Raw genomic sequence first — 72,089 nt, 5'->3', positions numbered from 1 at the left:
TTAGATTTTATAAAAATTATGAAACGTTTTTGAAATATTTTATGTAAATAAACACTACAACAACATTTTAAAAATGTTGTCAAAAGATTATTGAATACGATTGTTTTCAAACATTTTAGCAAAATCTTGGATTTGTTTTCTCTTCATTCAAATAACATGTTAGAATGTTTTGTAGCAATTAAGTGTTCAAAATTAATTTTGCATATTATTAAAGCGTTTTATTCAATATCCTTTATATAACCTGACATGTAAACTTAAAACATTTGTGTTTAAGGTTGGTCTGAACCCTGGAATTATGGAAACTTTGGGCCTCATAACTTCTAAATTGTTGGTCTAAAGTATATAAAAGTATACATATTTAGAATGGCAAAGACTTGATAAGTTCATCTGTGAGGTCAAATTTGGGCCAAAATGGCACTTTTGGCCCAAAATCCCAAATAATGGTTTTTTGGCCCACTTCTTTTTGTGCACCGTAACAAAAAATTCTTAGCCCAAATTTTTTGAAACTAATTTTTAAAAACTAGATCAAAATATCTGGGACACGTTTTTTCATTTTTTGAATTTCGACTAACTTTGAGAAATTTGAGCCAAAAATGGTCAAAAAATGCTGATTTTTCAAAAAAATCATAAAAAAGCCCGATTTTGGCACAAATTTCAAATATTTTTGGTGAAATTGGTCAAAATTCAAAAAATGAAAAAACGGGTCCTATATATTTTGATCTAGTTTTTAAAAATTAGTTTCAAAAAAATTTTGGCTCAAGAATTTTTTTGTTACGGTGCACAAAAAGAAGTGGGCCAAAAACCATTATTTTTGAGATTTTGGGCCAAAAGTGCCATTTTGGCCCAAATTTGACCTCACAGATGAACTTATCAAGTCTTTGCCATTCTAAATATGTATACTTTTATATACTTTAGACCAACAATTTAGAAGTTATGAGGCCCGAAAGTTTCCATAATTCCAGGGTTCAGACCAACCTTAATATAGTCGGGCACATGACATAGACTATTTATGGGTATCCAATTTGTCGAAAATGTAGTCTCAAGAAGAATGAAGAAACCCGTGTAAGTTTATGGGAGAAATAGGAATAGTATGATTTTATTTACATGTATTTTTAACTAGCAAAAACTGTACAGACAAGAAAAGGCTGAATGTATAAGGTATTTGCATGGCTATGATGCCTATCTATCAAGTACAAGTCAATGTATTTTAAGAGGGTTTAAGGGTTGTTTTACAATCAGGGTACATTTGGGCTGAGCACCATATTGTGCCGTTTCAAATATTAGATTAACTTATGATTAAAAGTTGCCATGCCTAATTATTGGCCCCTATTAGTTCAACCTACAGCCACAAAGAAACTGTTTGAAATGCTTAGCAAATGATGAAAATATACATTTCTGTATGATTTTGGGACAAAATAGCCGTCTCATTTGACCATTGTGAACTTTGCAAATGATATATCACTGCCAGCAATAACATAAAAACATATTTTGACAGTTCAGAAGTAATGTTTGAAACATGATTGTTCAAAATTGAGAACCAAATAAGATTACGACTTTCATTAATTGTACCATTTCTTCAAATTTATGTTGAAAATTCCGTCAAAAAATGTCCTCTCCGAATACAAGCTCGTAATCCATAGTTAAAATTGACCCAAAACTAAAATTATATTTTCTTGAAAAACACTTATAGATATCCTACAAACTCATAATAAACACTTAGTCCACTTACACTTAGTTTCCATGTATCACATGTTTGAAAGTTGGACGTCAGGTTTCCGAAATCAAAATGTGTCCTCTCCGAAAAATTAGGTATACAGAAACATGTGTATCAAAAACATGTTTCTGGCATAACTTGAAACTCTGAACACTTGACGCCTAAAAATTTTACAGATTTCCTATTTGACCCATCTACAACACAAAAACAAATAAATTGAGGAAAAACTAGACACTTCATTTTTCACCCCCAGTGAGACAATCTGTGTACCCTGATTGTAAAACAACCCTTAATAATTATTTTAAATGTACAGTTTATTAAAAAAGTGTAGTAATTCCCACCTACATGTATAAGATAGTGATGCTGAACAAATAATGAGATGAGCCCTAAGGCTGCGATCACATACTGTATACAGTATTCGCTATACGATATAGGCTTATCCGATCAGGCTGATTTCACATAGTATACTCCTGTGTGAACTCGGCCTGATCGAATGAGTGTATATCATATAGCGAATACCGTATACTGTATACTTCTATGTGATCACAGCCTAACAGATTGATCTCAATAATGGATACAAAATGTATGTTTATATGTGCCATTTTACAATGTAATAATTATGTGCCATTGAAATCGTCAGTCGCAACACATAGTGGCGTACGTGAAGGACAAAATACGTCTCCGAGCAAAACGTTTTTGAAGGATATGCTACTAGTAATGGAGTCGATACTCCTCCACTGCTATCTCTCAGTGGCCCAATTCCATTTGAAATTGAAGTGTAAGGTTCAAACTATTAAACTGTATCTTTAATTGTTAACAAGGAATAACTATTGAACGATAATAGCTAGCTCTAAAGCTATACGCCACTATGTGAAACGGAAAATTGGGAAAATCACTCTAGGCCACTATGTGTTGTGACCAACGAAATGATGTTGGTTACCTGCGCTTTACAAGTTCTCATTATTATTAATCATTTTTACTAATAAGTTTCAAAAGTTCTCCTGGCACTGACACTATAAGAGATGGGCTTTTGTCAATCAGCTCAAAATTGGCAATTGTGAAATTGAAGTGACAGATGAGGATTCAATTAAGGATTCCAGCAAGAGAAGGCGTGGTCTTTATAGCTTGATCAGCTCGTAATCGGCAAGAATTGTTAGGCTTCTACCACTACGCCGAAAAGTAGATCCACGTTAAGATTTATATAGCTGACCAATCTGATCTATATTGTGCGTGTCATTAACTAACAAAGTATAGGATTTGAATTAATAATTTGTGATGCTTCTCGTGAGATGCCACAAGACAATTCTCCAAATAAAATATATAGATATTAATTCGCGATGTTATAAGGCCCGCCGATTTTGAGCTGATTACTCATGATCACATTTCAATTTCTAAAATTGCCTCCTTATGCTTCAATAGTTGGATCAGATGTGTCACTTATTTTTTTTAGAATATGATCAGGGAATAAAAAAGATTGGGAAGTGACAGTGGACTTGCAAGTCATCCATTAACAGCGCTTCACATATCCTGTCACAACCCATTGCATACATCACATTCGAACGTGTACTGTCCACTTTGCTGATGGCAAAGTACACTATGCTTTCTCTAGCACTTTGTATTGTTCTTTAGCACCCTGATGGTGGCGCAATTATGATACATGTGTCAAATATCTGATTCCTGGCTGTTTGTTTTTATTTAGGTACCATAACTTGCAAATGATAGCCAGCCATGTTCAGTCAGGGCCTTGATACATGTATGTTGACATCAACCTTATTAATATCTTGTGCTAGCATGAATAATAAACTTGTAATTATTGTAATATTTTACCCACATTCCATGTTCTGTGCTGCTTCAATTAGTTCTAATTTTTATTTTGCATAAGTTTAAGTTATACTTTTATTGCATTCCATTTTCTGCTATAATTGGACTTGCCTTTAATTCCAAAAGCTTTAAGCAACATTTTGCCTTCGATAATGTCATTGTGTAGTTCTATGTATGTTGTGAAACAAATAAATTGATGCAATTTCTATTTCTGATAATTTTCTGTAAAAATAAAATGGGCGATTGTATTTTGTGCTTAAAAAGTATCATCAGGATACTGGGCTATTTCATTTAAAGTCCACTACCCCTTTGGAAGATATTTAACCCTCTTCACGCGGGTGTCGACTGCAGACGACATGTTTAAAAAAAAAATTCAAAATTCAAAAATTTCAGAAATGTACATTTTCATGACCATATTTGGAATCAGCATGAAAAATGCATTAAAATGAGTACAAACAAGCCTACTATTGATTCAGTAGTTCTTAAGATAGCTCTTGATATTTTGAGAAAATATTTCAAAACTTCAACTCTTTCCGTTGAAGCGCATGGCTAGCATGCAGAGCATTAAGCAACATTTGCCTTATGTGTATGTTTAAAACAAATTTATGCAATTTCCATATCTGCTAATTTTCTGTAAAAATGGGCCATTGTATTTTGTAAAAATATTAGAAATATCTTCCACAGCGGGAGTTTGAATTTCAAATGGAACTTGCCTCTGAGAATGATTCAATGAAATCTTCCACAGAGGGAGGGCGGGTTTCAAACAGAGTTGGGTTATGTGTTAATTCCATTTGAAATTCAAACCAGAATCCCGGGGGTACTCAGTACAAATGACCATACGGGACGTGCAAAATATGGGTAGCATTTTCAGCCTTTTGGTATATCAATGACCCCTTTTTCAAAGCCTATTTTGGTATATAAATGGGTCCTTTTTCAAAATTTTCTCAATTTTTTCGAAAATAGCCCAATTTTTCCTTAATCTAGCTAAAATTTTCAAAATTTTCCCAAAATTTTGGGAAAATTTTCAAAAACTAAGACAATTTGGGTTAAATTCGGCCGAAAATTTTAACTTTTGGTATATAAATGGGTCCAAATTTCTTGAAAAATTGGTATATTTATGGGTCCACTTTCAAAACCAAACTTGAGTACCCCCCCGGGACCGGAATATCTTCCATGTCAGAGAGAGTGTGGCCTTTGACTGCATTAACCCAATAAACCTGTTTTGGTTGGTTGTAGAAATGTTTTCAAAATGTTATAATGAGTCTTTATAAACCTATAAAACTATAGGGTCCACAACTTATAAGTCCCCCCCAAATACTTTTTAAAATAAATCGAAAAATATTTCACGAAATGCAAACGTGTAAAAAGATATGTGTAGCCTTATTGTTTTACAGATATGGACCAAATTATAGAGTCATACATCATTGCGTTCAGTCACAATGGTTCATTATGTAAATAAAGAGGCCGTTTTAAACAGTAAGTTGCATCTGAGTCCATATACGAGTCAACTCTCAAACAATACAGTAGGTCAGGCCTATTCATGTATAAATTGTTAAAGAAAGAAAACCTGACTGCTTTTAAAACAGCTTCTTTTCTTACACAATTAACAATTGTGACGGAACGCAATGATGTGTGATGCTAAAATAATTAGGGCTATACATACCTTTTTACATTTCGTAAAATATATTTGGACTTATTTTAAAAAGTATTAGGGAGGAACTTGTTGTGGACCCTTTAACACTAGTGATACAAACTTAAAATGAGTTTTTATGTATTCAAAAAATGTACACAGTTTATAAATAAAGTTTTTGTATGGTTGTTTATTCCTTAATATTTCACAGACTTGCGATCTGTTAATTAGAGAATTAATGATAAGAATATATTTAAGAATCAACAATCATGTCATAGATAGAGGAAAGGCGGGTCCAATATTGTGAACTGATATCTACTAGGACAGTGCAACTATAGTGAAAGTAACGACCCTATACAATTGAATACATGAATACAAAACCCACCCAAGTCCATGGGAAGTGTTTTTAGAAAAAAACCTGTGTATCATTTTAATTCCTTCAGTTAGATTTACCTGGTCCATATGGTAAGTTTTATGTGCAAATGAGTGGGTTAAACTGTATTAGGTATGGCGATTAGCATTATAGAGACTTCGGGGGAATGAGATTACCACTAGTAAGATAATACAAAATAAAGCACAAAGGTATGTATAATGTTGATAAGCATACTGCCGTGTAATATAAACCACACACTTTCCTTGATTAAACCCATTTTTGTTTCAAAAGTCACTCTCCAGCAATGAATGTGTTACAAGTGGACTTTTATACATACTGGATTTCAATCAATGTGTTACAAGACTCAAATCCTGGACTTGGGTGATTCTTTCATACATGCCATTTTTCACATGCTCAATAGACACAGAGGATGAATTTGAGTTGTTCTTTCATACATATAACAGGTCTATGTATAGCAACAATTTCCCATGCTTAACTCAATTTGGCCAAAGTATGGACTTGGGTGGGTTTTGTATTCATGTATTCAATTGTGTCACCTAACCTGTCCCAGTTTCATTCCTGGTTCACCTCGCCAGCAGCTGACCCCATATTTTTAGCTTGCAACTCCATTAACCTCATTTGGGTTGTAACACACTGGTTGAGAACCCAGGTATTGGCACTCAAAATCATGAAAAAAGACCAACTTTTAGCATTTTTATATGTAGTCTATATATCTATGTGTATATAATACACATGGATAACATGTTGAGCAATGATGGTGTTATACAATGGGCTATTACAGAAATTAACGGCACCTACCCTATAGAAGACTTGGGATTCCCAAAATAATTTTTTTTTTGATTTACGAGGTTAGATGTGTCAAATTTGTCTTCTATAGGGTATGTACCTTTTATTTCTGGAAAAGCCCATACAGAGCAGGGTCACGTGACACAAAACTTCGGACGCTGTGAGAGGTTGCATATCAATCTTCTGTCACAGTTCAATAACAGAGATACAAGAGTGAAGCTAAAGCAGCAGGCAGAGTTGGGGGTATGAGGCTATTATTGAGTTAGTTTCCAATATTCTAATAAAGTTTGGTTATTTCTTCATCATGTAGGCCTTAATTTACACGAAATTAGGATTAGGGTTAGGGTAAGGGTTATTAGAAGGATAATGGTTAGGTTTGGGTTCGGATTAGCGTATACGAAATCATTTACGTGGAGTATCAACTTCAGATTTTTTTTTTTTTTTTTTTTTTTTTTTTTAGCTATTAAGCATATATAAAGATTTTAAAAAACGAGTTTGAAGAAAATTTATCTTCGAGTCCCAATTTTTTTTCTTGAGAAAAAGGCTGTTTTGTGATTTTTCTTCCATATATGACAATGTTAAAACTATTTTTGTTTTTATCCGTTTGTCAAAATGGAGACTCGGATGGCTTTCAAAATAGAGTACCACGTGCCCACGGATATGATGATTGATATAAAAAAAGTTTGAAATTGACAACCAAAATCCGAAATATTTTTCATTTTATACCAAGAGAGATTTTCCAATTCAGAACAAAATATTTGATGTGCATTTTACGAAAAATGTCAATATTAAGCTGTTGAAATCCAAAACGGAAACAAATTTCGTTCCTTCAGGTTGCAAGAGATACGATGTGCATAGAAATGGTCAAAGAGTGTGCTTTTCTAGCACTTTGGAGAAAATCATATTTTCAAATTAATGCAGATATCCCGTTTTGTCGGTTGCGTAGGTCTATACATTTTTAAACATTGGATATTGATAAACTAATGATTGATGATCGATAATTGTTTATAGATAATTGATTATCGATAATCGATAATTAATTAGCCATAATTAATTCCACGCACAACCCCCCCATACCCAGAAGGAAATCATCCTTAGCGATTCCCAGTTTTGTCGGTTGCGTGAGGCCTATACATTGAATAATTGTTAAATGATTGATTATCGATTATTGATTATCTATAATCGATAATCAATACCCCCCCCCCCCCCCCCCCCCAGTATCCACAAGGATATCATCCTTAGCCATTTGAACATGAGAGTCTGTTTCATCATTTGCGTGTAAGGGTTTAGAATTTAACTGAACGCTGATAACTGATTGATTATCGGTTATCGACTATCTATAATTATATCTCCTCCCCCACCCACACAAACTCAAACACTACTTAACTATGGCATCTACTAGCGTGGTCGGAAATGGTTCTGCATTATGAAATTTTTTTTTGGGGGGGGGAATAAATTTAATGGGCTATTACAGAAATTAACGGCACCTACCCTATAGAAGACTTGGGATTCCCAAAATAATTTTTTTTTGATTTACGAGGTTAGATGTGTCAAATTTGTCTTCTATAGGGTATGTACCTTTTATTTCTGGAAAAGCCCAATCATGTTGTTGAAGTGATTATCTAAAAAGAAATTTCTGGTGATACAATTCTTTTGTTTTTTCAGTGGCCCCTTACACAGTATTTTGTTTATTATTTTCTTGATCTCATTGTACATACTGGTTAAGAACTTTTTATCTGATCCAGAATATTCAATTGTGTACGTTTCAACAACTTAATGGGTAATCTTAACACTTAATGGGTAATGACTGCTAAAGACAACAGGTGTTGTTGAAAGGTACACAAGTAACTGAATATCAGATATAAAGAACTTTCTTAATCAGTTCACTCATTGTACATAATTTTGTGGAGAAATCATGTTGCAAAACCAAATGTTATGAATGACACTTCAGAGTGATTGCTATCTCATCATCCTCACTGCCATTGGTAACACAGGGCTATTCTTTGGTGGCGTATTCTTCCAGGGGTCTTACATGCGACTTAAATGGTAGACCCCCTCGTCTCTATTCATGACAGCAAGACATCCTGTGTGAATCAAGATTGATTCTCTGATCAAGGGTGCAGCTGCGTTACCAGTAGCAGAGTGGATGATGTGATTCTAATTACTCTGAAGAAGTATGTCATCCATGAGATTAGAAACTGTCAGGTCAGTGTCAATATGTTTTTTTGAACATGAAAATTCCAAAATATGTACATGTTTTGCAGCAATTAACTTGTATAACTTGTGGTATGACTGATTGGCCAGAATAAAGAACATGTAATTAAAATGGAGAGGAGACTGAAATGTAATTTCTACATTTGCACTGGTTACCGGGAGACAGGAAAATTATGAGAATATTGATATTGTGTACTGTTAATTATTCCCCATTTTTGTGCTGTACTGTTAATTATTCCCCATTTTTGTGCTGCAGTTCTGTTTACACTGATGAAACAAATATTTTTTTCATTTATTGGTGATAATATATACAATTGAATTGGTTATCTATATAATACAGAAATAGTTTATTTGACCAAAAAAGACACTTTGTAGCTACAGTTTAAATCAAAAATCTCTTTGCTCTGTATCACCTTGCATTCCATGTTCTGCTACCTAATCAGACAAATGCTATTTTAATAACATTCAATGTTTTGATGTTTTGGCCAAAAACAAAATGCGTTTTAAACCCATTTTTAATAACAGTTTTATTTTAAAACCAGTTTTGTGTTTGCTGGGTAGTTTGTTTCAAAAGCTAAGAAAAATTGAACCTTGCCTTATTACTGGTAGATGTGTGTGAGGTGTACTTTCTTGTAATTTTATGTGCTTTTTTTTCTGCAAGAAGAAGAATATTAATTGTATCTTGTACTCAAAGAGTCTTAATATAGTCGGGCTAAATTTAATTTTTACCAACTATAAAACTGGGTGCATTTAGGGCTTTGGTGTTTCGGATATTCTTTAAATAAATACCACAGACTTAACCAAAATTTTACTGGTGCACGCTTTTTGTGTTCTTTTTTAAGTCAAATCACTTTGATAATTTGTAAAAACCTGTTGAGCATGAGGATATTGATCATGAATGTATAACATTGTTTAGAAATGTATATCTGAAAAGAGTTGATCAAATTAATAATAATTTGTCGAACACAAAACAATAAAAGTAAAAATCAAACATGAAGTCTATGTTGTCAGTTATTTATACTAGCAGTTACAAACCAAAATTAAGTTAATAACATAATTTATTTTATTACATGTAATTACATATAAAATTAAACTTGTTAAATCTATTCAACTGGACTCACGGTTTTGAGAGGCAACGGTTTCACACCTTATCCTAGGTGCATCTTCAGGCCGTCTGTTGGTCTGTCGGCAATTGGTCACTGACCAGTGGCGAGATGGTGTTGCCAGAGGTCGTAGATTTAGAGCCAAACTTCTTGGGAATGTTCTTAATAACGGAATTGTAGGCCCCCGCCAAGTTGTGACGCAGGCCGTGAGTCCAGTTGAATAGATTTAACAAGTTTAATTTTATATTTGATTATACCTGGATGAATGACAACCTTCACAAACGTACATGTACATGTTGGACGACTTAAAAAATTTGACCCTGTTGATGAGAACACTTCCAATAACTTGTCTAGTTTAGACCATTTTACCACCAAAGGTGTAGAATGTGTGTCATTTTTGAATTCTATGTTTCAATTATGATAATCTTTTTTCCCCGAGTTAGTCAAAAACATTTCTCAGGAGGAACTTTATGGGACATCTAAAAGTGATAAAACAATCCAATAAATTCATTATTTACAGAGTTATATCTTGTAATACAAATATAACGTCAATATAGCAACGTGAAAGTTGAAGGTGGTTATTGTGAATATATTTTGGCTATAACTTTGATCATGTTGATATTGTACGATTAGTTTCATTCAGGTATTTGATTTACGCGCAGAAAATGAACTTTCATTAAAGGAAGGGGTATGAACGTTTGGACAGTATTTATTGTGGGACATATTAGAGCACATCAGACATATCGAATTGCATTCTGAATACGAAGAATGTCCTTCTGAGATCAAATAATTTTGATTTTTTGAAATTTGCAATGTAATACACATTTTATGGCATATCATTAAAAATTGATATTTTTGATATTTAACAGTACTTGAAGTAAATGTAGGTGGGATGAAAAGCCGACGATCAATTGAAAATTTGGACCTTTCGTATTGAAGATATGGATTTTTTTCCCCAAAACACCAAAACAAAATAGGTCTTTTTCGGGGAAAAATCCATATCTTCAATATAAAAGGTCAAAATTTTCAATTGATCGTCAGCTTTTCCTCCCAGCTACATACACTTTAAGAATATATCATTAGATTTATAAAATTTATTTCGAGGACTGTTATATATCAATTTGTCATAAAATTTGTATTATATCGTGAATTTCAAAAAAATACTGTCGAAACGCCATAAACGGTCATTCTAGATCCCTTAAGTTTTGTAATATGTTGTAATTCCGAACAAATATTAATCGTTACCCAGAGCAAAAAAAGAAAAAAAAAGTGCATCTGGCCGGATTCGAACCGGCGACCTTAATATTACTAGCACGATACTCTAAACAATTAAGCCAAAGAGGAAAAGGGTAAAGATTAACTAAGTATATAATTTTCATGTTGTAATTCCATTCATAGTTTTTGTAATCTGTTGTAATTCCAGTAAGTTGTAATCTGTTTTAATTCCAGTAACTGATCATGCTGATAAAACAATAGCAGACTATTAAACAGTATAATAACTTTTATGTGACTTGGTGTATTTGTAATGCAGATCTGATGCCTTCCGATAAGAATGCGATGCCGGACATCATTCGAACCTAATACCTATAGATCTATAATCGTCCGCTCTTCTCCAGCGTCCATATGTGGCTCAGATTGCTAGAGCGTCGTGCTAGTATTACGAAGGTCGTCGGTTCGAATCCGGCCAGATGCACTGTTTTTGTTGTTGTTGTTGTTGTTTGTTGTTGTTGTTGTTGTTGTTGTTGTTGTTGTTGTTGTTGTTGTTTGTTTCAACGTTTATGTGCCTTGGCAGCTCTGGGGAAAGATTAAAATTTGTTCATGATTAAACAAATTCAATATATGTGTAATAAATATTAATCCCTGGATTTGTTGTTGTCTAGCACAAGGTTTTGGAGGTTACGTGAAAGTTTTCATCCGCAAATAAACTTTAGGCTATTGCTTGGAGTGGTCTCTTACAAATCTTATACTAAATTAGTAAATCGACAAAGACATGATGCGCGGCAATGTCGTCCAAATGTTTGGTAATAATTCTGAATATGAGTAAAAAGGGTAGACAGGTCTTACGTAAGCTGCAACGCACATTCAATTGAATTACACATTACGAAAGCCAAACGAAAAATAGATCAAACATTTGAATTAAACAAATATATGAAGCTCACGGTTGTTTGATGTGATCATTTATTCATTTTTCTACTACTATACACAGATATATTTTATAGCTATTTTTAACATAGATTCTCGTTTCTATATCAAATTATTCATCTTTTTCTTTTCTTTTTCGTAGTTTTTATTCTATAAACTGCACATTTGTGTGCAAATTGAGGGCGCTATTTACATACATTTTAAATTTAAATTAGGCAAATAATATGAGTTATCCTTTACATTTCATGATAAAAGGGTGTTTTTTTTTTAATTTCCTTGCCATCTATTAGTCTTTTTTCTGATGTTCTTATGCCATTATACAAGTGTCTACCCAAAGATGCAAATAAGATTTAAGATAAATAGCGCCAGCATTATCACCTTTTCTTAAAAATTACTACAGTTTACATGCCATCAAACTGTTGTGCCGCGCTAATGTATTTTTCGTGTTTTGTATTGTATCTTTAAAAGTAATGATGATAAGTATATAAAAGTATACATTTTCAGAAAGGAAATGATGCAAGGAATCCAATTAACACGGTGGATTCCTCATTTTTTTCTCAAATTTTTGAATTTTTTCTTCATTTTAAGAATATTGGTCAAAAAAGATCAAAATTTGACTTTTTTTAAATTATCCGAAAAAACGGTTCTCTATTCCGAAGGTTCTCTATTCCGAAAATTCCCAAAACACAGACAGGTTCTCTATTCCGAAAACAGAAAGGTTCTCTATTCCGAATATGAAAAAAGGTTCTCTATTCCGAATATTCAAATATCCGAAAACAGAAAGGTTCTCTATTCCGAATATGAAAAAAGGTTCTCTATTCCGAATATGTTATATGCAGTGGAATTCGTAACATCATGGCTAACTGAAAAACTTTACTTGGGTTTTTTAGGGCCTTTTTCTCCGTCATCAAACACATCATTCTGTCAAGGCTAGCGCTAAAACTAACAAGGCCCCAGGACCCATATGTGGGTAGATTTATCCTTTGCCCATCTTGGTCCCAGAGGTCAAAGGTTACCATGGTTACGGCCCCAGATTTCGGAATGGAGAACCCCTTTTCATATTCGGAATAGATAACCTTTTTTCATTATCGGAGTAGAGAACACGGTGGCTTATATCGGAGTAAAGAACCTTCTTTCGTTTTCGGAATAGAGAACCCATTTTTTCATATTCGGAATAGAGAACCCATTTTTTCATATTCGGAATAGAGAACCCTTTTTCATATTCGGAATAGAGAACCTTTTCTGTTTTCGGAATAGAGAACCTTCGTAATAGAGAACCTTTTTAATTTTCGGAATAGTGAACCTTCGGAATAGCGAACCTTCGGAATAGCGAAGTTCGCCCGATATAAGTGGCAGTGTGATCGAGCGTCGGAAATAATATCGTATATAAATAATGTGTCTTATATCCGACGATTTATTGCCGAAGCCGATCATGTCATCACGCTGTGTCCGGTAATAGTAGTTACGCGTAGACAGTACTTTTGTGCTGTCTAAGATAACTGTGACTTTTCACCTTGGTGCGTAAAGAACACTTAAATCACACGCGCCGAAAAATGAAAAAATTTTCAGTTAAGCGTACTGCGTGATAATTTTCGTCTTTCGTGGTCGCCCATCATCATGGCTGCAAATAAACGCAACATTTCGCGCGATTTGGGTCAAAGGTTACGACACGATTCCAGCTTGTCACGGACTATTTCCAGCTGTGACCGGTAAAGCTAAACGGACATAAAGACGATAGCGCTATTGCCGACTAATAGGGACGTGCTGAGGGATTAGCGGCATTTTTTAATTGCGTTGAACATAAGCCTAGACAAAATATTACCGGTAATAACTGTATGTAAAACCCTAAAAGTGAACTATTTTATTAAATAATGCTAAAATTACATCTGAAGCGCAGTGGCTGTTGTCAAATGCTGGGGTCAAAAGTTGTTAAAGATAACAGATTCGGCAATAAATCGTCGGATATAAGGCACATTATGTCTGATAAAATCATTTCCGACGCTTGTTCCCACTGCCACTTATATCTGATACTATTACCGACGAAATTTAGGTCCGGTAATAATACTTTATGTTCAACCGTGCGTACACGGCTTGAGATAACAGATTATTTCTAGCCCTACTAGGTCATTTAAAGCCATATTATAACATTTGCTGAGGAAGACGCCCTCACTGAATTTTTAAAATTCATTTTTTACACGATTAAATTGTACTTTATTAAACCAATATACCCTGCAAAAATCAAGACTCTAGGTGCTGTAGTTTTGTCAAAATCCGTGATTTTGAATAAAACGCCGGAATCCGCGCTTTATTATTACGATGGAATTATTAGTCGAACGCATACACGATGTTCATAACACACAGTACGTACACAGCGTGCGGGACGGTGATATACACAACAAAGGGTCGTACCACAACATGACCGAAGGAGTGGTACGTATTGGCGACATGTGCGCCAGGGGCGGATCCAGGAATTTTCAATAGAGGGGCGCCGAGCCACCGCCACCGCCGCCGCGGCTCGGCGCCCACACAAAGTCAGGCGCCACTCTGCAAAAATACACAGAGTCAGGCGCCGATCTGCACAAAATAGAGGGGGCGCGCGCCGCGTGCGCCCCCCTCTAAATCCGCCACTGTGCGCTGGTAGTAAATTCCAATTTTCTTTGCTTTGCCGTATTTGTTCGGCTCAAAAATAAAAGGGGATATATCTGACAGTAAAAGCTAACATTTTATGGCAAAGAAATGCTAATCTATTTTGTTTGAAAATGTTATAATATGGCTTTAAGGGCCACGTACAGTATTGTAAGCATAAGGTGACTCACTGCGCATCATTTTCAGGTCCTGTATCGCCTGAATCGGTACGCCAGTGTCGTGTGCCAGACCCCTCTCATGATGAAATCGTAGTAGTATATATGAATATTAATGAACTCTACGTCATCCGCGTCATACATTTTTTTAATAATCGACTCGTACAGATCGTGAATGATGTTATTAATATATCTAGCTCGTCACCACAGTGAAATTAATTAACACACACACGGCGTTTGAATTTTAAACCACAGTATTATAGAAAAGTGTACTTTTGTTCCAGTTTCTAACCAGTAATTTCGAATTCAAGCATTTTAAACAACAGTAAGTGTACATTTCGTCCAGTTTCTTACCAGTTGCAATGAATTATGGTAGTGTAAGCTTACCAATATTAATACCAAAAGCTGTGATAGTTTCTGCACTGTACATACTGTACAACTCTGTACAGTGTGAGTATGTACGCGAGTATAACAACTTGAGCAAGTCACAATATTTTCTCAAGTTGATTTATCCTTTCTATAAATAGCGACGTATACAGAAAAAATATACACAACCACGTTCTCCGAGTACTGTACATGCTACATAGTATAATTTAAAACTCTAGTCCGGGACTCTAGCGGGGTACACCCATCGTATGTGTACATGGACCTAATCCATGGGTTCCTACAAGGCCGATGACTGGACCGATGACACACATTCGATAGGTGTATCGTATAATATGTGTGAGTTACAGCTTTTGACAATTGGCTCCCTAGTCCTAGCCCGAGGTACTCACACGTCCGTCACTACGATTTCCACCAGGGGTAGCGGGGTGAATGACCCCTAAATTTAAAAATATTAATTTTTCACCCTCTATTGGGAATATGTGCAAGCTCGGGGTGAAAACTGACCCTCTAGCTACTTTTGGACCGTACTCCTACCCCTGACTACACTGCAAAATATTTTTCACCCCAAAGATTTAATTTTCACCCCATGTATTTGGATTTTCTGCAAGCTCTGGAGTGAAAAACACAGGAAAACAACCCCCGACTTTTGGGCCTTAATGCTGTAGGCCTACCCCTGATTTCCACTGTCCTTCTCCGTACGAAGGTCTGAGACTCCTGAGCATATCTGGTCCAGGGTACACATAAAATACCACGTTTTCTCATAAATACCACTTCCTACCATTCCTCACGTGAAGATGAGACTTTTAAACAAAACATATTTGGTGCATGTTCGTAAATTTTGAGCACATTTGAGGATGGAAAATGTTTTGAATTCTTTCTATAAATAGATGCCGTCAGTGTGACGTCATCACCGCTGACGTGAGTTCACGGTGCCCGCTTTTTACGTGACGTAGGGCATTCATGGCCCTAGTGAGGAAGGAACAGGGCCATGATGTTTCGGCTACCCTAGTCCATACATTCGACATATAGCGGGGACTCTAGTCGTCTCTACAAATATGTCAATGACAGCAAGAACATGATGAAGTCTAACTTGGAATTTGCACATCATCTTGATCTTGATACTGCCCAACAGTCCTAGAGGAGTAAAACAGTTAGGTTGATATGCGCATGCATGCAAATTTTAGTCTATAGATTTCTTGTAGATGTTGGGTTATGTTGGTTTTAAATTGTGTGGGATCTATTATGTTTAAGGGGGTACTACACCCCTAGCCAATTTTTTGCTTATTTTTGTGTTTTTCTCAGAAATCATAGTGCATTGGTGACAAGTAAGATATAGGGCCTCTATATGTATATTATAGAGACAAGGACTATAACTACTGCACTGAAAATTCAGCAACTCAAGGCAAGTAGTTATTGATTTATTGATCAAATATTGGTTTTCCCTAATTTTTGACTGTAACTCCACAACTGCTGTCTGTGCTGAAATAAAATTTCCAGTGTACTCTAGTCGTCTCTACAAATATGTCAATGACAGCAAGGACATGATGAAGTCTAACTTGGAATTTGCACATCATCTTGATCTTGATACTGCCCAACAGTCCTAGAGGAGTAAAACGGTTAGGTTGATATGCGCATGCATGCAAATTTTAGTCTATAGATTTCTTGTAGATGTTGGGTTATGTTGGTTTTAAATTGTGTGGGATCTATTATGTTTAAGGGGTACCACACCCTAGCCAATTTTTTTGCTTATTTTGTGTTTTTCTCAAAAATCATAGTGCATTGGTGACAAGTAAGATATAGGGCCTAGATATATGTATATTATAGAGACAAGGACTATAACTACTGCACTGAAAATTCAGCAACTCAAGGCAAGTAGTTATTGATTTATTGATCAAATATTGGTTTTCCCTAATTTTTGACTGTAACTCCACAACTGCTGTCTGTGCTGAAATAAAATTTCCAGTGTAGCAGTTGTAGTCCTTGCCCCTATAATATACATATCTTACTTGTCACCAATGCTCTATAATTTTTGAGAAAAATGTAAAATAGGCACAAAATTGGGCAGGGTGTAGTACCCGTTATCCAAATGATTTGATCGAGTAATTTATCAACTACCATGTATCCACGACAACACAATACTATAGGGACTGTGCAATAATTATGTCTACACCCAGGGTGATGTCTACACCCTGGGCCCTTAATTACTTAGTAACTCGGGGTCTGAAACAGTAACTTGGACCCCGAGATAGTAACTCGACTTTAAGTAACTCGGGCCCCGACTTAGTAACTCTGGGTCTGAGATAGTAACTTGGGGCCTCGACTTAGTAACTCGGGGTCCGAGATAGTAACTCGGGGCCCCGGCTTATTAACTCGGGGTCCAAGGTTGTAACTCGGGCCTCGACTTAGTAACTTCGGTCTGAGATAGTAACACGGACCTCGACTTAGTAACTCGGGTCTGAGATAGTAACTTGGGGCCTCAACTTAGTAACTTGGTATCTGAAATAGTAACACGGACCCCAAGATAGTAACTCGGGGTCCGAGATAGTAATTCGGGGCCCCAAGATACTACTTTGGGATCCGAGATAGTAGCTCAAGGTCCCGAGATACTAATTCAGGGTCTGATATAGTAACTCGGGCCCCGACTTAATAACACGGGCCCTTAGATAGTAACTCAGGTTCCGACTTAATATCTTGGGGTCAGAGATATAATAACTCGGGGTCCGAGATAGTAACTCGGGGCCTCGACTTATTAACTCGGGTCTGAGATAGTAACACGGACAACGAGATAGTAACTTCGGGTCTGAGTTAGTAACTTGGGGCCCCAACTTAGTAACTTGGGGCCCCAACTTAGTAACTTCGGGTACCGAGATAGTAACTCGGGCTTCAACTTAGTAACTTCGGGGTCTGAGATAGTAACACGGACAACGAGATAGTAACTGGTCTGAGTTACTAACTTGGGGGCCCCAACTTAGTAACTTAGGGCCCCAACTTAGTAACTCGGGGTCCGAAATAGTAACTCGGCCCCGACTTAGTAACTTCGGGTCTGAGATAGTAAACCGGGCCTCGACTTAGTAACTCGGGGTCCGAGATAGTAACTCGGGCCTCGACTTATTAACTCGGTCTGAGATAGTAACACGCACCCGAGATTGTAACTTCGGGGTCCGAGATAGTAACTTCGGGCCCCGACTTAGTAATTGGGGGTTAGAGATAGTAACTCGGGCCTCAACTTAGTAACTTGGGGTCTGAGATAGTAACACGGGCCCCGAGATAGTAACCTGGGGTCCGAGATAGTAACTCGGGCGTCGACTTAGTAACTCGGGTCTGATATAATAACACGGACCCGGAGATTGTTTTTAATGATAGTACGACCTCGGGGCCCCGACGTAGTACTGGCGGTCAGAGATAGTAACTCGGGGCCTCGACTTAGTAACTCGGGGTCCGAGATAGTAACTTGGGGCTTCACTTAGTAACTCGGGTCTGAGATAGTAACACTTACCCCGAGATAGTAACTCGGGGTCTGAGATAGTAACTCGGGCCCTGACTTATTAACTCGGGTCCGAGATAGTAACTTCGGGCCCGACTTATTAACTCGGGGTCCGAGATAGTAAATCGGGCCTCGCCTTATTAACTCGGGGTCCAAGATTGTAACTCGGCCTCGACTTAGTAACTCGGGTCTGAGATAGTAACACAGACCTCGACTTAGTAACTCGGGTCTGAGATAGTAACTTGGGGCCTCAACTTAGTAACTTGGTATCTGAAATAGTAACACGGACCCCAAGATAGTAACTCGGGGTCCGAGATAGTAATCCAGGCCCCCGACTTTATAACTCGGGGTCCTGGATAGTAACTCAGGGTCCGAGATAGTAAGTCGGGGGCCCGACTTAGTAACTCGGAGTCCGAGATAGTAATTCGGGGCCCCGAGATACTACTTTGGGATCCGAGATAGTAGCTCAAGGTCCCGAGATACTAATTCAGGGTCTGATATAGTAACTCGGGCCCCGACTTAATAACACGGGGCCCTTAGATAGTAACTCAGGGTTCCGACTTAATATCTTGGGGTCAGAGATATAATAACTCGGGGTCCGAGATAGTAACTCGGGCCTCAACTTAGTAACTCGGGGTCTGAGATAGTAACACGGACAACGAGATAGTAACTCGGGGTCTGAGTTAGTAACTTGGGGGGCCCCAACTTAGTAACTTGGGCCCCCAACTTAGTAACTCAGGTACCGAGATAGTAACTCGGGCTTCAACTTAGTAACTCGGGGTCTGAGATAGTAACACGGACTACGAGATAGTAACTCGGGTCTGAGTTACTAACTTGGGGCCCCAACTTAGTAACTTAGGGCCCCAACTTAGTAATTTGGGGTCCGAAATAGTAACTCGGGCCCCGACTTAGTAACTCGGGGTCTGAGATAGTAAACCGGGGCCTCGACTTAGTAACTCGGGGTCCGAGATAGTAACTCGGGGCCTCGACTTATTAACTCGGGGCTGAGATAGTAACACGCACCCCGAGATTGTAACTCGGGGTCCGAGATAGTAACTCGGGGCCCCGACTTAGTAATTGGGGGTTAGAGATAGTAACTCGGGGCCTCAACTTAGTAACTTGGGGTCTGAGATAGTAACACGGACCCCGAGATAGTAACCTGGGGTCCGAGATAGTAACTCAGGCGTCGACTTAGTAACTCGGGTCTGATATAATAACACGGACCCGGAGATTGTAACTCGGGGTCCAAGATAGTAACTCGGGGCCCCGACGTAGTAACTGGCGGTCAGAGATAGTAACTCGGGCCTCGACTTAGTAACTCGGGGTCCGAGATAGTAACTTGGGCTTCGACTTAGTAACTCGGGTCTGAGATAGTAACACTGACCCCGAGATAGTAACTCGGGTCTGAGATAGTAACTCGGGCCCTGACTTATTAACTCGGGGTCCGAGATAGTAACTCGGGGCCCGACTTATTAACTCGGGGTCCGAGATAGTAACTCGGGGCCTCGTCTTATTAACTCGGGGTCCAAGATTGTAACTCGGGCCTCGACTTAGTAACTCGGGTCTGAGATAGTAACACAGACCTCGACTTAGTAACTCGGGTCTGAGATAGTAACTTGGGGCCTCAACTTAGTAACTTGGTATCTGAAATAGTAACACGGACCCCAAGATAGTAACTCGGGGTCCGAGATAGTAATCAGGCCCCGACTTTATAACTCGGGGTCCGGGATAGTAACTCAGGGTCCGAGATAGTAAGTCGGGGCCCGACTTAGTAACTCGAGTCCGAGATAGTAATTCGGGGCCCCGAGATACTACTTTGGGATCCGAGATAGTAGCTCAAGGTCCCGAGATACTAATTCAGGGTCTGATATAGTAACTCGGCCCCGACTTAATAACACGGGCCCTTAGATAGTAACTCAGGGTTCCGACTTAATATCTTGGGGTCAGAGATATAATAACTCGGGGTCCGAGATAGTAACTCGGGCCTCAACTTAGTAACTCGGGGTCTGAGATAGTAACACGGACAACGAGATAGTAACTCGGGGTCTGAGTTAGTAACTTGGGGGCCCCAACTTAGTAACTTGGGGCCCCAACTTAGTAACTCAGGTACCGAGATAGTAACTCGGGGCTTCAACTTAGTAACTCGGGGTCTGAGATAGTAACACGGACTACGAGATAGTAACTCGGGTCTGAGTTACTAACTTGGGGGCCCCAACTTAGTAACTTAGGGCCCCAACTTAGTAACTCAGGGGTCCGAAATAGTAACTCGGGCCCCGACTTAGTAACTCGGGGTCTGAGATAGTAAACCGGGGCCTCGACTTAGTAACTCGGGGTCCGAGATAGTAACTCGGGCCTCGACTTATTAACTCGGGTCTGAGATAGTAACACGCACCCCGAGATTGTAACTCGGGTCCGAGATAGTAACTCGGGCCCCGACTTAGTAATTGGGGGTTAGAGATAGTAACTCGGGGCCTCAACTTAGTAACTTGGGGTCTGAGATAGTAACACGGACCCCGAGATAGTAACCCGGGGTCCGAGATAGTAACCCGGGCGTCGACTTAGTAACTCGGGTCTGATATAATAACACGGACCCGGAGATTGTAACGCGGGGTCCAAGATAGTAACTCGGGGCCCCGACGTAGTAACTGGCGGTCAGAGATAGTAACTCGGGGCCTCGACTTAGTAACTCGGGCCCTGACTTATTAACTCGGGGTCCGAAATAGTAACTCGGGCCCCGACTTAGTAACTCGGGGTCTGAGATAGTAAACCGGGGCCTCGACTTAGTAACTCGGGGTCCGAGATAGTAACTCGGGGCCTCGACTTATTAACTCGGGTCTGAGATAGTAACACGCACCCCGAGATTGTAACTCGGGGTCCGAGATAGTAACTCAGGGCCCCGACTTAGTAATTGGGGGTTAGAGATAGTAACTCAGGGCCTCAACTTAGTAACTTGGGGTCTGAGATAGTAACACGGACCCCGAGATAGTAACCCGGGGTCCGAGATAGTAACTCGGGCGTCGACTTAGTAACTCGGGTCTGAGATAATAACACGGACCCGGAGATTGTAACTCGGGTCCAAGATAGTAACTCGGGCCCCGACGTAGTAACTGGCGGTCAGAGATAGTAACTCGGGCCTCGACTTAGTAACTCGGGGTCCGAGATAGTAACTTGGGCTTCGACTTAGTAACTCGGGTCTGAGATAGTAACACTGACCCCGAGATAGTAACGAGATAGTAACTCGGGCCCTGACTTATTAACTCGGGGTCCGAGATAGTAACTCGGGGCCCGACTTATTAACTCGGGGTCCGAGATAGTAACTTGGGGCCTCGACTTAATAACTCGGGGTCTGAAACAGTAACACAGACCCGAGATAGTAACTCGGGGTCTGAGATAGTAATTCAGGACCCCCAATTAGTATCTCGGCCCCAAGTTACTATCTCGGACTCCGAGTTACTAAGTCGGGGCCCGAATTACTATCTCGGACCCCGAGTTCCTATCTTGGGTCTGTGTTACTATCTCAGATACCAAGTTACTAAGTTGAGGCCCCAAGTTACTATCTTGGACCCCGAGGTACTAAGTCGAGGCCCCGAGTTACTATCTCTGACCCCCAGTTACTACGTCGGGGCCCCGAGTTACTATCTTGGACCCCAAGTTACAATATCAGGGTCCGTGTTATTATTTCAGACCCGAGTTACTAAGTCGAGGCCTGAGTTACTATCTCGGTCCCCGGGTTACTATCTTGGGGTCTGTGTTACTATCTCAGACCCCAAGTTACTAAGTTGAGGCCCCGAGTTACTATCTCTAACCCCTAATTACTAAGTCAGGGCCCCGAGTTACTATCTCCGACCCCGAGTTACAATCTCTGGGTGCGTGTTACTATCTCAGACCCGAGTTAATAAGTCGAGGCCCCGAGTTACTATCACGGACCCCGAGTTACTAAGTCGAGGCCCCGAGTTACTATCTCAGACCCCGAGTTACTAAGTCGGGGTCGAGTTACTATCTCAGACCCCAAGTTACTAAGTCTCGGACCCCGAGTTACTACCTCGTACCCCGAGTTACTAAGTCGGGGCCCTGAATTACTATCTCAGACCCGAGTTACTATCTCGGGTCCGTGTTACTGTTTCAGACCCCGAGTTATTAAGTCGAGGCCCCAAGTTACTATCTCGGACCCCGAGTTACTATCTCGGGGTCAGTGTTACTATCTCAGACCCCGAGTTACTAAGTCGAGGCCCCGACTTACTATCTCTGACCCCGAGTTACTATCCCGGACCCTGAGTTATAAAGTCCAGGGCCCGAATTACTATCTCGGACCCCGAGTTACTATATAGGGTCCGTGTTACTATCTCGGATACCAAGTTACTAAGTTGAGGCCCCAAGTTACTATCTCGGACCCCGAGTTACTAAGTCAAGGCCCCGAATTACTATCTCGGACCCCGAGTTACTAGGTCGGGGCCCTGAATTACTATCTCAGACCCCGAGTTACTATCTCGCGGTCCGTGTTACTGTTTCAGACCCCAAGTTATTAAGTCGAGGCCCCAAGTTACTATCTCTGACCCCGAGTTAATAAGTCGGGGCCCCGAGTTACTATCTCGGACCCCGAGTTACTAAGTCGAGGCACCGAGTTACTAAGTCGAGGCACCGAGTTACTAAGTCGAGGCCCCGAGTTACTGTCTTAGACCCTGAGTTACTAAGTCGAGGCCCCAAGTTACTATCTCGGACCCAGAGTACTATCTTGGACCCAGAGTTACTAAGTCTGAGATACTATCTCGGGCCTATCTTGGACCCAAGATACTAAATCCGGGCCCGAGTTACTAACTCAGATATCGAGTTACTAAGTCGGGGCCCGAGTTACTATCTTGGACCCTGAGTTACTATCTCGGGTCCCGAGTTGAGGCCCCGGGTTACTAAGTCGGGCCCTGAGTTACTATCTCGGACCCGAGTTACAGTCGGGCCCTGAGTTACTATCTCGGACACACAAGTTTTAAGGTGTATTTTGGACGAAAAGAATTCCCCGTTTCATCTCTACATAATCATATGACCTATTTTTTCGCGATTGCACGAACAAGTATACGTAATTCGTGGCAACACTGATTAGTGTATATTTCTATGCTGGGCTTTTTTTCATGAGCCACTCCCGCCTAGGCGGAAGTACCTATACACCCTACGCAAGTCAATTGAAGCCGTACAATTTATCGCTAATTTACGACCATAAAATTTAGACACTTCTCTTGTCTGTATTAGCATCAACTCTCTCATGTCACGTTTTCATGTCAGAAATTAACATAACTCCCGAAACCGAAAACAGAAATTATCTTCGTTCAACTTTTCAGTAGGCAACAAAAGACTAGAATAAACACTCTAGTGTATGCCACAACTTTATCATGCTCACAAGTGAAACAGGACATTGAAGTTCATGATTCCCATTGTGCTACATGTGTATACCACACTCTCATGTGTACAACAATATTATCACTATAGATGATTTCCATTGTGCTATACAACATTCCCATGTATACTACAACTTTATCACAGGTGGAACAGAGCACTATAGATGATTTCCATTGTGCTATACAACACTCCCATGTATACTACAACTTTGTCACAGGTGGAACGGAGCAACGGAACAGAGTACTATACATGTAGATGATTTCCATTGTGCAATACAACACTCCCATGTATACTACAACTTTATCACAGGTGGAACAGAGCACTATAGATGATTTCCATTGTGCTATACAACACTCCCATGTATACTACAACTTTGTCACAGGTGGAACGGAGCATTATAGATGATTTCCATTGTGATATACAACACTCCCATGTATACTACAACTTTATCACCGGTGGAATTGAACACTATAGATGATTTCCATTGTGTTAGACAACACTCCCATGTATACTACAACTTTATCACAGGTGGAACAGAGCACTATAGATGATTTCCATTGTGCTATACAACACTCCCATGTATACTACAACTTTGTCACAGGTGGAACGGAGCATTATAGATGATTTCCATTGTGATATACAACACTCCCATGTATACTACAACTTTATCACCGTTGGAATTGAACACTATTGATGATTTCCACTGTGCTATACAACATTCCCATGTATACTAGGCTGCAACTTTATCACAGGTGGAACAGAGCACAAAGATGATTTCCATTGAGCTATACAACACTCCCATGTATACTACAACTTTATCATGGGTGGAACAGTGTACTATAGATGATTTCCATTCAGCTATACAACACTCCCATGTATACTACAACTTTATCATGGATGGAACAGAGCACAAAGATGATTTCCATTGAGCTATACAACACTCCCATGTATACTACAACTTTATCATACAACCCTCCCATGTATACTACAACTTTATCATACAACCCTCCCATGTATACTACAACTTTATCATGGGTGGAACAGAGCACAAAGATGATTTCCATTGAGCTATACAACACTCCCATGTATACTACAACTTTATCATGGGTGGAACAGAGTACTATAGATGATTTCCATTGAGCTATACAACACTCCCATGTATGCTACAACTTTATCATGGGTGGAACAGAGTACTATAGATGATTTCCATTGTGCTATACAACACTCCCATGTATACTACAACTTTATCATGGGTGGAACAGAGCACAAAGATGATTTCCATTGAGCTATTCAACACTCCCATGTATACTACAACTTTATCATGGGTGGAACAGAGTACAAAGATGATTTCCATTGAGCTATACAACACTCCCATGTATACTACAACTTTATCATGGGTGGAACAGAGTACAAAGATGATTTCCATTGAGCTATACAACACTCCCATGTATACTACAACTTTATCATGGGTGGAACAGAGTACTGTAGATGATTTCCATTGAGCTATACAACACTCCCATGTATACTACAACTTTATCATGGGTGGAACAGAGTACTGTAGATGATTTCCATTGAGCTATACAACACTCCCATGTATACTACAACTTTATCATGGGTGGAACAGAGCACAAAGATGATTTCCATTGAGCTATACAACACTCCCATGTATACTACAACTTTATCATGGGTGGAACAGAGTACTATAGATGATTTCCATTGAGCTATACAACACTCCCATGTATACTACAACTTTATCATGGGTGGAACAGAGCACAAAGATGATTTCCATTGAGCTATACAACACTCCCATGTATACTACAACTTTATCATGGGTGGAACAGAGTACTGTAGATGATTTCCATTGTGCTATACAACACTCCCATGTATACTACAACTTTATCATGGGTGGAACAGAGTACTGTAGATGATTTCCATTGTGCTATACAACACTCCCATGTATACTACAACTTTATCATGGGTGGAACAGAGCACAAAGATGATTTCCATTGAGCTATACAACACTCCCATGTATACTACAACTTTATCATGGGTGGAACAGAGCACAAAGATGATTTCCATTGAGCTATACAACACTCCCATGTATACTACAACTTTATCATGGGTGGAACAGAGTACTGTAGATGATTTCCATTGTGCTATACAACACTCCCATGTATACTACAACTTTATCATGGGTGGAACAGAGCACAAAGATGATTTCCATTGAGCTATACAACACTCCCATGTATACTACAACTTTATCATGGGTGGAACAGAGTACTGTAGATGATTTCCATTGTGCTATACAACACTCCCATGTATACTACAACTTTATCATGGGTGGAACAGAGCACAAAGATGATTTCCATTGAGCTATACAACACTCCCATGTATACTACAACTTTATCATGGGTGGAACAGAGCACAAAGATGATTTCCATTGAGCTATACAACACTCCCATGTATACTACAACTTTATCATGGGTGGAACAGAGTACAAAGATGATTTCCATTGAGCTATACAACACTCCCATGTATACTACAACTTTATCATGGGTGGAACAGAGTACTGTAGATGATTTCCATTGAGCTATACAACACCCCCATGTATACTACAACCTTTTCATGGGTGGAACAGAGTACTGTAGATGATTTCCATTGAGCTATACAACACTCCCATGTATACTACAACTTTATCATGGGTGGAACAGAGCACAAAGATGATTTCCATTGAGCTATACAACACTCCCATGTATACTACAACTTTATCATGGGTGGAACAGAGTACTGTAGATGATTTCCATTGAGCTATACAACACTCCCATGTATACTACAACTTTATCATGGGTGGAACAGAGCACAAAGATGATTTCCATTGAGCTATTCAACACTCCCATGTATACTACAACTTTATCATGGGTGGAACAGAGTACTATAGATGATTTCCATTGAGCTATACAACACTCCCATGTATACTACAACTTTATCATGGGTGGAACAGAGCACAAAGATGATTTCCATTGAGCTATACAACACTCCCATGTATACTACAACTTTATCATGGGTGGAACAGAGTACAAAGATGATTTCCATTGAGCTATACAACACTCCCATGTATACTACAACCAGTGTTCGAAATAGGGAAAAAATGGAGGTTGTCCCGAGGACAACTAAAGCATAAATTCTGCTTGTCCTCAAAACAATTTGGTTGTCCCCAAAATGTGTCATATATTTGGAGGTAAAATATAATGGTTGTCCAGGGGATAAGTACATAGCTCAATTTGGTTGTCCCCAGTGATTTTTGGACAAGAGGACAAGAGGATAAGTGCTTATTTCGAACACTGACTACAACTTTATCATGGGTGGAACAGAGTACTGTAGATGATTTCCATTGAGCTATACAACACTCCCATGTATACTACAACTTTATCATGGGTGGAACAGAGTACTGTAGATGATTTCCATTGAGCTATACAACACTCCCATGTATGCTACAACTTTATCATGGGTGGAACAGAGTACTATAGATGATTTCCATTGTGCTATACAACACTCCCATGTATACTACAACTTTATCATGGGTGGAACAGAGCACAAAGATGATTTCCATTGAGCTATTCAACACTCCCATGTATACTACAACTTTATCATGGGTGGAACAGAGTACAAAGATGATTTCCATTGAGCTATACAACACTCCCATGTTTACTACAACTTTATCATGGGTGGAACAGAGTACAAAGATGATTTCCATTGAGCTATACAACACTCCCATGTATACTACAACTTTATCATGGGTGGAACAGAGTACTGTAGATGATTTCCATTGAGCTATACAACACTCCCATGTATACTACAACTTTATCATGGGTGGAACAGAGTACTGTAGATGATTTCCATTGAGCTATACAACACTCCCATGTATACTACAACTTTATCATGGGTGGAACAGAGCACAAAGATGATTTCCATTGAGCTATACAACACTCCCATGTATACTACAACTTTATCATGGGTGGAACAGAGTACAAAGATGATTTCCATTGAGCTATACAACACTCCCATGTATACTACAACTTTATCATGGGTGGAACAGAGTACTATAGATGATTTCCATTGAGCTATACAACACACCCATGTATAATACAACTTTATCATGGGTGGAACAGAGCACAAAGATGATTTCCATTGAGCTATACAACAATCCCATGTATACTACAACTTTATCATGGGTGGAACAGAGTACAAAGATGATTTCCATTGAGCTATACAACACTCCCATGTATACTACAACTTTATCATGGGTGGAACAGAGCACAAAGATGATTTCCATTGAGCTATACAACACTCCCATGTATACTACAACTTTATCATGGGTGGAACAGAGTACAAAGATGATTTCCATTGAGCTATACAACACTCCCATGTATACTACAACTTTATCATGGGTGGAACAGAGTACTGTAGATGATTTCCATTGAGCTATACAACACTCCCATGTATACTACAACTTTATCATGGGTGGAACAGAGTACTGTAGATGATTTCCATTGAGCTATACAACACTCCCATGTATACTACAACTTTATCATGGGTGGAACAGAGCACAAAGATGATTTCCATTGAGCTATTCAACACTCCCATGTATACTACAACTTTATCATGGGTGGAACAGAGTACTATAGATGATTTCCATTGAGCTATACAACACTCCCATGTATACTACAACTTTATCATGGGTGGAACAGAGTACTGTAGATGATTTCCATTGAGCTATACAACACTCCCATGTATACTACAACTTTATCATGGGTGGAACAGAGTACTATAGATGATTTCCATTGAGCTATACAACACTCCCATGTATCATACAACTTTATCATGGGTGGAACAGAGTACTATAGATGATTTCCATTGAGCTATACAACACTCCCATGTATACTACAACTTTATCATGGGTGGAACAGAGTACTATAGATGATTTCCATTGAGCTATACAACACTCCCATGTATACTACAACTTTATCATGGGTGGAACAGGACACTATCTATTGTGCTATAATGTAAATTATTTCTAGTGTCCTGTCCCTCCTGTGACAAAGTTGTGGTATACAAGGAATGTTGTATAGCACAATTAAAATTATGATTTAGGTGTCCCTTCCCACCCGTGACAAAGTTGTGGTATACAAGGGAATGTTGTATTGTTTAAATCAAATCATCTTTACTATCCTATCCCACCTGTGACAAAGTTGCGGTGTTCATGGGTATCTTGTAAAGCACAATTTTAATCTTCTATATTTTACCCACATGTAACATTTATGTTTTTTGTGTTTTATATTTTAAAGAATGGTGCAAACTTCATGAAGTAAATGAACATGTGAAGCCATTGGCTGCGAGTTCGGGTGTCAGGGCATCTGATGTTTTGCAATTGATCTTCCTAGAGGTGAGTTAAGGTTTACACTATATGTTTTGGGCAGAATTTTCGGCCGAATGTTAAATAAGTTTAGCTTAGATTTGCAAATTTCATAAATGAAAATTTGCAATTATTTCTTGATATTTCTTGATTTATTTTTTAATATATCTAAGCAATAGTTTTGCCATTTTAAACCCTCAAAAAAACATCATGCAAATGGGGTGGAAATGACACTACTTATATCAATCATTGGGATTTCCTTAATAAAACCAATACCATTCCTCATGTGTGTCAGCTTTACTTGTCTCAATATTCGAATGCAAATGCTGCTAGTTCATGCTACCATCTAACTCGCCTTATGAAAGACGTACATAGAACATATTGACCATTTTAGGTGGCATTTTGTCTATATGTATTTTCAGATAGCTAACTCAAATACTACACCTTACAGATACAATAGCTAGCTATGTCAAATCCATTATGTTCATTTAACTTAAATCAGCAAAGAAAAGTGTTTAAATGGGATTTTGTGAATTTGCATAAGTCAAGAAGCTGTTTTGAAAATCACATCCTGTACGATAATTTTAAAGCAATTCTGTGCACAACACCATAGTTAAGTTTGCCACCTTAAATATCTACCGTATATAATTTTTAAAATTCTGTGACTTATTTATAATTCTATTACTCTTACGACCCATTATTCAAAATCGCGCACTGTGATTTGTTAAAACACGTCACATGAGAGCCCATTATTCTGCAATAATGGGTCAAGCGCCGTAACACACTCTACGCACAGCATTACGCTGTGCAATATTTCCGCGATACACGCTCCACCTTGAAGTAAACAACTGAAAATATTTGTGCCAAAAATGATATTTTCTCTTTAAATCGCACTATTTTCTGGTAATAGAATAGAAATAAAGGGTGCAGCATTATCCTTTACACGCAAATAATGTGTCCTTGGCAGTAAAAACGTCTAAATAATGGGTGAGGACACATTATTTGGGTGTAAAGGATAATGCATTACCCTTTATTTCTTAAATAAAAGGAAGGTCTGAAAATGTTGTGTTAATTATTATTAATATTCATGTTATTCTCATTAATAACTTTTCTGCAGGCACTAGCACTGTCTAAGGAGTAAGGATTCCTTCAATAGTTTGCAGATTGAAGCAGCCTTTTAACAGGAAACAACACAAAGAACAAGAGAGTATAGAGAATCAAGAATGCAGCAAATAAGAACTGCCCTGAAGTCTTTGGATGTCATTATTGGAACTTAATAACAATCCATTGCCATAGTCCATTTGGGACAAGATCAAAGCACAAACCACCAGATAGTAGATGCCATGGTCCTTGAAACCAATTGATATTTTATGTAGTTGCTAATTTATAATAGATTACAGGGATACAATGTATATGATATGTGCAGCCACTGTCATCTGTGTATCAAATATAACACAGAGGTTGCATACTGGATTGCAGAGCTGGATTGATGGAATCATCGCCAACTGTTAGCATAGCAGGAGATAAGCTATGTGTATGATAATTTGATGCGCCAATAGAAAACTCTATCTCCTCATCATTTAGCTTCCAGAGATTTTATGGTCATCCAGTGTTTTATTCAGTGATGCTAGATGAGGCTGTTTTCATGGAGTTTGGATAAGATACATTAAAATATCTGTATAACTGAATGTCATCACCGTAACATATAGAGAGGTTTCTTGATTGACAAGTGTATAATATTATGGTGAATGACATACATGTAACAGGGCCAATCATGGATCCTTGTGACAGGCTTTGTCGTCTAGATTTTAAAGGGGAGTGGTTACTCACTCTCTAGTATGATGCTAGGCGAGTGGTCAAATCATTCTCTAGCATGATTGCTAGGAGAGCTGTTAACATTGTATTTGAACACAGATATTGGAACATCTGTGATTTGAAGTGATGATTTTTATGTGAGCTGGCTATCTGGTGAATATAACTGGTATTACCATATAGTCACATAACAGTAAAAAAATAATTCTTAAGGTTGGTCTTAACCCTCAGGGAATTATGGGCCTCATAACTGCTAAATTTTTGGTCTTTTAAAATGACAAAGACTTGATGAATTCATATGCGAGGTCAAATTTGGGCAAAAATGCTCAGTTATGGAGAAAATTAAAAAACAATTTTACCCAAATTTTCATGGGCATTGTACCAAGAAAATTCTTTACAAAATTAATTTTTAAAAACCTATTTTTTATTCATTTTTTTAAATTTTGACCAACTTTGAGAAATTTTTACCAAAACTGGTTGAAAAATGCTCAATTTTGCCGGGAAAAAAAACCATGAAAAAAAGCCTGATTTTTCGCTCAATTTTCTTTTTTTTTTGGTGAAGTTGATCAAAATTTTAAAAAGTAAATGGTCCTAGATATCTATACGCTGGCGAAGTTACGTAATAATCGGATTAACTACCATAGCAATAGGTACAAACAATTTTTGATTATATCGCGCTGCACTACTACGTTCATGCGGTACCTCTGCATTGAACCATAGATGTCAAAGAAATGCTAATCACTTGCACCTGTAAGATTAGTCTCTTTGAAAAGAGCGGTATTGTATTCAATCTACTATATGATTGACGACAGGTGATGAGTGCAACCTGCTTGTAGTGCAGCGCGGTATATTCAAAATTGTTTGCACCTATTGCTATGGTAGTTAATCCGATTAATTACGTAACTTCGCCAGCGTATATCTAGTTTTTTAAAAATAAAAATTTTTACTGAAGAATGTTTTTGTTGTTGCCAAAAAATAATTTGGGTAAAAAAATTGGTTTGAATGTAAAGGTTTCTTGATCAATTTTCATTAACACAGCAATGAAATTCAGACATGGAACTTTCATAACTTTCAGCTAACTCCAATTAGGCTGGAATTAGCAAAGTCAAACACTGAAAGGGATGCAAATTATTATAATTATATTCTCACAGTACAGGGTGTCCCAGAAAACATCTCCAGAAATAGACAATATCATCAAAATATTTTAAAAGCAGTGGGTAGCTCATTGTGCACATTATACACAAATTTTATTTTAATTCGGTTGGCTGGATGCAAAGAAATGAGTGATTGATCACACAATGCACACATCAACAACTCATTCCAAGTTTGATTAACAGGCACTTTTGTCACACTTGCTCACCCCTTCGTAAAGTTTGTGTATCTCATTCAATTCAGTCCTCTGATCTATTTTATACGATGGTATTATGTTACTCATGCTTGCACTGAAGGTGAAAAACGTGAGTGAATATAACATTTGATCTGCCTTTACTTTGATACACAGTGCCTGAATTGTAAGAAACTTAACATGGATTGCAGAAATTGGATAGCTATACAATTAACAGATTTAATTCTTTACGCAATATGTTAAACTTTCAAAAACCCAAGAAATACATGATTAAGCTTAGAGCTTCTAATTTTTATACTGTGCTATATTATGTTTAATGTTTTAATTTTTTAAGTTAAAACTTTGCATTCATGGCAATATTTGAAGCAACATTTTGTCCAAAAAACTTTGATTTTTGTAAGCTTTCCAGCTTTAATTCTTTGTGTTGTGCAATATGTTATATTGCAACTTTCCAAAGAACATGTGAGCCAAGAATGACAATGATCAAGTGCTTGTACATCTTTACGTGTAATTTTTGATACCATGCAACATTATGTTCAAATTTTAAAAGATTTACATTTTACATAGCCATTTCTTGGAAAATTCCAAAACATTAATTATTGTGTGAGAAAACTTTTTTTGTCAGCTGGAATTCTTTATACAATAATTCTTTATGCAATAATTATATTAATATTAACGAAAAAATATATTTACTAGTACCAAGCACCATTTTAGATTCAAGCTTTAATATCACATAGTATTTTCACATTTTAACAAAAGTTTATTACATGTTTAGCAAAACACAGATTGTGTAAGAAGAATAAAAAGAATTTCACCAAACAAAACACAAAGTCAATTGATAAGCATTAGTGTGCATTGTGTTGAATGATCTTTCTTTCAAACTTAATGAAATGAATTGAGATGTATGTTATGTAATCGCTCATATCTTTGCAATCAGTCAACCGATTCAAGTGTGTAAGATGCAGAATAAGAGGGCTACATGCTGTTTTTTATGTTTTGGATTTGGATGCTTATTTGTCAGCTTATGTCAAAATTCATTCACCTTGTAATCTTTTTCTGGAACACCCTGTATATTAATTTAATTTGCTAGGTAACAGTAAGGAACTTCTTTAAAAGTTTTGCAAATTTCAATCTGCATAATTAATTAGAACTAATTTTGACTTGTCCAAAAAATTAGTCATAATTGAAAATTATGCAGATTGAAATTAGCAAAAAGTTAAATGTAATGTGTTTCAAGATAGCCCTTACAGCTACCCACATTGCAACATTATAACATTTCCATTAGAGATAGAATTTAACTTCTTTTCCACAAAATGTTAGTTTTCACTGTCAGATATGTCCTCTTTTAAATTTGGCCTGAGCAAATGATGCAATAAAAAGAAAATCACTGTATAATACCAGCACATAAGCCGCCAATGTGAGCCACTCCTTCAAATGTGACTGGTGTCGGTCCCAAGCGCCTTGTATGGAGAGTATTGTGAACATTGTGTGTTAAGTTTTGAAAAACATGAGGTTGTTCTCCTCAGCAAATGTTACAATATGACCTGATTTAAAAAAAATTGTCAAATCAGCAGTTTTTAGGTAAAAAAATCCCTTAAGATGGGTAGGGGTTTCAGATTGCCATCAGCACACCCCTGTTAAAATTTAATTTGAGCCCCCTCCCCCAACATTTTTTGTTTCAAATGAATGAGCATCAAGTCAGAGTGAGAATCTTGGATAAATCTGCCATATATGATTAAAAGTAAGTTTTATTCAAAGTGTCATATTAAGGGGACTGTGTATTCTCAGAAATGCATTAATTAAAAGTGCTGTAACTTTAAATTAAACAAAATTTAATGCAAGTATATATTTTTGTTATGCAAAAGGTTTTTTTTGAAGAAACTTCAAAAAAGCACATTGTTTGCCTTAAATTATTTGGAACACACTGTACCCAAATTTGGATTTCATGGTTTTTTTTTTGTAATTAGACACTCCATTCATGGAACGGTTTTTCATGATTTGGATATTAGTCTTATTTTTGAATTTTTGTCTTATTTGGTCAATAATTCAAAATAAGGCCTAAGCGCGAGTCTAGGTTACAAAAAAAACACAAAATCCAAATTTTGGATTTTTCCTTCCTATAGTGTGTTCCAAACAATTTTAGGCAAAATCATGAGGTTTTTCTTATTTTCTTCAAAATTGTTCTTTTCACCCCAAATTTGTATTTATATTTAGATAATTTCCTTTCCAAAAATGTATACTTTTATCTTGGATTAGTAACTTTTGGGCCATTCCATTTAAAATCCACACCACCCCTGTGGAAGATTTAGCTAAAGTCTTTCAAAGAGGGAGTATGAGTTTTGAATAGAATAAACCATTGGGTAACTTCATTTGAAATACTCACTCCAGCTGTGGAAGATATAGGTAAAGCCATAATACAGAGGGGAGTATGGGTTTCAAAATGATAAACCCTGACCAGTTAGGCAGTTACATTTGAAAAATATACTCCCCTGTGGATTTCAACTGGAATACTAGCCCATTATGCATATATGAGAATGCACATTCCCTTTAAGGGGGTCCTACACCCCTAGCCAATTTTTTTTTGCCTATTTTTGTGTTTTTCTCGAAAATTATAGCGCATTGGTGACAAGTAAGATATGTATATTATAGGGGCAAGGACTACAACTACTGCACTGAAAATTCAGCAACTCAAGGCAAGTAGTTATTGATTTATTGATAAAATATTGGTTTTCCCTCATTTGTGACTGTAACTCCACAACTGTTGTCTGTGCTGAAATAAAATTTCCAGTGTAGCAGTTGTAGTCCTTGCCCTATAATATACATATCTTACTTGTCACCAATGCTCTATAATTTTTGAGAAAAAAACTGCAAAAATAGGCACAAAATTGGGCAGGGGTGTAGTACCCCCTTAAATATAATAAATTAAATGAAAATATAAATCATAGTCAATTGAAAACATACCAGTTACATTAAATATCATTTATAGAAAAATAAAGTTATCTATTACTTGACTGAGTTTGTGTACCAAACCAAATTTGTTTGATGGGAACAAAGAAAATATTGTTAGTAAATTGCATGTGTATGTATATTGTGACATGCATAAAAACAGATGGTTGAGTGGTTCTAATAATTGCACAAGTACATGATTGCTATTATTGTATGTAAACGAGAAATTATGTAACTTTTAGTATTTCAATTTTAAGTGTTCTATTATGATGCTATAATAATAAACAGTTCAAGAGAGAAATTAAACATTAGCCAGTGTAATTATTGCATGTTTTACTGTCTCTTACCAGGTATCATGACTATCATCAGGGTTATAAATATATTCACCAGTGTTGCAATATGTCGGCAAAATTCATGACATATTTTTTTGTTGAAAAAGGCACAAAAATCATGGAAAAGTTCAGGGAGGAGACTGGATGTGATATGTCTATTTTTGACATCACTATTGGGTCACTATCATGAAATCTTCACAAATAATTAATTCTAAATCATAAAATATGTTATGTGTTTGCTAAATCAAAAATAATTATGTTATTCCAAAACCACTTTCAGCATTGTAGTTTCGTAAGGCTTGTGCTTTCATAATGCGTGTCCTGTACTGCCTTGAAAAGTCATGAATTTTGGTTTAAATTACAAACATTTCAAAAATAAATGTGGAATGTATTGTTAATTGAAATTCAAAGAGAAAGTGACCATCCAAACTTGTTAAAGACAGGCATTCAAGAAGGAAGCAATATATCAGATCAATAATGGGTGTTTGGAGGCCAATGGAAGTACTATGACTACCACAAACAAAATTGATGGATACAAATGAAAACCCAGCCCATCCCCAACATGCCATTAAACCTAGAATCCGTACCCTAAAAACCCAACCTGAATTACCTTAAACCCCAAACAGTACCCTTAAACCCAACAAACACGTACCCTTAAAGCCTAACTACTTGTACCCTTAAACCCTAACACGTACCCTTAACCTCCAAAACGCAGGACTAACCTTAAACCCCAACACTTACCCTTAAACCCAAACATGTACCTTTAAAATTCCCAACAAGTTAGCCCTAACCTTTAAACCCAAACCCAACCTACCTGTACCCTTCCTTAACCCCCAACATGTAGGCCCTGGTCCCCAAACTATATGTACCTATATGTCCAACAAGTCAGACCTACCCTTTAAACCCAAACCCAACCTGTAGGCCTACCCTTAAACCCCAACACGTAGGTACCATTATTCCCCAAACTGCACCTTCAAACCCCAACACGTAGGCCAAGGCATATCCTTAAACCCAACCTGAACTGCCTTGAACCCCAACCAGTCCCTGAAACCCAACATACAAACATGTACCCTTAAAGCCCAACCGCATGTACCCTTAAACCCCGACACGTACCCTTAACCCCCAAACGTAGGCATACCCTTAGAGCCCAACATTTACCCTTAAACCCCAACATGTACGTGTACCTTAAAAACTCCCACAAGTCAGACCTGCCCTTTAAACCCAAACCCAACCTGTAGGCCTACCCTTCCCTAAACCCCAACATGTAGGCCCTTGTCCCCAAACTGTAGACCTATACGTAGGCCTAACCCCAACATATGTACCTTTAAAACTCTAACCTAAAGTCAGGCTTGCCTTTAAAACCCAAACCCAACCTGTAGGCCTACCCTTAAACCCCAATATGAAGGCCCTGCCCTAAATCCCCAACCTGTACCTGTAGCTGTAAACCACAACACATGCCCTTAAACCCCATGACATCTACGAAACTCCAACATGTACCCTTTAAACTCCAAACCAACCCCTGAAACCCATGTAGGGCCGCGTACCTTTAAAATGCCCCCATCCATTACCTGACACACAATGACAGGCCAGATCATTTTGGAATTTGGAAACCGCATAGGCTTAAGGGGGTACTACACCCCTGGCCAATTTTGTGCCTATTTTTGCATTTTTCTCAAAAATTATAGCACATTGGTGACAAGTAAGATATGCATATTATAGGGGCAAGAACTACAACTACTGTACTGAAAATTCAGCAACTCAAAGTAAGTAGTTATTGATTTATTGATCAAATATTGGTTTACCCTCATTTTTGACTGTAACTCCACAACTATTGTCTGTAGGCCTACTGAAATAAAATTTCCAGTGCAGTAGTTGTAGTCCTTGCCCCTATAGTATACATATCTTACTTGACGCCAATGCGCTATAATTTTTGAGAAAAATGCAAAAATAGGCACAAAATTGGGCAGGGGTGTAGTACCCCCTTAATTCTGTGGCATAGTTTAAAAAACACAGAAATATTGTCTAAAACGTGACAACAGCGAGCAGGAAATTGTGCATACTATTTGCCACCGTTTTCCTATTGTTTTTCTGTGCCTTTTATGAAGTATAATATTGCAAGATGCCCAAAACACACGTGCCTCCTATTTTTCTGTAGGCCAATGCTCTTTAGCCTGGCTTCAACATTTTGTTTGAGCTTGGTCATATCAAGACCCAAGCGTGTCTCGCACGGAACGACCATTTAAACAAACAAACGAAAGTAGGCCTAAATATTATACCACCTATGGTTAGAATTTTCTTTGGATGTGGGGATCCAAATTTACAAAAAGTGAGCGTCAATGAAATTGCGACCCCCCCCTCACCGATAGGCCTACACCTACTTACCCCTACGCTAAAATTTTATTGAAATCAGTCTTTTTGAATAAATTAAACACACTATCTGTGGTCATTTGTGACTCTCTATATTTTGGTCATCAATTTGTTTTTCTTTAAAACCTCCCCCCCCCCCCCTCCGTATAATTGGGACCCACCCCCTTTCCGAAGAAAATGAGAGCCCCCTAAGCCCTAAACACAGATCCCATGCAAGTATCAATCCGGAGCAGACGCCAGTACCAATCTGTTAAATACAGCCTTGGATACCTTCATCAAATGAACGGGTTATTTTCTCCTAACATTATGCAAATACGAAAATACCAACATGCAAATTAACCTCAATGCACACCGAGTGTATATAAGTACTATCACCATGATATCATAGTATACTACGACTCTGTCACGGTCAAAACGTGATGAACCACTGGTTTTTCATGGTAACGGGATCATCGCGCAGCACCAGCGCGTCAGGGAGATTATAGACTAAATGGGTATTACTGCAGATCGCAGCAATCGCCATTGTCCTCTTAAGTACTTGACGACTCACTTGTCAAGGCTTTGCAAGTGCCAAATAAATTAAAGTTTCTGCTCCACTTACCGCATGGTATGGTCGATAAGAGCCTTTGTCAACTGCATAACCGAAGTACCATGATAGCTTAAGGGTACTAGACGAGGTATTGTTGGTCGAAGCAGCCATAATATCGATTTTCATTATCTTAATCAATATATTATTGAAAAATAACACTTTGATGTTTTGCAAAAGTTCATTCTACAAATCATATACTTTAAAAACGTGCTTGATTTATTGTTGTTAATGAGTTATGTACGTTATACAAAATAGTTGCTGTTTCAGCCCTCTTTACAACATAACTCAAGAACCACAGTACCTACAAAAGTATATCTGTGATATTTGAATTCTTCTACACACTCGTTATGAAATGCAATTTTTGCCAAAGCTCACTGCTATTCGCAAGATACTATGAACTACTAAATCGCAACAGTTTAAAATAGTTGCTAACCTTAATATCCCCTGGTTTTGAGTAGGGAAGATAGACTTTTTGTTGACAGCATAGATCGCTGAATAATTACAATGCAAAGAAATTATGGTATTTTAACTGTAATCCAAGGTCATTAATATTTCAGGCATTTTTTAGCAGTAAGTAAATCATTACATCAAATTTGGATATCAGTTGCAGTTAAAGATATTTGAAGGTAAGTCAGTGTGGACGGCTGGACGGCAGAGAGTATTTAAAACTGGTCGGCAACATTTGCATGGTTAAGCAGAATACAAAAGTGTGAGGTTGGCCAGTATTAAATTCTCTTAATAATTGAATAAGGTCTTTCAATCACAAGTTGGCAAGTTGGGAAGTGTCCCACGCAGCAGACTCTACTTCCTACATGTACAGTATCCATGTGGGGCCAGTTGGTCCACTCGGGTAGTAAAGCCAAATGTTTATTTATCAAGTTGCAGGAGGAGGTTGAATTATAAACTGCCTAATTTCTAATGCTTAAAGCCATATTATAACATTTCTTTAAAAATAGATTAGTATTCATTTTCAATAAAATATTAGCATTTACTGTCAGATATGTCCACTTTTAATTTTGAGCCGAACAAGTGAGGTAAAGCAAAGAAAATAGGAATTTACAACTAGCGCCAATGCATGTTACTCCGGCGGTTGTAATTTGGTACGACCCTCTGGCGTGTGTGTGTTTGTCCCGCACGCGAACTATTTTACCGTAGTTAACATTTGAATAGGGAGCCCGTTTAAGCAACTGTATACGTGGTGTCCCGCCTGCGAACTATTTTACCGTAGTTAACATTTGAATAGGGAGCCCGTTTAAGCAACTGTATACGTGGTGTCCCGCCTATTAGGGTTAGGGTTAGGGTTAGGGTTAGGGTTATAGTTAGGTTTAGGGTTAGGGTTAGGGTTAGGGTTAGGGTCTTAGGGTCTTAGGGTTAGGGTTAGGGTTCAATATTGATCGGAGATAGGGCCTATATACGTATTAACTAGTAATACAGTATATCGTGTATATACGCTTTATTCCGTAATCAACAAGTATGATAGAAAGACGGCTTTCTGGCAGAACTACTCGTAGCATAGTGGTATAGCGTCTGACTATGAATCGATAGGTTGTTGGTTCGAACCCCGGTCAATCCTTGGTAGAATTTTAAATATAATATAGTTCGTTTCTTTTTGTTAAGTAAGAAGAAAAACTTAGTAATAATGGCATGTGGAATCTAGCCTCATAATACATGTAATACTATACATTATGTATTATAAGTTTCTCCTATTCAAATGTTAACTACGGAAAAAAAATTCGCGCCCCGCCATTACCATATGAACCACGGGGAGAGCGAAGATTTCTTTTGGTCCTGCGGGGAATTGAACCGGGACCTCTCGCACCAAAGGCAAAGACCTTAACCAGTGTGCCACGCTGCTCCCTAGTCGGGGGGATATGGAGGGGATAGAGAATTTCAGGAGGAAATTCCAAAATTCAGGCGGAAAATCCGACAATTTTCCTATAATTTGGCGATTTTGGCCTAAAAGTGTCATATTGTTTATGTTTTTGAAAACTGGTGGAGGCAAACCCAATACTGTGGAAATCTGCCTCCATGTACCTTCGTGGCTCCGCAACTGCTTACATAGTGCAGGGAGACCTATTTCTTGTATTTATTTAACATTATCCCAACAGAACACCCTGCATCTGTGATCAATGTAAAACAATGGATTCTAGCAGCAATCATCAAGAAACTCATCCATTGTTGATATTGTTAGCAATCTGGACCGTCGAGTTTTTACAAAATTCCATAATAAAAGCCATTGGTGTACTCCTACCTGTCCTGAAGGAGCAGTTTGAGTCAGATGCACGTACCATCGGGGCTGCTGCGTCTTTAATAATGTTCATGCATTTAGTAGGTAAGTTACCGATGGGAAAGAAAAAGAGGAAGGTATACCAACTTGATGTGGGGAAATAAGTAATATACAGACTAGACAGTATGCAGGAGGGACAGCAAATATCTAGGCATTAGAAGTAGGTAAAATTCGATAGCCTACTTTTAATGCCTATATTTGCTGTCCCTCCTGCATACTGTCTAGTCTCGGAGGATGATTTAAGCACTTCCCAGCAAGTCGTGCGGTTAGCATAGCTGTGTGAGTGAACATGACACCACTGCCCGCCCACTGCATACACACGTACATGGTTAAATTTGAATTTGGACAGATATATTTACAATAAAAACACCTTCAAAAAGTTGGTCGATTTCACATTTTATGTTATCTACAGAAGGTGTGAATTATCCTTCATGCATACATCACTTTAGATCTGAAATCGACCAAGTAATAATGACACACGGGCAATTCTAAAACAACATCTTTTGCACAGAGTTCAATGGGTTCGGAAAAGTAAAGTGGCAGTTGAAACTCTAGTGATAACACTTTTACAGTGCATGATGGGGCTTCCTTAAATCATCCTCTGGTCTAGTCTGTATTTTACTTGTTTCTCCACATAAAGTTGGTGTACCTTGCTCTTTTTCTTTCCTGTTGTTCATATTCAAGGTATCCTTTATTGATAATGAAGTATTTGCGACACCATGTGATTCCCTACGTTAGGGGCTGTGGGTAATTGTTTTCGGGCTACAGCGCGCGCCCACACAGGGCAGGGAGGTAAAATAAGGTTAATTTACTGAGTGTGCAATTTAATTTATTTTTGCCCTCAAAGTAGGGAAATAATTTACTAGATGGACAGCGGTAATTAATGGTATCCAGGCGTTTGGATTTTGGGAAATGTAGACCTGTTTTGGGGTAGACTTTGGCTTTGATCATTTTGATGCAATAAGTGGAGTTTACCCTCCCCCTAAATGCATCTTATGCCAATATTAGTACAGTATATTCATTTAACAATCTTATACTAACTATCACTCACTAGTCCTAGGTTGGGATAAAACAGTAAAGTTAGATGTGAAGTGTAATATTTTTGTTTGATATTATAGTGAAATAACGATTTGACTTTTACTGTTACAGACACACGTCAATCGCAGATTAAAGAAATATAAATTCTGAATGAGTGGCATTTTCTAAAATGAACAAAACAATATTTCTAAAATATAAAGTATTGCCAAACCAGTATTTGACCATTTACTAGTAATTTCTATGTTTACAAGTATCACCCAATAATTTCCAGTATCAGAGATGCCGCATTTCCTTCTTTTACCGGAATTCATTATTTTATAAAGTCAAAATTTAACGCACTTAAATTATCTTCAGCCCATGTTGGCAAGTTAAATTTACTGGGTGGGCGAAATAATTGGGTAAAGGCCCGCCCAGTTAACATGTTATTTACATCCCGGGACACAGGGGATGGTCTGGCAATAATTTCTTGGAGGATTACGACTTTGAGCGTATGATTTGGCTGGGGAACTCCCCAGACCTGAATCCCGTCAAGTATCTGTGGGATCAGCTGAAGCAGTACGTGGTCCCAAGTCAGAACTGTTAGCCCTAGATGCCCCCAATAAAAGCCCAAAATTACGAAAATTGTCCTCTTTTGGCGGCTATTTACATACAATGTGCTGCTACCTAACCCCACCCCGAAATTCACTTCGCCTCCCCTCCCATGCCACCGAAAAATATATATTCCTGGCGTGCCACCACTGTGCCTCATCAAGACTATGGAAAATCGATGCCGTCAAGTAATACAGCAACACGGAGGAAAACACGCTATTAAAATGGGCGATTCCTCCAGTAACGTAGCCAGCGGGTGGGGGGGGGGGGGTGGTCAGGGGGCGGAGTGGCCCCTGACCATAAACCATCATGCGCACAGTTTCCACCTCGATACACCTGAGCACACATTTTCGTCCAAGAGCTTCCAAGCAGAGAACAACAAGCAGTGAATGTCTTTCTTTGATTACCCTACACGCAATGTGAGAACTGTGGAGTTTCTAGCTGAAAAATGGGCCGCTTTGATTGGTTTTTGTCGAAACCTCAAGTGTTTCCTTCATCCAATCATTTTTTTTATCAAACGAAAGCTAACAAAAACACTTTTTGTCACTAGGTCAACAGGTAACGCAATTCAATGTTATAGCAAGGCGAATGTGGTAAATCTGTTGAAAACTACCTATCCAAGAACATTTTTTGACCAAAATGTAGGTTTTAAAAGTCAAAACCTCAAGTGTTCCTTACAATATTGGTCCAATTTTATGTCATTAAATGAAAAAGCACACTAATATTGTCCTAGCGTCACTAGAATGAGCAATGGCCAATTCTCTTTTAATCTGCAAAAAGTTACTATTTTGTCATACGGTTGTAAATTCAATGAACTATGACTTTGCTAAAAGAACGCTTACAAATTGATATGACAGGTAATATCTTATCATATTAATAGGATATTCTTTTTAAATTTATAACATTCGGCCGAAGCCAGACTAAGCCCAATAGTACTCAGAGGCTACTAACTTTATAGGATACTAGATTTCGCGGTTCTCGGGTTGGGTGGTTCTCATTATAGGCCTATCTCTAATTACCTAACACCCGTTACCCATATACCCGCCCTGACCTTTTAAACTACAATGATATAGGCCTGCATCTTTAATAGTGATCAATATAATGGGCTATAGGCCTTACCTGGTTCTGGTCCAATGAGATGCACCTGTAAATTAGTCACATGCACACTGTAATGCTTTGTGATACCCGCACTGCGCCCGTCGGTACTCCGCGCACACGCCCGTTGATACTCCGCGTACGCGCTCTGCGAGCACGCGATAGCTCCGCGCGCACGCGATAGCTCGCGGACAGACGGACAAACTCTCTATAATTAGTATTAAGATGACGGGACAGGGATATTGGAGGAGGTCCGATCGTAGATGCAGGAGGAAAACCGGAGCACCCGGAGAAAAACCTGCAAGGACGAGCATGGATCGGCAATCAAACTCACATGTGGCACCGCGTGGAATTAAATCCCGACCACAGTGGTGAGAAGCGAGTGAGAAGACCACTACACTAACCCGCCCTCCCCCCTTAATTAAATTTACTCACTCTTGTATATCATTATAATATTTACTTCCCTAATTGTGTATGGTTTTCAGGACTTACTGCACAACCTCTGAGTAGGATCTTCAAAGCTCGCACTATAATAATGACTTGTGGTGTCCTGTCTGCAGCCGGGTTGCTTCTCGGTTCTTTAGCTCCTAATATACATGTCTTAGTACTTGCCATGTTCCTAACAGGTAATTTCTTTTCAAATTAATACGATACTTAATATTATTTATAAACTCTTATGAAACTAAAGTCGTGTTTAAGAATGTTTGCTGAACTTAAGGAATCTGATATTAACGTTTAGGGAGGTTTTCACGTATTTTTTTTGGGAGCTGAATTAGAATTAGAAGACTGGAGTAAATATATACACGTAACACAACAACAAACGAGCATATAGTGAAAAACTACTGGAGAAAACATCACGCATTTTGTAAATACTTTTTTAATCGGCAGGTTGAAAGGGAATCATAAATATGAAGAAATATGATCTTTATTGTTTGTGTCGGAGAGACCCACTCTAAATTCCCATTTTAATTTGCAACAAAAAAAAAGGTTTTTTTGTTTTCATTTTAAGACATGGATTTAAAAAACGCATTTCGCATTTGACAATTTAGACGTGATACAGGAAACAAACATGTTGTTTGGGCCTAATGCTAACAGATTATAACTAAAACAACATTAAATGTGTATTAACCAAACATCAAGATGACCAGTAATTAAAATGCATTTTAACTTCTTTTACCAGCTTCCAAATTTTTATGTTATGTCTGATGGTCTTTCAGAGCACGATAAAGTGCTTGTGACCACTAATATGAAATGAATTTCAAGTTCTGTCTCAGAGCTGAAAGTTAAAAAATTTTTCTTGGGGTTCAATAAAGAATATAGTTTGAACAATATTAAAAAGTATGAGGTCTTTGGTCGAACTTTTCTAATTGATAACTTAATCAACATTTTTTCCTCCTACAGCTGAAAAATCACTGGCGTGTGACCATTGATAAGGTGGATACTTTTGTGAACCGAGTATAAAAAGCAGTTGCGCGAAGTCAATTGGGTTTCAATGCCTGGTACATGCTATTGTTGTGCAACCAAGAGACCATGCAGGTGTGCAGATCATTGTTAGTGTTCCAAACATGTGCACGTGTGAGTTACATAACTTTTGGTAGATCCGGGCAACTATATGCTTACATTTGCTTGGTTTTACTTGACAAGGAGAATAGCAACATTAAAATGAATACTCCACATTAGGGTCTTCCTTGTTGCAGAGTACCATCCCCGGGGTACCATCGCACCCAAAGTCCAGCAGAAGTGCTTTGAAGATTCCGTCACCGCAGTACCCAAATGCACGTCCCAGTTTCAGATAATTGGAACGATTCGCAATATGTGGTCACCCCGAACTAGAAGATCTGCTGCTAATATCCAAGCAGTCCGTAACACTCTGCAGGCGGGATAAGCAGGAGGTCAAATTAACTGCCGTCGAAATGGACTTGGAATACCATCAGCAACTTTTAGCAAAATAACTCGTTTAGACGTGTGATTTCATCCCTATTCCCTATACATCAACTTCAGCAAGCAAATTACCAACGTCGCACTGTCTTCTGTCAGTGGCTTCTTGCCCGTCCTCTATGTTTTCAGGAAGATTTAATCATTTGCGATGAAGCAAGGTTTGCATTAAATGTTTTCACAAGTCCTCCTGCAGACCTTGATGAACTTCAATGGCGCATATTTGCAAAAGTTGACATTCTCAGGCAGGACAGACCTCTCATTAGACGTGATGTGAACGCCATGTTGAGAAGAGCCGAAATCTACATACAGAGGAATGGTGGCCATGTGGAAGACTAAAAATAAAACTGTCAATAACTGTAAACAGTAAAGAATGTGGGGAGACTTTTTTGTGATTTTTATATTGTTTTGATTTCAATTGACTTCGTGCAACTGCATTTTGCACTTGGTTCACAAAAGTAGCCACCAAATCCTTCTCAATGGTCACACGCCAGTGATTTTTCAGTTATAGGAGGACAAGATGTTGATTAAGTTATCAACTAGAGAATTTTGACCAAATGCCTCATACTATTTAATCTTCCATTTATCCCTCTACATATAATTTCTGCATAAAATGTCTTTTTTAGAAAAAATATTAAATTTTCCTTTGCTAACAATCAACTGTTTTTGTTGGAGTGAAGCTGCTTTTTCTTTTTATCATTTTACATAATAATATCAATATCACAGATAAGTACAGATTTGCTCTATTTCTGAGGAACTAAATCCTGATTTTTACTTCACATACAACAAATGGAAAAACACATTACAAATTACTAATTCCACAAGCTGGGGTTGGAGGCAGACCTTTTTTGAAAGACCCTCGTAACTTGGTATATTTTAATGATTTTAAAGCACCTTTTTCAGATTGTCTTCAAGAAAATAGTCATTTTTTGCATGCACTGCTCATTTATAATTAGTGGTGTTTAACTTACATGGAACAATGGTAATGAATACACTATTTCTTCATTTCAGGTTTTACTAGCATGGGAGACGTAATTGCAATTGGTTTAATCCCAGCCTATTTTACCAAGCATTACACTATCGTCGTCAACATCGTCAAAACAGGGTTACCTCTTGCTGTTTTGTCTTTTGCACCAATGACACAACTTTTCATTGACACCTATGGATGGCGAGGTGCGATGCTCTTACTTGGTGCGTTAAAGTTTCATTATGTAGTAGCTGCTGCCCTCCTCAGACCACCATTAGAGCAACCTAATCAAGATGATATGTCCTACGAATGTATTGATGACTCCTCAGATACAGAGTCTGACAACGATAGTAGTAATGATGGGTTTGTGAAAACCTGTTTATCTGACACTTTCAACAAATCTTTACTTACCAATGGGGCTTTTTTGATAGTTCTTTTGATGAGCGTTGTAAATGGTTATATATTCAATGGGTTAGTGGTATACCTAGTTTCTATTGCCCAAAGTAAAGGGCTTTCTCCATACGATGCTGCTACAGTAGCCACAATAAGTGGCCTGGGAATCCTTCTCATCAGAATCACTATGGCAATATTTCAAGGTAAAACATCTTACCGACATCTCTTCTATGTTGGTTCTATACTGGCAGTCACATCTTACACAGGAATGTATTTTGCAAACTCGTTTCTAACATTATGTTTAGCAAGCTTTACACTTGGTGCTGCAGATGGTATTATAGGATCGCAAGTTTTCATCGGTGTGTACGCAACTGCTGGAAAGGAAGACGCAATAAAAGCAGTTGCGTGGGCGAGTATTTTCAAGGGCATTGGCTATTTATCCTGTGGTTACATAAGTGGCAAGTACAAAGATGGTCAAGTTTTACTATTTAAAATTATTGAGGAATAATTTACGCTGTCTTAATGCTCTGCGTGCTATCCATGCGCCTCAATGGAAAAAGTTAAAGTTTTGAAATGTTTTTTTATAATATCAAGAGCTATCTTAATAACTACTGAATCAATACTAGGCTTGTTTGTACTCATTTTAATGCATTTTTCATGCTGATTCCAAATATGGTCATGAAAATTTACATTTCTGAAATTCTTGAATTTCTAAAATATTTTTGAAACTTGTCGTCTGCAGTCGACACCCGCGTGAAGAGAGTTAATGACAAATTCTCAGACACATGTCGAAAAAAAGGACCAAAGGTTTCTTGGACCGTTGAAATCGGTATACATTTTCTCCTTGTACAATGCCTCCAGTCCCAAATGGTGGTGGGTTTTTAGTAAAATGGTTTAACTTTACATCCATTTTGGATTGTTTTCAGTAGCAGACGATCTCATTTGTGAATAAATGTTACAAACATTGAATCGGTGTTCATTTTATAATACAAACGATGAATTAAGTGCACTTGTAATACATTTTTATGAGTTGTTTCTCAATGTTCTGTAAAATTTAATGTATTTCTAGTACAGCCAAAGGCGGCCATCTTGGATTTGATGACGAAGATGGCCAAAAATGGGTAAAATAATGCCTTTAATGGATTTCTCACCACAAAATTAGTCGAAAATGACACCTTAATGACTTCAAACGACCAAAGCGTTCAGAAGATACCGAAAATTCACTTTTTCAAAATGGCCGCCGGCGGCCATTTTGGATTTTGGCCTCTCCCAGCTAATGCCCACACTTTGGTGAGGGACATAGAAGCTTATTTTGTTTAAAATACCCCAAAGTACAATAATCCATCAAAAATTGCTGTTCAGAAATGATGGTCACTGGAGGTCCAAATATGTCCTACTATAAGGTCAAACTTAAAACTTCCTCAAATTGTGTTTAAAAGCATATACCAATGTATTTCTCGAGTCATAAGGATTTAGAAAATGCACAATTGGACCAATATAGATTGTTCCGTGTTTGAGTTATTTCTGAAGGTCAATGGTCAATGTTTGCTAGAGGCTGGGTCAAAAGTATAAAAAAGAGGTGTCAAATTGTTCGTTTTGATATTACAATTCAAATAAAGATAGGGTTGCATAATCCATGATGTTACCTAGGTAATGAAACATTATTTGATTTGTCATATCAAAATGCGCATTTTGACACCTCTCTTGTTAAAATAAGAGTATTTTTATATTTTTGACCCCTTTGACCTTTGATCTTTTGATAGAACAGTACATTCTAGAGGTCAAACTATACATTCTAAATCCTTATGACTAGAGGCATACATTGGCATGCTTTGTAATACAATTTGAACAAGTTTAAATTTGACCCTGTGTAAAATTTGAGGAACTTTTACTCAAAACCCGCCAACGTTTGGGATTGGAGGCATTATTTACGGAGAAACGTTTAAGTACTATACAAACTATACATTTTCTCAATCCTTAAGACTGGAGGAATAAATTGGTTCCTCCAATTTGGAATGCTTTTAAAATCAATTTGAGCAAGTTTGAAATTTTACCCTGTGTAAAGGTTGATGAACTTTTACCCAAACCCTCAACGACTGGGACTGGACACATTATATATGGAAAAGGTACACCATATACCGATTCCAACGGTACCAAGAAAACTTTGGTACTTATTTTTCCGACACCAAATTTATTTAAGACAGCCTAATTGAGGAAGGTAAGAAGATGTGTTTATTAGTTTAAAATATCATTATGATATTTGATGCAGACCACAAGAAACTCAAAAGCTTCCTATCCTATCCTATCCTATCCTAAAAGATATTATTTTCAGCGGCGGATCCAGGATTTGAAAAGAATAAAGTTTGTATGATATTAAGCATAATAGCGACAGCAGGGATCGACAGAAAGAAAGAAACGATACTGGCTGTGCAAAAGTAACTGTAAATTAACAATTACAAGTTTTCAGACTTTTCTGTCTTTTTCAGGTTGGCTTTATGATATATCTGGATCTTTCCATTATTCATTAATTGGACTATCTGCCGTTTCATCGCTGATAATGTTGACGTTAGGAATAGAAGACATGTGGCATTTCCTGAATCACTGATGCATGAAAACATATCAAACATAGTAAAATGAACACATTTCATTGAATATTTTCAAGGATAGGTTTTATACTACATGTACATCTAGCATCTATCTGTTAGAATTCAATATTTTGTTAATAGAATTCTATCATTCAGACGGGGCGATGCAGCAGAATTTGACATTACTAGATTTAGCTAGATTCCACCGAGCTCGGCTCTTTAAATGCTAAAAAGTCACGAACAAACTTGAAGTTTACACACAATACATTGAACGATTACATTTATTTTAACCATTTTTGTCAACAGCTATTTAATTGCGCATTTGAGGCCTTTTGCAAGTGTTCTATTCATGTTTTAAGCAGATTAATTGAGTAGGGCAAAGAACACCGATCAACATGCCTTATATACTAGTATATTTGAGGCTAATCGGACATACGGTTTTTATAATACTAACATTTTAAATTTCTTTTTATTGTATTGTTTTTATCAATAAACAATAGTTAATGAGCTAATATGACTTCAAAGTACTCATTAATAATTTTTACCAATATTTTGTTTAAAAAAGCAATACATAAATGTTCATAACATTTTTTTTAAAAGGGCATTTCGTGATCCACAGCATCATCCCCCACTTTTATATCACTGAAAACCTCTGGTTACATAATGTTTATGTACAAAAACATTCTTGCAGATTAATTCGTTTAGCAAAGATATCGTGAAGTTTGAATTTCGTTCTGGTATACCAGAACGAAATTACAACACATTGTCTATGGAGGCAGTGTAACACTTAATCATGCATAACTCACAAACGCAAAATCGGAATCAACTGAAATTTTGGGAATACGCTTTTTTCGTGGATATCTACTGGAAAATGTCATTCCGCCTACACAGACTCAAGACAAATTATTCATTGCCGGAACAAAGGCAAGGAGCGCACCAAAACATTAGAGCGAAGAAAGTGTGCGGAGTGCGTTACAATTTTGATCGTGTCTGTAAAGAAGAAAAATTTTTGCATCGTATAACGAAAGATTGTGCGAACATTTTGATTGTTAAATTAAAAGAATGCGCGCGCAGCGTGCGAAAATTTTGAGTCACCAGCCCTTAATAATTCTATAACCCCCCTATTTTGGGTGTTAAAAATCATAACCCCCTATATTTGGTCTAAAAATTGCCATTTTCAATCACAAAATCACAAGTTTATGAAGCCCCCCAGTATATTCATGTCCTCCCCCTTCCGAAGAAAATGACAGCCCCCTAACAGAATATTGGCTTCTCTCTCTCTCTCTCTGGGTCAGATGGAGCAGGATTGCGCTGCTGTGGTCTTCACAAGAGCCATCTACTTCTATATTGGCTTCAAACTTGGTCAAAGTGTTCCTGCTGACTTACAAATTATTTAGCTAGCCGCTCTAATTTGCATCATTAATTAGCATTTATGCAAAATCATCAATTACGCAAATATTCAAAGTAGACGGCGGCTTCACTATATAATATATTAGAACATATTAGAAGCAGTTTGACAAAGTGTCAAGGCAAAAGTTTGCAAAATAAAAGTTCCCTGAACATTTAATATACATTGATTTTTAGCAAAACTTTGGCCCAAATTACATACTAATGAACCTTTTCAGTCATAGTAACTCATTAACTACATTGACTCTTGATAATAACAATAAGATACAAACAAAATATAAATTGATATATTATGAAAACCGTATGTCCGATTTGCTTCAAACAAAAGGCATATTGGTCAGTGTACTTTGTCCTACTCTAGTAATCTGTTAAAAACATTCTCAGACCAACCAGAGAAGATGTTCTGACCCAACTTTGAATTCGAGTCAACTTCAGTCAAGCTCTGTCTGTAGACATTATTAGCGCCCTGTTGCAAGGTCAGGACATCATTTTAATAACAATACGTTATTTACATAAGAATTAGACACATGCTAATGAACAATTGGGCTATTCTAGAAAATAGATGCACACACCCCCTATAGAGGAGTTCGGATTTCCGGACTTTTTGCCCAGTCGTGATTGTTGGAAATTCAGACGTGTCCAAAGGCATTGGCGGCAGGTTGTTCAGTGCCCACGAATGAAGTCTGATTTAGGTGTGTAAAGTTCGGTTTTAGCGGTTTCTCCCGAATTACCAACAAAAGTGGGGAGGGGGTGCATGTGCCCCCTGTCCCCCCCCCCCTTTGCGCACGCCACTGTCTAAAGGCGAAACAAATCCAGCAGAAAAATAGTTCCAAATCAGAAATCCTCAATTTGAGAGCTCATTTTGGATATTTCCGTGATTTTTCCTTCATTTAATTGGATTTCCAAGCTTTTTCAAGTGACATTGGCAACTGGAATTCCAGTCGTTTTCAGAAATCCAGACATTTCTTTGATTAAAAAGTTACTCCTCTATTTTCTGGAAATGACAGGTGATGAGCATGTAAAAGAATGTGCTCTTTATATTCAGCCGCATGGGAGGAGAAAACCATGCCGACCACACACGCTGTAGTTGCAGTATGTTCAGTACCTCAGGCTCCGAAGAGATACTGAAGTGGTGCTGGCAGTGGCGGATCCAGAGCAATCAAAGGGGGGGCACAGTGTTAACACCCTTGATTATAAACATTTTTTCCATACAGCTCAATACTCCGTTGAAATCAATATTCTATTATTGACACAGATAAAGAAAGTTTACATATGATATGCATTGTGTTATAGGACTTGCACCTGGAACTTAACTGAATGGGCTAAACGTGTTCCTTTATACCTATAAAGTATAATTGTAATTCTCAAAATTAAATATATCACAATTTTTACTTTGGATTTCAAAATCTTTACTTATAAAATGCAGTACAAGATATCCACAGCAAGATGCAAGGCCCCGCTAATTAGTGTATTGCTTTTCGAGTGAGTGTACTGGAAACAAAACCCTGGTTTTACCTGAAAACAAATCGATTTTTCTTGCAATAGAAACATCATATGGGGTACTAGAGCATGCACAAATCGTAATAATGTGTAGAATATAGAAACTCTTGTGGTACCTCATATGATAGTCATGGTATGCTTAGCCTGAGTCGCTCGGCCTATCTCGAACAAAATCGCCATGCGTAGCTGTTGAAAAAACGAGAGGATTCGCTGTACTATCACGGCAATTTTTGACACGAAGATATAGGGATGATGACGATGTGGGGGGGCAATTTTCGAATAAAAAAAAATGTAAGTAATGGCCGCGAAGCGGCCATCCCGGAGCGCTTGCGCGACGCAGGGGGGTGTCTGCGGGCGGATGTGCGACCCTCAGAAGTTAGAAACTTTTGGAAAATGAAGACCCAATTGAAGCCATTTGGTTGGCCATTTTGTTACTATTATTGTGTAAAAGTTTGAAAAAGCCTAAAATTTGTGAAAAGACAGCCCAATTCAAGCCATGTGTGGACAAGTGTTGACTTTTATTGTCTGAATAATTGTTTTATAATTATGTATACCTATCCATAAAGTTGCGCAAGGGGTGTTTGAGGGGGATGTACCCCCTCTGAAGTGAGAAAATTTTGCAAAATGAAGACCTAATTGAAGCCATTTGGTGGACTATTTTTGCACTATTATTGTGTAAAATGTTAAGTTTGAAAAGGCCCAATTGAAGCCATTCGTGGACAAGTTTTGACCTTTATATCAATTATCCGGTATTGCTTTGCATGTAAACGTAAAGTTGCCACGCGGGGGGGGGGCCAATTTTCGAATAAAAATAAAATGTAAGTAATGGCCGCGAAGCGCTTCATCCCAAACTTGCTTGCGCGACGCAGAGATGTCTGCGGGCGGATGTGCGCCCCTCAGAAGTGAGAAACATTTGCAAAATGAAGACCTAATTGAAGCCATTTGGTGGACCATTTTGGCAGTTGTGTAAAATTTGAGTTTGAAAAAGCCGAAAATATCAAATTGGCAAAATGACAGGCCAATTGAAGCCACTTTTTTCACTGTTATTGTATGAACTATTTGTTTAAACATCAAGTGGTGGGTGTTAAATACAGACACGAAAACGGGCACTTGTTTGTATACGCAGGGGGTGTCTGTGGGGGATGGTCCCCCTCAGATGTTTGGAAATTTTTCAAAATGAAGGTCAATTGAAGCCATTTGGTGCATGATTTTGACACTATATATCATTGCTTGAACTCAATTTGTAAAATTTTAAATGTTACACTGACACTTAAAGGGGCATTTCGTGATCCACAGCCTCATCCCCACCACTTTTCTCAAAAAAAGTTGAGATTTTTATATCACTGGAAACCTATGGCTACATAATGTTTATATACAAAAAAATTCTTGCAGATTTTTTCGTTTAGCAAAGATATCGTGAAATTTGAATTTCGTTCTGGTGCACCAGAACGAAATTACAACACATGGTCTATGGAGCAGTGTAATACACATAATCATTCATAATCATTCGCAAACGCAAAATCGGAAACAACTGAAATTTTGGGAATAAGCTTTTTTCGTGGATATCTACTGAAAAATGTCATAAAAAGAGGATGCTAGGATCACGAAATACTCCTTTAAAGACCTAAGACTTGAGATTCGCAATTAAAGCATGCATGGATCGATGTTGAAGTCAGTAATTGAAGTAGTAGCACGGAGTCCGTCTTAACCTACTGACTTTGGTGACAAAATGTGATGGGCCCTGCATATCGGCGGGTCCGCCGTAATTTTCACATGCTTTTGGGGCAGAGGACCTGCCTTCAAGCAAAATAATCACATACCTATATAGATTGACCCGACTGCGATTTAGGCATGGGCCTACTATACGTGTAATTAAACCTTTTCCCCTTCTCCTTTTCTCTTTTTTTCTCCTTTTTCTTTCTTTCTCTTCTCTTCTCTCCTTTCCTCTTTTTTTGGGGAGGGGGAGGGGCTGCCCCCCCTGAATCCGCGCCTGGGTGCTGGAGCCAAACAAATTACTTCGCTAGCGTAAGATCGCAGTAGTTTGTAGTCGCCTGTTTCGCAGCCAACTGATGATGATGATGACATAATGAACAGAATGCAGTGCATTTTGAAAAACACAACTGAACAATACAACACATACCTGGCGTATGCATGGTAAAAAAGATACTCAATTATGCAAAACAGAAAAATCTCAATTACATAGAGCTAGTAAAATATCTAAAATGAATTCTTCTATTATGTAAATGACCCATTTACGTGACCCAACTCATTTTGTATATGCATGGTAAAAATAACAAATTTAATTTAATTTATGCAAAACAGAACAATTTTAATTATATCCTGCAAAAATATTTAAAATGAATTGTTCATCTGCAAGTGACCCAATTCTAAGTGACCCAACTCATTTTCTATATGCATGGTAAAAATTTCAAGTTAAATTTAATTTATTCAAAACAGCACAATTTCAATTTATAACCAGCAAAAATATTCAAAATGAATTGTTCATCTGCAAGTGACCCAATTCTAAGTGAACCCAAGATCGCAGTAGTTATACAAAGTTTGTAGTCGCCTGTTTCGCAGCCGACCGATGATGATGATGACAAAATGCACAGAATGCAGTGCATTTTGAAAAGAACAACGGAACAATACAACACTAACGTGGTATATGCATGGTAATACATTTCAAGAAAATAATTTTTAAATTTAATTTATGCAAAACAGAACAATTTCAATTACATCGAACCAGCAATTATATTCAAAATGAATTGTTCATCTGTAAGTGACCCAACTGATTTTGTATATGGCATAGGCACATATCTGTACAGAAACGCTAAGGAAGTTACACGTTTCACTTTGAATCTCCTGTCTTGCCACGTGTACATAATGAATAACGTAGTTTACAAAAATAATATCAAACACTTCCAGGTATATCAACATCCTTTTATTTTACATGCACCTTTTCGTGTGTAGCATGAAAGTTTATTAGTAACTTCTCACACGGGAATAGTTTACGTGGATTTTCATTTAAATGATGTAATTAAGATTAGGAACTACGATCGTAGGAATTTAAAGAAAATGTTTTGGGTGATGCTGACACACAGGATTACTTCTATACTCTATGCTAAACCCATGTCAGTGCTAACCAGGCAGTTGCCTAACTGCCACAAAAGCAAAATGCACTGACGTGGAACAGCTTCCTGGACTACATGTCACAACCCAATAATTGGTACACAGCTAATGTCCACGAAGATACCAAAAGCAAAGCAAAAAATGTGAAGTAAAATTGAATAGTAGCTTTTCAGATGATGAATTGAAGATATACTCTTTGTTGCCATTTAAATGAACAATAGACACGAAATTACGTGGGTTCTTACCACAAATACATTCATGTTTAAAATTGGCAAAAGAAATGATAATATATGTACTTTGTGCAATGAGGTACCCGAAACGATCATTCATCTTTTATCAGCTCGAAACCTGGTATTTACAAAAACTCGGTATTCCTATCATTTTCAAATCTTTTAAAAGATCAAAAATACCGAATTTATTAAAATAAATGGCAGGTTTGGAAGGGACTTTTCAACTAAATAATTTGTTCTTATTGTAAATGCTAGACGATTCAAATGATATGTAAATATGTAGGGGGGAGGGGTGTTGGTAGGCCTACTGTTTTTTGTATCGTTGAATATTAAACAAATAACCTGGCGTATAAAAATCAATATCTGTATTTATCTGAGTTAACTATGATTGTGGTCCCCCCATTTCAGGTTTGAAGAGATGATAATACCCACATATTTATGACTTTGCACTATATCCAATGGCGATTTGATAATATTATAAGAGTGATTACAATGTGTAGCACCAACTCTCCTACTTAGACGCATTGCATTTATCAGGATTCAAAGACATTTGATTAATTTGACACTAATAAATAATATCATCAAGATCACCCTGCATGATGTCGATGTCATTGTACGAGCAGATAGGCCTATAAAAGAACGGTATCATCCGCATACTGTGGAAGAGATGATTGTACATAGTTTGGCAAATTCAAGACGAACAAATTAATTAAAAGAGGTCCTAATACCGAGCCTTGGGGGTTCTGTCTATTTTACCATACATGTACATGCCAAACAGTTAAGTCCCACCTTCAGAGACATTTTCAGATATCTAAATCAGCTAAAAAAAAAATTTGTTTTTAGGACAGTACAATAAACCATATAGTAAGGAATCCTTATGGGCTGTAACTTTCACAACAATTGTATTACAATACAAAGTATACAATATCTGATCAGGTACGACGTGCTTAAATTTATTTACTATCAGCTTTTCCTTTTTTATCATGATATTAATGCGGTTTTTACATGTTAAGTTTTCGTCAATAACGACTCTTGAATTACTTCGAATAATATGGTTTGTATCTTACTTTTACCAATGCATCTGGAGTTACCATTCTGAGTGCCTAATATCACAAAACTTGTTTTGCTTTGAACCAGTAGTCAAAAGTTTCAGTTTACAATTTTCAATTTATATATTAGGTATTAGCATGGAACCAAACTCATTATTTTGTCTGAAATATGAGGGTAAAATGGATACTATCTTATTTTCTCTTTTAAATTGCCTTTTTCAATTTGTATTTGGTGATAGCATGGAACCAAACTCTTTATTTTGTTTTAAATATGCGGGTAAACGGTTATTATTTTATTTTATTTTTTCTATTAAATTGTCTTTTTAGAAGGGGCGCAACACCTCGGAGAGTGTTCTTTATAGCTTGTATACCGGTTTTAATTTCTAGAAATTGATCAAAATGACTTCTTATAAAGATGCTATTAAACATTGAGAAACTATGAAGATGCACCTATGATAAGGTGCGATGCCGCAGCCTCTCAAAAGCGCGAATCCAGTTGAGTGGTTTGTAGAGTTATACCCGGAAACTATAATTATTTTGAAGGTTTTACAGACGGACTTTCCATGGGTTGAAATACTATAGGATATCAATTCTGTTTGAGGCCCAATTCGTAATTCGAGGGCCCTGATACACAAATCCCTTTTCTCTGTTCTGCGCTCCCGCCGTCAAAATTATAATGACAGTACATCATGATTTTAATGAACTGATAACCTTAGGCATATGATATTCTGAAAATCAAGAGAATTGTCAGATTGCGTTAGGCCATAATTGAAAATGAAAGTAAAAATTGGTGAAGAACTGATTTGTAGTTAGATGGAAGCTTAAAAGCTCCCCGAGATTGTGTCGACTAATACCAAGATAATTATCTCGATTTCTTGGTGGCTCTTTCAAGCTTCCATAGTTAGAGCTACAGGTCCGAGCAAAGAATTACGTATGAATTTAAGAATTAGCGATTGCTGTCAATAATTTTAATTATATACCTCATATATAGATTCCTGTCATCTGATTGGTTGAAAGTGTAGTCATTGAATTAACTATGCCCGCAAAATGAACTATGGACCGGTCCATGGAAATGAACTATGGACCGGTCACGTGCGTCACGATCAAACTGCGCGTTTTTCCCAGCGTAAAATGATATTACGCACGCGTTAATGTTTTCACGCGTTATAATTACGCAGAAATCGCAGATTGTAATCTGTGTGCCGTTCGCATTGAAACTATTAATTTCTCTTCCCAAAATCGATGCTTTTAACCAAACAGATGACAAGAATCTTAAGATTTGGTATATAAAACAAATATTGACTGCTTTTTATTCGGGGCATGGTTAAAATTATAGGCCCGCGGTGATCTGAAAACCATGACTATGCCCCTCGGCTACGCCTCGGGGCATAGTCATGGTTTTGAGATCACCTTGGGCCTATAATTTTAACCATGCCCCTCATAGCAGTCAATATTTGTATACTATGAAATAGGCCTACAGGGTGAAATGAAACGAGGTTTGCTTATTGTAAAAAAAAAATTATTGGCTGTAGCATTTGTGTCACTTTATTAAATATTACATTTAGGACACTAAACTACGCTTCAGCTTATAGCTTTAAAGGGGGTAACCCTATCGGTTTAGGATATGGATTCTCTTCAAACTTGTCAAACTTGTCAAACAATGTCAAATATTGTCCCCTTTATCCATCTATGTGAGAAAACGGGAACAATTTCCGCATAAATGTGAATAATTAGCATATTAGCAAGCCAATACACTGGTACGCGTGAATTGCATTCTGGTCAGGCATCCCGAAACAACGGCCGAGTGCATGTCCCGGTGGAAACAGGAAGTGTTCGCCTTGGCACTGAAAACCGGCTCGCCCTGTACACTTTTATACCCTCTATTCATACTGATTAATCTTAAAAACATTACATATCACTGCGCTCATTATCATTCTTGACAAGATAGCCCATGCTGTATTTACTTCGCTTAATTATTTCTTTATTTTTAGCTTTATCGTGCACATTTTCACATATTTATGATTTTTCTTTGTTTTATTTTTTAACTAATTTTTTTAATGGGGGGTGCTCTCATAATTTTTTTCATATTCCTCGTATCATGCTTGACAATATAGGTCATGTTTCCTTATTTATTTCGCCTCTTATATATTTCTTTATTTTTGTTTTTTGTTTTATATCATTATAGCGCCATCTATAGTTTGACATTAGGGGGCCTATTTGATGTATTTTTGCGGACGAATTGGTACTGGGGTGAAGTCTTCCGAATCTATTCCGATTTCATTCTATGACTACCCTAAACTCCCGTGTCGTGTAAAATGCGACCAACTGGTAGCCTGTAACAAGGTGGTTTTTTCAAGATTTCTTCGGAAATACACCGATTTGAAGCGTCAAATTGCAGGATGGTAATGAGAAAAATACGATTCATTTTATGATATCAAAAACTCATCAACTATGAGAAAAATCGGGGGGATGATGCTGTTGATCGGGTTACGGACCTTTAATGCTACGTGTAATATCGCGAATTAGTACTTTATCAGTCGAGTTCATTCGTAGCCTACCACGTGACTCTAATAGATTCTATTATTTCTTTGAGTGTATAATTCCTCTTCTCATCAGTTACTTTTCCCTGGGAGTTATCACGTGACACACATATAGATAACAAATCCAGGGAATACCTATATAATTATGTTTACAGCGCAGTGATTATTCGGTATCCGGAGAGGTGCATGCTGGGAAACAGTTAAACGTAAAAATAGAAATAGAATAAAATAAAAAATCCGCCCGACCCAAACTCACGTGCTTGTCCCCTGAAAATCAATTAGAGTGTCCCTAAAAGTATTTAAACTCGATAATACCATTTGAGTTCATTATTACTGTAGATTTCTATGCGGTACATGATGGCGTCAAAAGAGCTCAAATTTTTAACTTTTGTGTCGCTTTTGACGGTGTCACTTAGTATTCACCCGGTGGTAAGCATGCATCTATTATTATCAAAAATAACTTATAATGTACTTACATGCTTACAAAATATGCATTATACTTTTTCATGCAAATAACAGAAATTCTAACTATTTTTGTAGCACGATGGCTTGATGAACGCGGATGAGTTACGTACAAATTATGGAACAGTTCCTTTCGACTTGGAAGAATGTAAGTATATTGAATACATCTATATGCATTTATCGAAATATGTCTTTCCTTTCTCTCCCCCCTCTCTCTCTCTCTCTTCTCCCCTCTCTCCCTCTCTCACCAACTCTCACTCTCTCTCTCCCCATATGTTTCCATGTTTAAAACGTGGACTATTAGAAATGTTTCAAATATTTTATGTGACTTTTTATATTTCAGTATCAGACCTTGAATTAGTCAACATTTGGGACAATCAGCCGACTGGTGACAGTCCTCTTCACACTGGCTTTGAGTTTACCGCCTTTGGAGAGGATTTCCGTGCCCGTGTGTACGAGAATCGCAGTATCTCATGCGTCCTGGTTTACATGTTGAACGTTGGGGAAAGACAGGCACACACTAAAAACTACGGGGTTATATTTTCCGTGGTCATTTTGAATTGACCACGTTTGGGGTTGTTTTGACCCTTCAAGGGGGTTGTACTGTTTTAATTTGACCACATTCACGAGGTCATTTTAGCCACGACGAACGTGGTCAAAAACTTAGTGGTCATTTTGCCGATACCGTCGCGCATTGATATCAGTTTCAATCTTCCGCTTTGAAAATCTCAATTCATAAATGAGTTTAAACATGAGCTGCAATTAATGTTTGTTGATTAATAAATAAAACTAATTTTTTGACCGAAGTTACCCAATTTGTCAACTTTATAATGACTTGCATTTCGGAACTATTTGCACACACGGTGTGCATCGGCTCACGTGGTCACATCAGCGCCATATTTGTTCTGATTGTGCAGCTCAGCGGATTGTCGTGTGTGCTTGTCTGCATGATGGAATATGAAAAGTTAGTTGAAAAGTGAGACTGCAAGGATGCATAGACCCTTATGCACGCAGATTCATTCCAATTTCATGCTGTCGTGGCTGGTGTCTTGGCTGCAGTTGTTATAAGCTTATATCATGTAAGCTTATAATACGTGAACTGTCATAGGCGATGACTGACTGTGTGTGAGTGTGATACACAGATGCATTTTGCAGTTTGCTGTTTATGTAATGCTTTCTCTGTGCAGAAACACACTTATGTCCTGGTGGGACCAGCATGACCATAGGCCCACTAAAAAAATCCAAACAACCCCTAAATGTGGTTATTGAGTAACCCTATAAAACAACCCTTTCAAATGGGTCATTTCATTTGACCCCGAAATGAGGTCATTAAGTAACCCAATAAGGCAACCCTTTTGAAGGGGTCATTTCATTTGACCCCGAAATGTGGTAATATTTTGACCCCAATGGGGTTACTATTTGACCCAAATACGTAGTCATTGCAATGACCCCGACCAATGGGGTCAAAATGACCCCGTTAGTGGTATGGTGTTTAGTTGATAACTATGCTGGGGTCAAAAATGACCCCGTTTGGGTCATTTTTTGACCCCGTAGTTTTAAGTGTGCAGGGTATCATCTGAACCAGTGCAGCAAGGATGCTACTATTTAGGGGAATTGACGTCTCACAGCAACAGCGTTGTCGCTGTCAACAAGTGTTCGGGAATGGTAAGGCAGCTTTTCGTAATACTAAATCTAAATCCATGCAGGCCCGTAGCATGTATAGTACGTGGCATCCCTTGTGGGCCAGAAACGCTTCAATATTTGAGTAAAATGTCAGTATTTTTGAATCATTTTTTTTTCTAAATACACAATTACCTCACGATGAAGATACTCACCTTAGAAACTCGTTATCAGGTGTCTAGTAGAGTTCATGTCTCACTTAAAAACGAATAATATCCCAGCAAACACAAAAACGTTTTAAGAACGTTTTAAATAAGTTATATTTTGGCTTTTGGTTTAGGTAAAAACGTTTTAATAACATTAAAATGTCGGGTTATATAAAGGTCATGATAACGTTTTAAAACGTTTTGTATGAAAACACACTACAACAATATTTTTAAATGTTTTCAAAAATGTTATTGTAAACTATTGTTGCAAACATTTTTGCCAAATATTGTGTCAATACTTAAATAATATGTTAAAATATTTGAACCCAGGAAACACAGAAATGTTCTTTATTTTTTTTTTCAAAACCTTTTAATAACATTTGAATGTCGGGTTATATAAAGGTCATGAAAACGTTTTTAAAACGTTATTGAAAATATTTTGGGCAAACATTGTTCGCAAAATATTTTTTCAACCCCAAAATAACATTCTGTTTAGCATGTTTTGTATCAAGTTTTCAAGAATGATTTTGGAATGTTATTAAAACGTTTTTATACCCTTTATATAACCCGACATTTAAACGATTTCTGTAAAACATTTTTGTTTGCTGAGCAGTAGATTATCAAAAAATGTTTTTTAAGGTTATGAAAACGTTTTATACTCTTAAGGTTACACGAAGAAACGTATAAAAAACCTATAAAAGACGTATAAAGTTGTTCTCTAAAACCGCGTTTTCTCAGCAATCAAATATCGCAGTGAGTCAAATGTTGGTGCATGGATGTATCTTTACATTATTTTTGTGTGTTTATACAAATTTTTAGAATCCGTTTGAAAATCTTTCGTTTAAATCATTTTTACGCACCATGTTCACAAGATCAAAAACGCGTTCCATGCAGTTTTTTTCAAATGTTCGCTCCGTATAAAACCACGCCGAGTGATTGTTTTCTCCTTTTATGTATTGTACTACAAATCGACCAAAGAAATAATGTTGCCATGGGGAAGAGCCAAATACAGTACCGATTAAATTTTATTAGCCCGTTTTTGGGAACAATTTTCTTGAATCTTGTACCACAAAACACTGTTATGTTACATTATCGATATCTGGATTGTGGAACGTTAATTTTGATTTCTAACTGCCTACATTATTTCTCAAATGTGTGTCACTTACTTTACCATTTGAATTTCACTCCAAATTTAAACTACTTTTGCAAAAAACGAGGTTTTTCGCCAGCGATACCTCCGACATTTACAGCGGTATTGAGCTTGTTTATCATAAGAGCCTGTTATTACGCTAATCCATGAGATCAATCATTTCTATATGTCTCTCAGTGGCTCAATCAGACTATATAATGCTATAGTTTTGAGCTGGGAAACTTTGGTGCGTGTTCGAGTCCCGATGTGGTCCATTCCATTTAGTTTAGTTTATTTTTCTCTCACTTTTTTTTCTTTTTTTCTTGTTCGTTTCTTTCTTTCTGACTGCAGCGATTGATTGTTTTTGCCCTTTTTTTTTTCATTTATATAATTCAGGAATTTTTAGGCCTATAGTAGTCTAATAGGCGCGGCCTATGAATATAGGCCCTATTTTTACAAATTAGTAATAACAAAATATAGAGAGTTCCCGTGTTTTGGGTTACCCGCCATCTTGGAGGGAAACCTAAACTCCGTTTACAATTTTCAGAATACCAACACTCGCGCAATAATTAGCAAATGTTATTTTGTAGAATGTAGCACCAATAGGGTCATTGACCAAATCAAAGGAATGAGGAATACGGCGGTGCGAATCACGTTATAAACACTATTGTAGTCCGTTCCGCTTGAAAACACGGGAACTCTCTATTGGTTGTTGGTTTTGTTATTGTTGTTGTAGTTGTTGTTGTAGGCCTATATATTGCATAATCAGGGTATAAATAGGCCTACTAGGCCTATTATAGCCTAAAGAAGCATTGATTTATTTCACGACAGATATCATCCAGGTTATTTTAAAAATTGAAAATTTAGAAAATCCAAAGGAAAATTGCCGAAAACGGCTGCCCACAATCAACCCCCCACATCAGCCCATATGGTCCTATCATGGTCGCCCCCTCCCTATCCCTGCAACATATATAGGATGACTCACGAGCCGCGGATTGTCCGTGGCCCTAGTTCAGATACACTATTGTACGCGTGAGTTCATTCTTTTCTGCATGGCTGTTTCCATTATTAACTTACGCCCCTCTGGAATCAAGCCTTGAAAATCAATTGTATTTGACCTTAATATACCCTTTATATAACCCGACATTTAAACGTTTTCTGACAACCTTTTATAACCTTTTGCGAATGATGTCGAAGACGTTTAGTGTTTGCTGGAATGTTACTGATATTGACCAAAGTGTGTATAATACATGAAATTGGGTAGAGATCGGACACTGTAAACGTAGCTTGCCATAGTTTTGGTCGATGCAAGTCTTACTCGAGAAGTCTAGTCACGAATTTGCTCACTCTCACTGATAGCTTCACATTCGTGACTAGAGTCGATGGCAGTCAAAATCTAGCAGAAATCAATGAAGCATGACACCGTGTAAAGCAATGAAAGTGCAGAAGTAAACACAGGCGATCTCGACGGGCGATCGCATCGACAATGTTGTTAAAACTCCACTTCAACTTAATTTTAGAATATTCAAACTAGGCAACCTTTGCTCTAAAAGATACAGTTGATTTATCAAAATAACTATCATCCAAATTTGACTCTGAACGACTGTCCAGCCTATCCAGCCCATGGCTATGCATCAGTTTGAGGCCCGAATACGTTATTATTTTTTTTAATCATTATTTCTTATTCTGTGTGAAATAAGGATAGTTGGAGCGATTGCCGAATAGGTTGCAACTCTACTAGTCTTATTACAAGACTGCCCCACCCCAACCCTAAACCCTAACCCTAAACTCCGTAAACGAGGACTGGACTCAAGTCTAGCAAGTTGCACCCTATTTGGTAACCGGATAGTTTGTTTTCACTCATTAAAGACTTTGCGGAATGAAGTTACTGGAACTTTAACGGCAACTTCAAAAATATCGATTCGATTTCTTGCTCAAATTCACTTCAACGCGAACGTCAGATTGGTTTCTGTACCAACAGCGTTTTGTTGTTTAAACTAGGGGAAGTGTATCAATGGGTGATCAAAAGAAGGGTATGTAAAAGCGACTGCAACAAATTTCTCCCTTTTGTTTGCTGAAGTGGTTCGTTGGTAACACTTATTACAATAGGCGCTTAGTTTGAATAAACATGGATTACATCTGTAGGCGATGACCAATGCAATGGGAATTAGGCCTCAGTATGTTATGAGCAGAAATGGTGAATTGCTGCACACACTGGCAATAGAAAATGAACTGGAAATAACAAATGTGAGCTTCTGTAAGAAAAAAATCCAGATTATGGACATGTACTCTACCATCTGGTTTTAAGGCACAACTAGACTACATCCTTGTACGCAGGAAGTGGAGGAATAGCATTCTGAATTGTTGCACCTACAACTCCTTCGCAAGCATTGGATCGGATCACCGTGTTGTTACAGCAAAAGTACGTCTCAGCTTGAGATCGAATGGCAAGACACCACCACGGAAGATCAGGTACAACTGGAAGGTTTTGGCACAAGACACACAACTACAAGACCTGTATGCTGTTAAAGTACGGAATAGAGTCAGTGCTCTGCAACATGAAAGTGAGGACGATGAAGATGCTACATCGACATATCAATGTTTCATACAGGCAAACAGGGAGGTTACGGAAGAACTGATACCAAAGGCACCCAAACGCCATAAGGGGACAATCTGGACTGATTCCAGAACAGAGAGTGCCCGGAATGAAGTGCATGAAGCATATGTGAAGGATACCCACGAATGTACTAGTGTATCAAGATCCAAACTACAAGCAAGGAAGAACCACCTAAAACAGACATATGACAAAATTAATCAAGAAATCCTGGAACAAAAGATCAGCCAGGTAGAGAAAGCAGATCAGAATTGCCAGCACAAAGCTGCATGGGATCTGATAAATGAGATCAGTGGAAGGAGAACTGCCAAAAAAGGTCAGATCAAAGGGGACACAGAGAGTGAGAGACTGCATTCTTGGTTTTCCCATTTCCAGCAGCTACTTGGGAATCCACCAGTCATTACCAATGAGGATGAGCCGATAGAGCAGGTGCATCGGGAATTTGACATGTGAACAGATGTTTTCGATCATTCTGTAATGAGGCATTACTGTATGGTAGGAAACCCGAGCAGTGGTCAATTCTTAATCTCATCCCAATTCCAAAAAGCGGTGATCTCAGAGAGGGAAGGAATTATAGAGGCATCTGTTTATCATCCATAGTGGCAAAGACCTACAACATACTACTTCTCAACAGAATTCGTCCCTTCCTGGATCCTGTACTACGAATGAACCAAAATGGCTTCCGCCCTGGAAGGTCGACGGTGTCACAAATACTTGCCTTGAGAAGAATTATTGAAGAGATAAACAACAACAATCTCCAAGCAGAACTGGTGTTCATCGATTTTAAAAAGGCATTCGACACCATCCATCGAAGGAAAATGCTAGACATTCTAAGAGCATATGGAGTACCAGAGAAACTTGTGGCGGCTATTGGAAACACCTATGAGAACACTGTTGCCCATGTTACCACAGCAGATGGAATCACTGACGACTTCATAATTCAGGCTGGAGTACTGCAGGTGGCACACTTGCGCCATTTCTATTTGTAACAGTCCTAGACTATGCTCTCAGGAAAGCACTACATGGGAATGAAGAGCGTCTAGGGCTCACACTACAAACAAGGAAAAGTCGGAGGATAGGCCCGCAAACAATTACAGACCTCGACTTCGCTGATGACATAGCACTATTGGCCGACAGTCTCAGAGATGCCGAAGAGCTATTACATCTTGTTGAGACTGCAGCACTAAAAGTCGGTCTCAGCATGAACGCCAAGAAAACCAAGGCAATGGTTTGCAATATGCTTGGGGCTTGGATTGGCAGCATTGAAAAGGATTTTAACATCAGGAACGCCCAGGCATGATGGAGGGCATGCAACAACATGAACAAGATATGGAAGAGCAGCCTGCCTAGAAATCTTAAAACCAAGCTTTTCACCACCACAGTCGAATCGGTGCTGATGTATGGCGCAGAAACCTGGACAATTACATCAAAGTTTAGGAAGGCACTTGATGGCTGTTACACAAGACTACTGAGAAAAGCACTTAATGTTACCTGGCAGTCGCACACCACCAATAAGGAACTGTACGGCAATCTCTCCCCAATCTCCGAAAGGCTGAAAATAAAAAGGCTGAGATTTGCTGGACACTGTGCCAGAAGTGAAACAGAGGCAGCTTCTAGAGTTTTGCTGTGGCAGCCTACGCATGGTAAAAGATCAAGAGGACAACCACTGAAGGACTACATTAAGCAACTAACAGAGGATACGGGACTAGAGAGACAAGACATTAGGAACTGCATGCAGAACAGAGTTGTGTGGAGAGCCATCAGCGGAGTCCGACTAGACAAGTCGACATAAGCATAAGCTTGTTGTAACCCATACGAAACTCGGGGAGCTAATTCTGGTTGCGATGGCTATTTGTGGAATGTCTAGGGTGTGCGCTCTTGAAGTCATAAAGTCCCTGTGTTGTTGTTAAATGGTTTATGGAATTATGTGGGGCCGTAGTGATCAGCGACAACCTATTATGTGTGATGAGGCTTGTGGATCAACGTCTAGGCGTTTTATATAATGTTTTGCCCTGGAGGGGGTGTAAGATTTTGGTAGTATTGATAATTTTCGTTATATTTCGTTTATTTCATTTTATTAGACAGGAATAATAAGCTATGGTGACCATGACCTGTATATCCTTCCGCTGACCAAAAACCACACAGAAATCTACAGAAACCGATTCAGACGTGATCATACCAACCCGCACATCATACATAAACGAACGACGTCTGCTTCAGATCCAAGTAACCCTGACTCCCAATTTTGTTCCACGGTGGATACAGAAGGTACGATTTTTTCAATCAAAAAACTTCTCGAGCGAGAAACCTGGATTATAGCCGAGAACAGGGGTGTAGCAACAGCATCAAATGCTACTACTACTACTACTGCTACTGCTACTGCTACTGCTACTGCTGCTACTACTACTACTACTACTACTACTACTACTACTACTACTACTACTACTACTACTAATAATAATAATAACACCACCACCACCACTACTACTACTACTACTACTACTACTACTACTACTACTACTACTACTACTACTACTACTACTACTACTACTAATAATAATAATAATAATAACACCACTAATAATAATAATAATAATAATAATAACAATAATAATAATAATAATAATAATAATAATAATGTATGTAATAATGTAATGTATGTAATAATACCCCACGAGTTGTCTACACTGCGGCTTATATTTCAGAATTTATGGTATTTTAAAATTACTTGGCTTAACTCATAGACATTGATCCTGACAGTGGATTAACTGGAACGAAAGAATATCAGGCTGCTATGGAAGAGAACCTACAATCAAGAGATGGTGAAAAATTCATGGAGCTTCTAGTAGTTGCTGACAATGAAATGAGAATGCACCACAAAGAAGGTCTGGAATCTTACGTTATGACATTGCTAAACATAGTAAGTATGATAAGGATAATTACAGCAATGTGTGATTTTATCACAAAGACGCCCTAAATTTTGTTTGAATTTCTACTTTTGAATGATAGTAATAATGGAATAGGCCTACTTAAATATTGTGGGATCTGAAGTTCTCTTATAACAGTCAAATTAAAAAAATTTGTTTAAAATCGGGGATGCCCAGTTTCGTTCGTAAGCAGCTAAACTGATTTCTTTCATTTTACCTCAATATTTCGGTTTTAGATTATCAGAAAACCTCCTTGACAGTTGTTACTAATATCATGTAATATTTTTTAAATATATAATGATAATACATTAAAAATTTACATAAATCATACACTTTGGCTTTAACTAGTCAAGGTAATCGCTCAGGGCTCAACTTCAGATCTAAATGCAATACCTCCATGGTCAAGTGCGAATCAAAATTATTTGATATCAGAAGGACATTCCTCGTATTCAGAATGCAATTTGTCGTGTCCGATGTGTTTTCATGTCCCACAAAAATACTGTGCAAACGTTGCTATCCGAGCTAGCCCTTAAGCAATCTATAACTATAATTACAGGTCAGATTATCTCTTTTATTCCAGGTTTCTCGACGATTTATTGACCCAACTCTGGGACAAAACATCAGACTCTACATCGTTCGATTTATTGTTTTAGAAAGTGATGCAGTTGGTACGGTAAGCAACATTTGTAACCTGAATGAAAATTATGCCATTACCAGGTTCCAACGATTTTCGCCGCGCGAAATCGCGCGATGCGCCGCAAAATGTTCCTTTCTCCGCGCGAGCAATTTCATTTGCTCCGCTAAATTTGCGTTTTTCCGCCAAATTCACTATGAAATATGAATGAAAATGGTTATTTTTGTTCGTCTGTATTGAAATGTCAGCCTTGTTTGAAGCGTCACAGTATAATGTCAACAAGCACATACATTGTTGGAGATGTATCAATCGGGCTGAAGATAGTGATTCCGTGACCACATCACAGGGAATAAGATTTGAAAGTGGTTTCTTGTAGGCCTACTTTAAAAAAGTATGCAACCTTGTCAAATGGTCGGAAAATCAAGATAGAGGGTGCGTTTCAAAATGGCCGCTAAGATGCCTAAAAATTGTCACAAATTGTGTGCTTTAGATATCATTATGCTTAAAAAGTACCTATTTTTGCTACTGCATATATCCTACATGACATGTATAATTTCATATTTTGACTGTTGTTTTCTTTTTCCTGTGTTTATTATGTGTGTTTTATGTATAAAAGTTACGCGCAATCTCCGCACAATTTGCATTTTTTCCGCGCAAATCATTTGTCCCTGGTCATTACCATGGTCTAATGGAACAATAATTTGAACAGCGATTTTCAAAATAATTACAAAAGCACTTTCTGTTATCATAATTGCTTTTCCTCTTCGTGACTATAATGTTAAGAGATTCTTCAAATTCAATCCAACTATAAAAACCCAAGGCAGCACGACAATCCCGGCGTCAAACAATGTAGAGCCGGTTTAGATCAAACAAAATCAAATATTCAATATGGTCTGCAATTCAATATTAATTACGGATAGGAAACTTACGCATTCTTTGTCTTTCTCCTCCAGTCAGCGGATATGTTTCCACAAGAAGGTTTTACTGTGTCAGCTGATGCATTGCAATTACTCCAAGATTTCTGTAAATGGCAGGAAGTTTTAAACCCGATGGATGATACGGATAAAGATCACTGGGACAACGCAATATTCATATCACGGTAAGCCCCGTCCTATGATTCCACACTCAGTGGCATAGCTAGGGGTTGTGGCGCCCGGGGCTAAGGATACACAGTGGTGCTCCCTTGAAACAATTGCGCGCGGAGCGCGATAAAATGAGTACAAATACCACTAATTAATTTTGGTTATAATGAAGTTGAATTTTAGTCATAAATTAATGTAAATGGATGTTTGTGTTGAAATGCGCGCGGAGCGCACGAAAATTTTGACTTTCATCACTTGAAGGGGCGGAGAATTGATGCTGAATTGGTCAATTCGGCGCCCCTAAAAATGGCGCCAGGGGCACGTGCCCACCCCCCTTGCCCCCCCCCACCCTAGTTATGCCACTGTCCACACAAGCACTGTCCACACTTTGTGCCGAATTGATTGCCGACAGTCTATACATAAAAGTGGTACCATTGTTTCGAATGTGCAGCTAATATTGAACGACAATGGACGTATGAAGATCATTGAAATGCGCGTATTAGATAAACCATCGTTCTTTGTATATTAAATTATTGTGAATACCATGCGATTGTTATTTCTGAAGCTATACCACGGGGGTGACACTAAATTCACGGTTATTCTATTACGCACGCAAACCTATGACAAATCCCGCTGGTTTGCTTGGTAGAAAATGAGTCCAGTTATCGATCGGTTATGGATATTAGCATGTTCGACCCCTTGATTATGTTAATTACGGTTGACAAATAAAGCCGCCATTCAGTTTGCGAACTTTGTCTGTTCAATGCGAGTACCAAGCTTGAAAGTGCGCCCCCTCTGAGAGCTGAGACCACTGACCTCCACTGACCTCGTTTGTTTTTGTTTCCTCGTGTGATGATAAATATCATTCAATCTATAGTTATCGGACGTACACGTTGTATTACCGCCCTAAGCAGTTTGTTTTTAAAAACAAGTAAATAATCATTACTCGCCGTTCTATTTGATCTTGTGCATTTCCCAAATCACGTAATAAATTGAAACGCCCTCAATTGAGCTGAGGCCACTGCAAGGGTGACACTAAATTCACGGTTGTTCTATTAGCAACGCAAAATCTATGAAAAATTCAGCTGGTTTACTAGCTAGAAAGTGAGGCCAGTTATCGATCCGTTATAGCTCGTTATGAATAATTCATGTTCGACCCCTTGGATCATGTTAATTGAGTTTGGCAAATAACAACGTTGTTAGTTTTGCGAACTTTGCCTGTTCAATGAGAGTATAGCGCGCCCCAATACATCTGGGCACAAAACAGGCGAAAACGATCCAGTTTAATGAAATGGCGGACGGGTAATTCCCATCAGGCACCAGTGATATGTTTTTTCAAGGAAAGTCTACTAATTTGATATGAAATGACATTTTGCAATAGCAAAGTCAAAATTAGGACTTGCTGTCAATAATATGAAGGAAATATGTGACAGAGGCAAGGTGGGAAATACAAGTAGTATTTAAGTTATAATAACCTTTGATACCCGACCTGACCTTCCATCATGGCGCCTTATTCGTCTTTATGTATTTCTATTATGCTCTCAAGTAAAATAAAATACCAATCTGCTCTGAGCAGACAATGTTACTTTGCTCCCAGCATGAATTTTGATTTTATACGGAAGTAAAGAAATGCGCAGTGTATGTGCATGATGTGCAAGCATACTCCAAATATTTACGGTAAATCTGAATAGTGGTCACATGTTAACATATCATGTGTTCGGGAAATCACGTGGCAACATTTTAAGATTTCAGGCTTGTTTACTAGTTAATTGCCATTTGTACTCTTTATTATTTATCTTTGTTAATTAACATATATTTTAAATGCTGATAAATCGTGGTTGGCTACCCATGATATCTGTTAAATTCAATATTTTATGAATATAATTCTACCACGCAGAGGGGTCACGCAGCAAATTTCACATCACCTGACTTAGCTACATTTCGAAGCTCTGCTCTTCAAATTCATGTAAATTTCAAAGTTTATACATTTAATATATTTAATAT

At 37.9% G+C, this 72,089-nt stretch overlaps 2 protein-coding genes and 2 long non-coding RNA genes across 4 annotated transcripts in view; all 4 read left to right on the top strand.

The window, feature by feature from the left end:
* The window catches only part of LOC140165623 (mitochondrial 2-oxodicarboxylate carrier-like), a 21,725-nt gene extending 21,479 nt beyond the window's left edge, over nt 1–246 (top strand). Inside the window, exon 9 of the mRNA XM_072188908.1 lies at nt 1–246. This exon is cut by the window's left edge and continues 2,724 nt beyond it. The gene's annotated coding sequence lies outside the window, so the exon portion shown is untranslated.
* Nucleotides 247–14,896: 14,650 nt separating this feature from the next.
* Nucleotides 14,897–30,965, top strand: LOC140165622 (uncharacterized). Its single transcript, XR_011860744.1, has 3 exons — nt 14,897–14,930; nt 29,210–29,307; nt 30,395–30,965. It is a non-coding gene; the product is annotated as an uncharacterized lncRNA (long non-coding RNA).
* A 9,842-nt stretch (nt 30,966–40,807) lies between these two features.
* On the top strand, nt 40,808–47,479 carry LOC140165553 (monocarboxylate transporter 2-like). The gene is made up of 3 exons (XM_072188840.1): nt 40,808–41,000; nt 44,162–44,302; nt 46,623–47,479. The coding sequence occupies exons 1-3, from the start codon at nt 40,808–40,810 to the stop codon at nt 47,477–47,479; spliced, it is 1,191 nt and encodes a 396-aa protein (XP_072044941.1).
* Nucleotides 47,480–67,626: 20,147 nt separating this feature from the next.
* Nucleotides 67,627–69,042, top strand: LOC140165294 (uncharacterized). Its single transcript, XR_011860668.1, has 3 exons — nt 67,627–67,710; nt 68,187–68,362; nt 68,950–69,042. It is a non-coding gene; the product is annotated as an uncharacterized lncRNA (long non-coding RNA).
* The last annotated feature ends 3,047 nt before the right edge of the window (nt 69,043–72,089 follow it).

The sequence above is a fragment of the Amphiura filiformis genome, chromosome 12 (genome assembly GCF_039555335.1).
Source record: "Amphiura filiformis chromosome 12, Afil_fr2py, whole genome shotgun sequence".
NCBI classification, from domain to species: Eukaryota; Metazoa; Echinodermata; class Ophiuroidea; order Amphilepidida; family Amphiuridae; genus Amphiura; species Amphiura filiformis.
This window is presented reverse-complemented; position numbering and strand designations above follow the sequence as displayed.

What these genes read in the sequence shown, in the direction of transcription:
- LOC140165553 (XM_072188840.1), top strand. Translation starts at nt 40,808, where the DNA reads ATGGATTCTAGCAGCAATCATCAAGAAACTCATCCATTGTTGATATTG. An exon ending in AATGTTCATGCATTTAGTAG is followed by an intron (nt 41,001 to 44,161) that starts GTAAGTTACCGA and finishes TATGGTTTTCAG; the next exon opens with GACTTACTGCACAACCTCTG. An exon ending in ACTTGCCATGTTCCTAACAG is followed by an intron (nt 44,303 to 46,622) that starts GTAATTTCTTTT and finishes TCTTCATTTCAG; the next exon opens with GTTTTACTAGCATGGGAGAC.